This window comes from Thalassophryne amazonica, chromosome 14 (assembly GCF_902500255.1).
Source record: "Thalassophryne amazonica chromosome 14, fThaAma1.1, whole genome shotgun sequence".
Taxonomy (NCBI): domain Eukaryota; kingdom Metazoa; phylum Chordata; class Actinopteri; order Batrachoidiformes; family Batrachoididae; genus Thalassophryne; species Thalassophryne amazonica.
In genome coordinates this window covers 54,397,856-54,462,750 of record NC_047116.1, presented here as the reverse complement: position 1 = coordinate 54,462,750, position 64,895 = coordinate 54,397,856, and the positions used below count along the sequence as shown (strand labels likewise).

Below are 64,895 nucleotides of genomic sequence, written 5' to 3'. Positions count from 1 at the left end.
GGGAGGTGACCAAGAACCCAATGGTCACTCCAGAGCTCCAACGTTCCTCTGCAGAGAGAGGAGAACCTTCCAGAAGGACAACCATCTCTGCAGCAATCCACCAATCAGGCCTGTATTGTAGAGTGGCCAGACGGAAGCTGCTCCTTGGTAAAAGGCACATGGAGCCTGCCTTAAGTACTTTCAGGCCACAAGAAACGGAATTCTCTGATAAGACAAAGACTGAACTCTTTAGCGCAAATGTCAGGTGTCACGTTTGGAGGAAACCAGGCAGCATGGTGGTGACAGCATCATGCTGTGTGAATGTTTTTCAGTGGCAAGAACTGAGAGACACTAAGCACACAGCCAAGATATTAAAGGAGTGACTTCAGGACAACTCTGTGAATGTCCTTGAGTGGCCCAGCCAGAACAGACCTGAATTCGATTCCTCTCTTGAGAGAACTGAAAATAGCTGTGCATCGACACTTCCGATCCAACCTGATGGAGCTTGAGAGGTGCTTCAAAGAGAAATGGGCAAAATTGCCTATAGATAGGCATGCCAAGCTTGTGGCATCATGTTCAAGAAGACTTCAGGCTGTAATTGCTGCCAAAAGTGCATCAACCAAGTGTTGAGCAAAGGGTGTGAATACTTATGTTAATTTTTAATAAATTTGCAAACTTTTTTTTTTTTTTAAAGCTTTCTTCATGTTGTCATTATGGGGTGTTGTGAGTAGAACTTTAAGGGGGAAAAAATTGATTTCACTCCATTTTCGAATAAGGCTGTAACGTAGCAAAATGTGGAAAATTGAAGCACTGCGAGTACTTTCCTAATGCACTGTATATGTCCAGATACAGTAATGTTCTTTCAGGGAAAATAGGCATATGTCCGTTCATCTTCCAGTGGTTATAAACAACTTTGTTCTTTATACTTCTTTTATTTCAGTAAGTTGCACTGTCTAGGTTACTGAACATTTAATGTTTGTATGAGCTGCTGTTTGATTTAAGACTGATACATTTTAAGCGTTTATATTGCAAGATTTGCCAAACAGTTCCTTTTTTATGGAACAGAAGAACAATGTTTGGTCAGATGGCTCCTTTTGTGTGTTTGTAAAATTCTTTATAAATGAAAAGGCTATGAGATATTTTAATACATCTTTTTGTGACTTTGATTAGAAATGTGCTATATAAATAAAGCTAATGTTGTATGAACTACTGTGCTGATAACTGAGGTCGGAGATCTCTTTGTGTTTTCATAAATGGGCCTGAAATAATTCAGTGTCTTTTTTTTTTTTTTTTTGGTGTATATTTTCAGCGCAGCGTACGCTTATATATATAAGTTGATAAATGCCAAGTAGCGCAGCCGTTTTGGCGTACACCCCATATACGCTCAAATATCGCCGTACGCATGTTGATACATGAGGCCCATTGTCTGTTGAGAGTCTACAAAGCCAGCCAAGTGTGACCACTCTCAATGCTCTCATAGATCCCAATTGATTCTCAATGGACCCTCACATAGTGCAAGAGTCTATTGGTTTCTGTATTAACAAGGCTGCAGGGACAAAGTGGAGGCTGCAATGCAGCCACTACAGAGTGATTGAGACCCAGTTGACAGTCCTGCATTGCCATCTGATGTGGTTGGCCCGTCCTGTGGATGTGACTGCTGAGGAGTGTGCAATGTGGTCTTCCCTACCTGCTGAGTCTGCTGGAACCTCTGGTCACTGCTGTGAAGGATGAAGAATAGGTCTGCGAACCTGACTGGCTTACTGTGTAGTCTGGGTGGTTGACACGGATCCTGTTGGCCCTTATATGGTTACCAATTCTGATACTGCTGTGGGAACTGCATCTGCATCCAGTATTGGTCCTGTGATGTCCATACAGACAATGGTGCTGGGCCTTCGGGTCCATCTGTGATGGCCACTGGCTGGAAGGTGGCTGCCAAGGAGCTGCTGGGACTGTGGACTGCTGTGGTTGTTGCTGTGGTAACTGCTGACGGGCTTGCCTTTTAAACCTGTTGATGGTCCTGTATATGTCCTCCTTGCGGTCATCCTGCACCTCCTCAGGCATTGTACACCCAATCACTGAAGGTACGCAGCTCCTTGTTGCCCTGGAGGCTCTGCGGTATGGCTTGGGTAGGCAGAATCAGCCAGAGTTGCCAACAGCTTATCTCCAGGTCCTTGTCTGCGTGTCACTCATGGGTCGAGTGCAGTTGGCTGTCAGTCTGGAGGGGCCAGGTCTGGACTCAGCAGCAGGCACATCAACCACTTGTGGGGTGTCAGTGTCCTGGTGGTTGGGGGTTCCTGGGAGTGGGAGGCAGACTGGAAGTCCTCTTTGTGACCCTGCAGGGGCCACATCTGACCACCTTCTCCCTGATGTGCTGGGTCAAGAATTGCAGCTTGTGCCACCGTCATCCATCAGTGAGGTGCCCCACCCCAGCCCCACTCTTCTCCATGCAGTTCTTCATATTGTATATCGTATTGATATGAAAATTCAGAAAGGTATATCTTCTATTATACATTCCAAATCTAAGGTGGAACTCTACTCGTGTTTACTAAGGTACACCTAAATATCTTAAAAAAATAAAAGAGAGTACAGCCATTTAGGTGCCTGGTCTTGTGAACCAGGGATGGTAGGTTGAAAAGCTTTTTTTTTTTTTTTTTATCCCATGGGAACTCTCCCTACCCACCTAAGCGGCTCAAGAATATGGACAGCATGTATATATAAATGACATTTACATGACAATTTCTATGACAATACTGAGATACGATAATTTGGCCATACTGTACAATCCTACTGTCAACTAGCTGAAAACTTTGAATATTAATTTACATCTACATTTAAAAAAATGCTTAAAGTGGCAGGGGGTCAGCTGAAAAGCAAAAGCGAAAAATGCTTTAAAAGGTGGGGAGTATGGGGCAGAGCCCCTCCAGAAGCTGAAAGGCAAAATAAGGAAAATGCTTTTTTACTGAAAAAAGTCTGAAGGACCTGAAGGACATGGTTCGATGGTGAGGAGGCATGTGAGAGGCAAATAAAGAAAAATGCTTAAAAATGTAGGGGGGTCTCGGGGGTGGAGCTGAAAGGCTTTTGCTATGCTAATGCTCTGCTGAAGCATTTACTCAAAATAAAGTCTGAAGGACCTAAATGACATGGTGAGATGCTGACGAGCTTCCCTTATTCATGTCCACGACATATGCATATTAGTACAAAAATGACTTTGATTTGATTTGTATAAAAATGTAAAAACTACCTTACAACCCCAATTCCAATGAAGTTGGGACGTTGTGTAAAATGTAAATAAAAACAGAATACAATGATTTGCAAATCCTCTTCAACCTATATTCAATTGAATACACCACAAAGACAAGATATTTAATGTTCAAACTGATAAACATTGTTTTTGTGCAAATATTTGCTCATTTTGAAATGGATGCCTGCAATATGTTTACCACTGTGTTTCATCACCTTTCCTTCTAACAACACTCAATAAGCATTTGGGAACTGAGGACACTGATTGTTGAAGCTTTGTAGGTGGAATTCTTTCCCATTCTTGCTTGATGTACGAGGTCTGTGAGAAAAGTATCCGACCTTTTTATTTTAATTTTTACGTCAGCCAAGCTTGAACCTTCATGCGCTGGTGTGAGTTTTTTTACGCAGCTCTCCACAATTTCTCTTATACTCACTCGACTGGTAAGCCACTGAAAGCCGAAATAGGCATGTCCCAACTTGTCCTCTGACACTCCAAAACGGAGGTGTTCTTTGTCTCGCTCCATCAGCGAATCCGTCGTGACGCGCGAAGCCTCCGCGCAGCTTTCCATGACAAAATCTCTTGTTAAAAGTGAAATCTGCCGGAAAATGGCTGCTGTCCAGCTCTTGTGATAACCAGAGAAATTGCACATGATGGTCCCGGATCCACACAGCGATCCGTTTAGAAATGAAATGGTCGTTTCTGCCTGTTGATCACGGCTCGGAGCACAGCGCGCCGTGCGCCATTGTGGGCCGTCCTTAAAGCGGTAGTAACACTCCTTAATCTCTGCGAAGCCCATAAAATTTTCACCGAAAGCCATGTGAATTTTTCGAATGGTTTCCAGCTGCATGTCTCTAACAGTTTCTGAAAAAATTCTGATGGAGCAAAGCCCAAATCATTCAAAACGAGGAGAGGGGTGGACCAGTGCTCACTCAAAGCCTGCCCACAGGCGAATGACGCAACCGACAGGCATGAAAAAACTCACGCATGCGCACGAAGGTTCAAGCTTGGCTGACGTAAAAACATATGAATCAAATCCATATATTTTTTGCATAAAATAAAAAGGTCGGATACTTTTCTCACAGACCTCGTACGACTTCAGTTGTTCAACAGTCCTGGGTCTCCGTTGTCATATTTTGCGCTTCATAATGCGCCACACATTTCAATGGGTGACAGTTCTGGACTGCAGGCAGGCCAGTGTAGTACCCGCACTCTTTTACTACGAAGCCACACTGTTGTAACACGTTAAGAATGTGGTTTGGCATTGTGTTGCTGACATAAGCAGGGACATCCCTGAAAAAGATGTTGCTTGGACGGCAACATGTGTTGCTCCAAAACCTGGATGTACTTTTCAGCACTGATGGTGCCATCACAGATGTGTAAGTTGCCAATGCCATGGGCACTAACACACCCCCATACCATCACAGATGCTGGTTTTTGAACTTTGCGCTGGTAACAATCTGGATGGTCTTTTTCCTCTTTTGTCCAGAGGACACAACATTCATGATTTCCAAAAACAGTTTGAAATGTGGGCTCATCAGACCACAGCACAATTTTCTACTTTGCGTCTGTCCATTTCAGATGAGCTCTGGCCCAGAGAAGGCGGCGGTGTTTCTGGATGTTGTTGATGTATGGCTTTCCCTTTACATGGTAGAGGTTTAACTTGCACTTGTAGATGTCGAACTGTGTTAACTGACAGTTGTTTTCTGAAGTGTTCCTGAGCCCATGTGGTAAGATCCTTTACACAATGATGTTGTTTTTTAATGCAGTGCTGCCTGAGGGATCGAAGGTCATGGGCATTCAATGTCAGTTTTCGGCCTTGCCGCTTACGTGTAGAAAGTTTTCCAGATTCTCTGAATCTTCTGATTATATTATGGACTGTAGATGATGGAATCCCTAAATTCCTTGCAATTGAACATTGAGAAACATTGTTCTTAAACTGTTGGACTATTTTTTCACGCAGTTGTTCACAAAGTGGTGATCCACGCCCCATCTTTGCTTGTGAACCGCTGAGCCTTTTGGGAATGCTCCTCTTATACCCAGTCATGACACTCACCTGTTTCCAATTCGGTGTTCTTTGAGCATTCATCAATTTTCCCAGTCTTTTGTTGCCCTGTCCCAACTTTTTTGAAATGTGTTGCAGGCATCCATTTCAAAATGTTCAAATATTTGCACAAAAACAAAGTCTATCAGTTTGAACATTAAATGTTCTTTGTGGTGTATTCAGTTGAATATAGGTTGAAGAGGATTTTCAGATCATTGTATTCTATTTTTATTTGCATTTTACACAACTTCCCAACTTCATTGGGGTTGTATATTAATATACAGGGTACCACAAAAAAGTGACATATGCACTTGTTTCCATTGTGGCCAAATATGAACCACAGATAAACTACAACAAAAAGTAACAATTAACAGTAAAAACACAGAGCGTCTCCTTTCATCTGTATATGGCAACTTTTGACAGGGTTCAAAACGTATGTAATATATAAACGCATTTTCAGCTGCCTGAAAAACAGACGCTTTCCCTTTAACTGCGCTCAGCAGGTCGGAAGTAGCGCAGAGGAGTGACGCTGTCATCACGTGTTTGTGGCTGTTTGTTTTGATGTCTTTGGTTTACGTTTTTGGCTTTCCTCTTATTGCGAGAACCAGCGTCGATTTCGTGGTTTAGCAGCGTTTTGAGGTAATAAGTTTGATATATTAGCAGCATGGCTGAGGGTGCAGAGGGTGACGTTGAAGACCCGCCCACGATCAGGTTCCCTCCGCTCATCACCGTGTCTGATCTGCCGAGCGGCACTGCTGCAGGTAACAAACAGACACCGTCATTATGTCATCACCACCATCACCACTCGTCAAAGCAGACACAGGATTGGGGATGTTCTTCTGGGTCATGGCCCGTGTTGTCAACATTGCACCAGCCCAGTCACATTAAACAGGCTTATATTTATGTCAAAAGTACAGGATTTATTGGTGTGACAAATCAGTACTGTGGATCACAATTAAAATAAGTGTTTTCATTTTTTAATGTCATCTGTGTATGTGTGATATTTTTTCATTTTATTTTTGATATATAATGTCAACTATTTTTTTTTTTTTTGCTGGTGTGTAAACTTTGACCTTTACTCTTGTGAAGTCCCTTGGGTCGACACTCTTTAGTCACATGTTGTATTTACATGACATTCTACAGAATAAATTCAACCAATTAATCAGTTATTCAATCAATATTCTGATTATTGGTCTTTTAATAGTTTTATCTGGAACCCAGACTTTTTTGGTCATTATGTGATAAATGACGTCTACTTATTTTGATCTTGATAGCTGGACTTTGTCGCTTATTGCTCATATTTGATCCTCATCATTGATGTCTGGCTCAAAGATCATCAGTATGGATTACAATCGAGATTTGCTCTTTTGTCTGGATCTTCACCAAATTGTAATTGGTTGTTCTGTGAGAAGTGTTCCACTCCTCAAAAAGTTTGATTTAATTTTGTTGCATTGGTTTTTGCATATCCTGCTTAAACCCAGTCAGACAGGTAAGTAATCGTGTAACTTCCTTGGTGGAGCTAAAAAAGACTTAGCAGCATCTGTGTATTACAAGGTGAGGGATGTAGTCATAATCATAGACTTTATATACGTAGATGCCTCATGGACTGCCGCTGTCTATTGGAGCCAACTTATCAGCCGGCTGCCATCTTGGCTGGGTCCCTATTGTGCTCCCAGTGCATTTATTCGTACTGAGGAACATGTATCCCCAACTACAATAATCCGTAACTCCCCGGATTTTTACCCGATTTTTCCCACGGTTTGCTAGAAACAGGAGAGATTCAGTTATGATGCAAGATGCTGTCATACATTAAAAATACATACTTTCATGCTGAAATACTTTGTCTTATGCCCTTTAACGAAGACAAATTGTGTGGCATATAGATAAATGTATACACTAATTTTATAATTTAGTAAAGAAACAAGTTTGGATTGTTCATTTGAATTTATTTTCTCTCTGTCTCTCTCTCTCTCACACACACACATACACACACAGGACATCACTTTAATTTACTCTGTTTCGCTTACCTGGTTTTGTTATAAAGATGAATCAAAAAGACACGCACATCCAAGATGTGTAAAACGGCGTGCTGGATCAAGGTGAGACAAATATTAAAGCAAAAATCCACACAGCCTAAGCGCTCACATGCAAAAAAAAAAAAAAAACCGAAAACAAACAAACAAAAAACTTTTATTAGACACCCCTAATAAAATAAAAATAATATGTTTTTTTTTTTTTTTTTTTTGCATGGGAGCACTTAGGCTGTACATTAAGGAAGCATAGAGAATTTCTGCACTGTAGGACATCTTTGTGTTGCAAGTAGGAGCAGTATCGATGATCCTACAGTCTCTAGTGTACAACCCAGTGATGATGTACTCTCCATCTGATACTCCATGATGGCCTCCTCTAATGCTAAGAGGACTGTTGGGAACTCGGTCCCAAACCCAGTGACACTGACATACTGTTGCATAGCATAGAATCTGAGACTTGAATGTGGCCTTAAAGCCATTTCTCTGGTAGATCCTTGTCCATGTCATTAGGGAGGGGCCTCATCATGCAGTACATCCAGGAAGTATTCACAGCACTTCACTTTTTCACATTTTTGTTATGTTACAGCCTTATTCCAAAATGGATGAAATCAAATTTATTAAAGCAAACAAACAAACAAAAAAACCTAAGAAATCACGTGTACATAAGTATTCACAGCCTTTGTCATGAAGCTTAAAATTGAGCTCAGGTGAATCCTTTTTCCACAGATCATCCTTGAGATGTTTCTACAGCTTAATTGGAGTCCATCTGGGGTAAAGTCAGTTGATTGGACATGATTTGGAAAGACACACACCTGTCTGTCACAGCACAACGCAAGCATGAAGTCAAAGGAATTGTCTGTAGACCTCCGAGACAGCTTTGTCTTGAGGCACAAATCTGGGGAAGGGTACAAAAACATTTCTTCTGCTTTGAAGGTCCCAGTGAGCACAGTGGCCTCCATAATCCTTAAATGGAAGAAGTTCAGATCCATCGGGACTCTTCCTAGAGCTGGCTGCCCATCTAAACTGAGTGATTGGGGGAGAAGGGCCTTAGTCAGGGAGGTGATCAAGAATCCAATGGTCGCTCTGTCAGAGCTCCAGCACCTTCCAGAAGGACAACCACCTCTGCAGCAATCCACCAATCAGGCCTGTATGGTAGAGTGGTCAGACAGAAGCCACTCCTTAGTAAAAGGCACATGGCAGCCCATCTGGAGTTTGCCAAAAGGCACCTGAAGGACTCTCAGTCCATGAGAAACAAAATTCTCTGGTCTGGTCTGGTCTGATGAGACAAAGATTGAACCCTTGGCGTCATGTTTGGAGAAAACCAGGCACCATCCCCACAGTGAAGCATAGTGGCAGCAGCTTCATGCTGTGGGGATGTTTTTCAACAGCAGGAACTGGGAGACTAGTCAGGATTGAGAGAAAGATGAATGCAGAAATGTACAGAGATGTCCTGGATGAAAACCTGCTCCAGAGTGCTCTTGACCTCAGATTGGGGCAATGGTTCACCTTTCAGCAGGACAATGACCCTAACCACACAGCCAAGATATCAAAGGAGTGACTTTGGGACAACTCTGTAAATGTCCTTGAGTGGCCCAGCCAGAGCCCAGACCTGAATCTGATTGAACATCTCTGGAGAGATCTGAAAATGGCTGTGCAATGACGCTCCCTATCCAACCTGATGGACCTTGAGAGGTGCTGCAAAGAGGAATGTGCAAAGCTCCCCAAAGATAGGTCTGCCAAGCTTGTGGCATCACATTCAAGAAGACTTGAGGCTGTAATTGCTGCCAAAGGTGCATCAACATTTGAGCAAAGGGTGTGAATACTTACGTACATGTGATTTCTTAGAATTTTATTTTTTTAATAAATTTGAAAAAAAAAAATCAAAAAAGCTTTTTCCATGTTGTCATTATGGGGTGTTGTGAGTAGAATTTTGAAGGAAAAATGAATTTCAACCATTTTGGAATAAGGCTGCAACATAACAAAATGTGAAAAAAGTGAAGCGCTGTGAATACTTTCCAGAGGTACTAAGTAAAAAAATGTATTAGTCAATAAAAACAAGCTGAAGCAAACATTACATTACATTTGACACTTCACACTTTCCTGAGGAATCAAACCTGGGACATTTGATCCCCAGTTTCTTTTCATAACTGTTACACTGCAGACTTGAAAGCAAAGGTTGTAGCTTTAAATATACAAACCCACAGGAACGTCAGTCCTGTCGCCGTCATCTGTCGTCTATGCAGACAGGCCCGACATCATCAGCACTACCTCATAAAAAGAAGGCACGTTTAAATCAACTCTTCCAGCTTTGTAAATAGTCAAGTCTCATCAGGGAAATATGTTTCCATTGGCCAATAAGCTTTGGACTGAGAGGTCAGTTTTTCCTCTTAACTGAACTTGCTAGGCGACTTGTTAGGCTGTATGAAGGGTGCAATGTTAAGAAGAACAGATAAGTACAGAGTACACAAAGTAAAACATTTTTAAGATGAGGTAAACCACTGTTGACTTGTATTGAACTGTTTGCATCCAAAATACAGGAATGTGGGAGATTAATATCAGTCATATCAGGACAAGACTTCAACTTTACTATATGCATTGATAGCTTCTACCTGAAGTATCCAGCAGTGTCTTTCTCTGAGCAGAATATCTCAGAAAGTCTTGAACAGATTTCAGTAAAATTTGGTGCAAAGGTCATCTTTGGGTAAAAGAAGAGCTGATTAAATTTTGGTGCAGATCCATGTAAAGGGTTAGTTCTTGCTTTTGATCTTTGATCCTGATCCTGCCTTTGCTCTTAGATCCAGACTCTTTTGATCTTGATAATGCGGCAGATCCTGCCTTGCTCTTTGAACTTTTGACCATGATTCTTTTGATTCTTGATCTTGCATTTGATGCTTTATTAAACAATCAAAGCACTCAAGATCAAAACACAACAGGACTGGTGAGGTTCAAAGATGAGTGATCAGGATCAAAGATTAATTGGCAGTATCAAAGTTCAGGGCTACAGATCAGTAATCAGAGGTACCTGATCAGGATCAAATGGATGTTCATTTCACTGATTAACAGGCTGGTTCTGGGGGTCATGTAGCTGCCCTGAAAGTCTAGAGCAAGGTTGTCCAGGTCTTCTCCTGGAGAGCCTCTGCCCTCTATGTTTTCTTTCAGTGGTCCACCCACAGCTGATTAATTCAGCCAACAGCTGGGAAACAAAATAATCATCGGTGAATAGAGCAGGTGAAAACATGGAGGGTAGCTGTCTTCCAGGAGCACCGCTGGCCTCGTGGTTCTCCAGTAACAACAGAACAAATTTAACAACACAGCTACACAGTTGATTCCAATAGGCTTTATGGATTCATCTAAGCATGGTTCATAATTCTTCCTCACAAAATCTTGATAGTTTAGCTTCTTGATTATGTCTGTCCTCGCCAGGCCGTAACCTTAAGGAATGGCTGCAGGAACAGTTCTGCGACAAGCCTCTGGAGCAAGATGACATGAGGCTCCACAATGCAGCGTATGTTGGAGATTTGGACACTCTGAGGAACCTGTTGCAGGAAGACAGCTTCAGACGGTGAGGGACAGCACTGTCTGTGGTGTAGCTCGAGGGAAGAGGTGGTCAGAGAGAAGAGACATGAGGATAATAACGTTTATGTGCCAGGTTACTGGCAATTCCCAGTATCTACTTCCAGTGTCTCTGTAAAGGGCTAATCCTTTGCATCAGTCATTTCAAACAGCATTTGGCCCTTGACAGGTCAGAGTGTCTTCTCAGCATGAGCATAAATAAAGACCCGTGATGAGCTGGAGTGTCGATTAAAATTCTGCTCTGTGTTGAGACCACAATCACACTGGCACTAATGTCTTTGTGGTCCAATTTGTTTCTGAGAATATCTGATTCAGTATGATTTTCTACCATTTACATATTTATAATCAGTGGTGGGCACAGTTCCGCTAATTATCAAAGCTAATGTTTTTTATTATCGGATTAGCTTTTCAGATCATTTTGTAAACCATCAGCGGACTAATTATCTGCCGATAAATTTTGGTTTGATAATTTTTAGACCACTAACATATTTTTGCAGGCGTGGTGAACAAAGCTTAACAGTTATAAACAGTCTGACATCAAATATTTGAGTACCTACCTGTTAAATATTTTGTAGTAGATGTGCAGTTCTATCCTCTGCAAACAGAGGAGAGCTAGTTCCAGGAGAAACCGCTCTATCCTCTGCAGGCAAAGGAGAACTGGTCACAGAAAAGAAAAAAGCTAATTTTTTTAACTCGCTGGTAGTATCGCCCAAGTCATCAAGAGGCATACTACGGAGCCCGCCTGGGGACATGGTGGTGAATTTTTTGGGCCCATATTATTGCATTCCCTTGCAATACTTTTGCATTCCCTCGCAATATTATTGCGTTGCCTCGCAATACCTTTTGTGTTCCCTTGCAATAACCTAATATCATATTAAAGCTCATGCCTATCAGAGCACACAGTGAGTGGAATGAGGTGGGGGGAGAATGAACGCATATGCGCGCGCACACACAGCAGACAGCAACAGGATTCACTCGAGGACAGTAAAAAAAAGAAAAGAAAACATAAACATTCATAAGGCACACTAACAGGTGTTGCTACTTACTATCGCTGATGTATACTCCCTCATCTCACGGGATCCTGTTGCTGTCTGCTGTGTGTACTTCAGAATTTGCCATTTAACACATATATATATCAGATATATGTTTTAGTTTTAAAGTAATGCACTAATTTTGAAGGTTTTATTGTGGACATTGTGTCTCCAGACAATGCATTATGGGTAATCTCAGTACATTCATGACAGGAGAAATGCATTTGAGACACTCTGATCAGGCTCCACACGGACAGCAGCATTAAACTCTTTCTATATTGTGCCTAAAACTCTTGTGAATATATTCTCTGGGTTTATAGACATTGTTATTGTGTTTGTTTTATGTAAAAATGCCAGAAGAAGCCCAGGTGGCGTCTCCATTATTTTCAATTGGAATCATTGTGAGCTGCAGTGGCTTCCTGCTTGCTCTTTAACATCTTGCTTATGTCAGACACTGTCTGTCCTCTTTGTTCTTTGTTCCAGAGTAATATATATATATATATATATATATATATATATATATATATATATATATATATATATATATATATATATATAAGATGTCTGAAATTCAGTTTGTGTTTATTAAATTCCACGCATCTTAAACATAGCAAACAGATTATTTATTTGGAATATTTGTTTTAGTAACTTTTCAGGCTCTCTACTGCCATCTCCTGGCCAGTAGTGTTCATGGCAGTATTCTCCCTAAGTATTGAGATATCCCATAATCCTTTGTGTGCCAAAGAGTTGTTGCAGCTGATGAAAAGAAATAAAAATGTAATTTTGGTTGTATAACATTCATTTACAATTGTTGTCGTGGATTTTCTCTGTGCTGTTTAAACCGCAGCAACTCTCTGATGTGCAAAGGATTATGGGTTAGGGTCTGAGCATCTGGGCGCCAGTAGATGGCAGTGTTCTATTTATTTTGACCCCGGTTATATCAGGCGGTTGTCTAATCACAACTTGACTTTTGGCTTTTGCAAATGGCTTTTTTAAAATTTGTTTTACAAATAAAAAAATGGCATATTTTACAAAAGCACATTTATATGTAAACACCAACACACACCTCACATTAACGTGTTGTTTTTTACATAGAATGAATGAGTCAACCAATCAGTGTTAGCGGAGGCTCATTTTACCCATCTATCTGGATTAATTTGTTTTATAAATCAAAATTATAAATCAAAACTGCCTTAATTTCCAAGACCTCTGCCGCACAGCGACACTGCTACATGCTGTTAAGGAATAATGTATTTTTTGTGTGTGCTGCTTCACTGCTGCAAGTTATATAGTAAACAGAAGCTTCCAGCAGTGGGCAAGTGCACAAAGACAGAAGTGCTGACTCATTATTTGGGTTTGTGGTTGCCTTTGATGCTACCAGAAGCGATCATGGTGTTAAAATTTAAAATCAGCTTGTTAGTAGTTGCAAATCCTCCAAATCGTGACTATCCAGGGTTGGGACCAGGAAGCAGAGTTGTAGTCTTACACACCTCTCTGCAGCTTCTCTCCCCCTGCCATCCCCTCATTACCCCATCCCCGTAGAGACGGTGCCTGCTCCCAGACTACCAATAACCAGCAAAAATCTATTTAAGCATAAAAATTCAAAAAGAAAAAATAATATAGCACCTTCAACTGCACCACAGACTAAAACAGTTAAATGTGGTCTATTAAACATTAGGTCTCTCTCTTCTAAGTCCCTGTTGGTAAATGATATAATAATTGATCAACATATTGATTTATTCTGCCTTACAGAAACCTGGTTACAGCAGGATGAATATGTTAGTTTAAATGAGTCAACACCCCCGAGTCACACTAACTGTCAGAATGCTCGTAGCACGGGCCGGGCCGGAGGATTAGCAGCAATCTTCCATTCCAGCTTATTAATTAATCAAAAACCCAGACAGAGCTTTAATTCATTTGAAAGCTTGACTCTTAGTCTTGTCCATCCAAATTGGAAGTCCCAAAAACCAGTTTTATTTGTTATTATCTATCGTCCACCTGGTCGTTACTGTGAGTTTCTCTGTGAATTTTCAGACCTTTTGTCTGACTTAGTGCTTAGCTCAGATAAGATAATTATAGTGGGCGATTTTAACATCCACACAGATGCTGAGAATGACAGCCTCAACACTGCATTTAATCTATTATTAGACTCTATTGGCTTTGCTCAAAAAGTAAATGAGTCCACCCACCACTTTAATCATATCTTAGATCTTGTTCTGACTTATGGTATGGAAATAGAAGACTTAACAGTATTCCCTGAAAACTCCCTTCTGTCTGATCATTTCTTAATAACATTTACATTTACTCTGATGGACTACCCAGCAGTGGGGAATAAGTTTCATTACACTAGAAGTCTTTCAGAAAGCGCTGTAACTAGGTTTAAGGATATGATTCCTTCTTTATGTTCTCTAATGCCATATACCAACACAGTGCAGAGTAGCTACCTAAACTCTGTAAGGGAGATAGAGTATCTCGTCAATAGTTTTACATCCTCATTGAAGACAACTTTGGATGCTGTAGCTCCTCTGAAAAAGAGAGCTTTAAATCAGAAGTGCCTGACTCCGTGGTATAACTCACAAACTCGTAGCTTAAAGCAGATAACCCGTAAGTTGGAGAGGAAATGGCGTCTCAGTAATTTAGAAGATCTTCACTTAGCCTGGAAAAAGAGTCTGTTGCTCTATAAAAAAAGCCCTCCGTAAAGCTAGGACATCTTTCTACTCATCACTAATTGAAGAAAATAAGAACAACCCCAGGTTTCTTTTCAGCACTGTAGCCAGGCTGACAAAGAGTCAGAGCTCTATTGAGCTGAGTATTCCATTAACTTTAACTAGTAATGACTTCATGACTTTCTTTGCTAACAAAATTTTAACTATTAGAGAAAAAATTACTCATAACCATCCCAAAGACGTATCGTTATCTTTGGCTGCTTTCAGTGATGCCGGTATTTGGTTAGACTCTTTCTCTCCGATTGTTCTGTCTGAGTTATTTTCATTAGTTACTTCATCCAAACCATCAACATGTTTATTAGACCCCATTCCTACCAGGCTGCTCAAGGAAGCCCTACCATTATTTAATGCTTCGATCTTAAATATGATCAATCTATCTTTGTTAGTTGGCTATGTACCACAGGCTTTTAAGGTGGCAGTAATTAAACCATTACTTAAAAAGCCATCACTTGACCCAGCTATCTTAGCTAATTATAGGCCAATCTCTGTTTTGAAACAAGGTTCGGTCAGATCGGCACACAGAAATGATCACACAGACTGCACTTTGCTAGAACAAACAGGCGTATATTTATTCCCCACAAAAGCAGTTACATCAAGCACAAGTGGTTGCAGCGCATGAAACATCTCTTTCTCTCTTACCGTGACGCCTTTAAGGTGGAGAGCCAACACCTTCGGCAGAGTGCGCTTGTCAACCGGCTGGGCGTTCGTACGTAAACCGGCAGCAGACTCTATTGGAGCATGGCTCTGCCTCCTCTTTTCTAGTGTGTGCGCAAAGGGAGGGTGAGTGGCCATTTCAAACTCCCTGGCGCACATAATTTCTTTAATCAACAGGCATCAAAAAGGTATTTCCTCTTGCAAAAACATCTCTTCAGCGCAGTCGTCAATAGCAACACAATAGCAACAAAAACAAAGTTGTGAATAATAACAAGTACCTCCAGCTCTTCACTCCCAGTTCAGACTGACCCCAGCATGCTAAAACAAAGTTGAATAACAAGTACATTCTCAGGGTTACTTTAAGACAGGTGCAAAACAGCACAATAACATTTTTATTATACAATCTCCAACCTTCCTTTTCTCTCAAAAATTCTTGAAAGGGTAGTTGTAAAACAGCTAAGTGATCATCTGCAGAGGAATGGTCTATTTGAAGAGTTTCAGTCAGGTTTTAGAATTCATCATAGTACAGAAACAGCATTAGTGAAGGTTACAAATGATCTTCTTATGGCCTCGGACAGTGGACTCATCTCTGTGCTTGTTCTGTTAGACCTCAGTGCTGCTTTTGATACTGTTGACCATAAAATTTTATTACAGAGATTAGAGCATGCCATAGGTATTAAAGGCACTGCGCTGCGGTGGTTTGAATCATATTTGTCTAATAGATTACAATTTGTTCATGTAAATGGGGAATCTTCTTCACAGACTAAAGTTAATTATGGAGTTCCACAAGGTTCTGTGCTAGGACCAATTTTATTCACTTTATACATGCTTCCCTTAGGCAGTATTATTAGACGGTATTGCTTAAATTTTCATTGTTACGCAGATGATACCCAGCTTTATCTATCCATGAAGCCAGAGGACGCACACCAATTAGCTAAACTGCAGGATTGTCTTACAGACATAAAGACATGGATGACCTCTAATTTCCTGCTTTTAAACTCAGATAAAACTGAAGTTATTGTACTTGGCCCCACAAATCTTAGAAACATGGTGTCTAACCAGATCCTTACTCTGGATGGCATTACCCTGACCTCTAGTAATACTGTGAGAAATCTTGGAGTCATTTTTGATCAGGATATGTCATTCAAAGCGCATATTAAACAAATATGTAGGACTGCTTTTTTGCATTTACACAATATCTCTAAAATCAGAATGGTCTTGTCTCAGAGTGATGCTGAAAAACTAATTCATGCATTTATTTCCTCTAGGCTGGACTATTGTAATTCATTATTATCAGGTTGTCCTAAAAGTTCCCTAAAAAGCCTTCAGTTAATTCAAAATGCTGCAGCTAGAGTACTGACGGGGACTAGAAGGAGAGAGCATATCTCACCCATATTGGCCTCTCTTCATTGGCTTCCTGTTAATTCTAGAATAGAATTTAAAATTCTTCTTCTTACTTATAAGGTTTTGAATAATCAGGTCCCATCTTATCTTAGGGACCTCGTAGTACCATATCACCCCAATAGAGCGCTTCGCTCTCAGACTGCAGGCTTACTTGTAGTTCCTAGGGTTTGTAAGAGTAGAATGGGAGGCAGAGCCTTCAGCTTTCAGGCTCCTCTCCTGTGGAACCAGCTCCCAATTCAGATCAGGGAGACAGACACCCTCTCTACTTTTAAGATTAGGCTTAAAACTTTCCTTTTTGCTAAAGCTTATAGTTAGGGCTGGATCAGGTGACTGTGAACCATCCCTTAGTTATGCTGCTATAGACGTAGACTGCTGGGGGGTTCCCATGATGCATTGTTTCTTTCTCTTTTTGCTCTGTATGCACCACTCTGCATTTAATCATTAGTGATCGATCTCTGCTCCCCTCCACAGCATGTCTTTTTCCTGGTTAGCCCCAACCAGTCCCAGCAGAAGACTGCCCCTCCCTGAGCCTGGTTCTGCTGGAGGTTTCTTCCTGTTAAAAGGGAGTTTTTCCTTTCCACTGTAGCCAAGTGCTTGCTCACAGGGGGTCGTTTTGACCGTTGGGGTTTTACATAATTATTGTATGGCCTTGCCTTACAATATAAAGCGCCTTGGGGCAACTGTTTGTTGTGATTTGGCGCTATATAAAAAAATTGATTGAAAATTGATTGATTGAAGTGTACCGAAGACAATACTGAAAGTTATCGGTTAGCTGTAGCTTCCGATAATTTATTTGGGTGGTTTATCAGTTTAGCTTCATAAAAGATAACTTTTCAGTTAGCCGATTAGCTGTTATCGAAGCTAACTTTTTGGTTAGCTGTGCCCACCACTGTTTATAATGCAGATCTTATAGATGCCACCGATGCCACCATGAGGTTATTTGAAATAATCAAGATGTGCTTGTAGTGTAGACTCTTAAGGAATTATGGCCACTTATATACACAGTGCCTCAATATTCAGATGCAGTCAAACAAAATTAAGCATTATTTTTAATACAAATAATCACTTTTACAGGCAATTTCCTTCTGATAAGTCAGGGGATGGATGCATGAACATTTCTAAGTCACTGGATGTGTCTTAGACTTCATTTATTTCAGTTATTAACAAACATAAACAGTATGGCACTACATAGTAAGTCTGTCTGGAGCAGTCAGTTATAAAAAACCGAGTGACTGTTCAAAAAAGAGTAAGTATGGGTACTTACTCTTTTTTTGAACAGTCACTCAGTTTTTTATAACTGAAGGAATTACAGGCTTCTGAAGGTTTGATTGGAGAAACTGTGTATGGTGCAGATTTTGCTTCACCATTTATAGAGCATCGTAATGGAGTAGCATCCATCCCCTGACTTGTTCAAAGAAAACTTTCAAAAAGTGTTTTTTCTTTTTATGAAAAATCTATATATTAAAAGCCAAGTGGCCTCTTTGTACGTATATGTGTGCGTGCGTGCGTGCGTGCGTGCGTGCGTGTATGTGTATGGCTTCACCGCCAAAATGAAACATTGATACAACTAATGTTTTTGGAAAAAGTACAGATAGTGGCTAACAACAGTGAACAATAGACGCTGATAATCACATTCTAGACTCGCACTCTATTCCAGCAGGGGGCGGTAAATCATCTTTATCTTAAATGCGCAGACTCACATGCTATTCCAGAACATTATAGAAACTTTGCTTAATTTATTACTGTCTAACCATCCATCCATTTTCTATACCTGCTTAATCCGATTAAGGGTCAAAGGGGGGCTGGAGCCAATCCAAGCAGTCATAGAGTGTGAGGCGGGGTACACCCTAGGCAGGATGCCAGTTTGTTGCAGGGACACACATAGACAAAGAAACATATTCACACCTGCACAAGTACTGTCAATTTAAAGTTCCTAATCCTCCTAACCTGCATGTCTTTGGATGTGGGAGGAAACTGGAGCACCTGGAGAGAACCCACACCAACATGAGGAGAACACGAAAACACCACACAGAAAGGCCCTAAGTGGGAATCCAAACCACAGCCTTTTTGCTGTGAGGCAACAGTGCTAATCACGCTTGAAAAATGTCAGCTACCTATTATAAACACTACCCACTCTAGAGCCTATGGATCCCCATGGGCAACATGCTAGTAATATTTAGTTTGGACTCTAAAAATTAAGGCACTTTGTATACAAATGACCATATTTCCCAAATGGGTTGTGCAATATTTGAGTTAAAATCCTTGAATTAATGTTAAATGTCTACACTACAAGCACACTTTAATTGTATCATTTGCACTTAGTGGTGGTGGTGTGCACAGGCAAAATCAAAATCACTGTCCAACTACTTATGGACCTGGGTGTTGGTGCGTGTTATACCTGTGTTGTCATATCAAGTCCCATATCATCAGAATAGGGGACACATTAATGTGGAATACTCATTCATTCAGCTACGGTAATAATCCACCAACAAGTATGTCAGCTGTCCTTTCTTTTTCCTCTTGAACATAACCATACCATTAGCAGACTTGGCATTAAAGTGATACAAACCAATAATTACTGTGGATGCGATGCTGGATGTTTACTCAAACTTTCAAGAAAAAACAAAATCCCATAAACAGAAGCATACCAGTAAATTGTTGCCATCTACTGTACAGGAAAGAGTACTTTCTTGGCACAGACAGAAAAGCTCTTAAGAGTTATCAGTGCATACTAAATGATTTAGTGTCCAAAAATCAATATGTGTAATGTGTTACCTAGTGTACTGTCCTGGCACTTTTTCTGATGTACTTGGCATATTTCCGCACAGTGAGGGTAGTGTTGGGTGGAGGACAGGCCACACCCCACTGCATTAATTGTAGCCATAGTAATGGTAAATGTGAACATATTCTGAGCTGCTTCATTGTTATAAAATTGATGGCAGTGAGAATCAAAGACTTTATTAGGGCAGCGTTTTGGGTGATGATGTCCACAAACAGGTACTACAACACTGAGCCGATTTTTGTTGCCAATCTTCAGCATGGCCATTATTTCATATTTAAATCTAACTCATTTTCATTACACATAGTTTACAACATATGGTTGTTTCAGTTTAAGGAATTATTATTATTATTATTATTATAAGTTTGCCCTGCTGTGATCCTAACTTGGAGATGTTGTATGTGTTGGAGGCAATATTTCCCACGTAGTTGTAGTGTGTATCTCGTGGGTGTTGCTGTCGTGATACCTGGCATTCACACCAAAGAGTTCAATCTCTGTCTTATCAGACCAGAGAGGAGTGGTTTCCGTCTGGCCACTCCACCATACAGGCCTGATTGGAGGATTGCTGCAGAGATGGTTGTCCTCCTGTAAGGTTCCCCTTTCTCTGCAAAGGAATGCTGGAGCTCTGACAGAGTGACCATTGGGTTCTTGATCACCTCCCTGACTAAGGCCTTTCTCCCCAATCACTCAGTTTAGATGGGTGGCCAGCTCTAGAAAGAGTTCTGGTGGACCTGAACTACTTCCATTTATGGATGATGGAGGCCACTGTGCTCATTGTGACCTTCAAAGCAGCAGAAATGTTTCTGTACCCTTCCCCAGATTGGTGCCTCGAGGCAATCCTGTCTCAGAAGTCTACAGGCAATTTCTTTGACTTCATCCTTGGTTTGTGCTCTGATGTGCACTGTCAGCTGTGGGACCTTATATGTAGACAAGTGGGTGCCTTTCTAAATAATGTTAAATTGCAATTAAGATGTAGAAATATCTCAAGGATGATCAGTAGAAACAGGACGCGCCTAAGCTCAAATTTGTGCTTCATGGCAAAGGGTGAGAATACATGTGATTTCTTAGTTTTTAAATTTTTAATAAATTTGCAAAAATGAAAAAAACAAAACTTTTACAATGTCATTATGGGGTATTGTGTGTAGAATTTTGAGGGAATTTTGGAATAAGGCTGTAACATAACAAAATGTGGAAAAAGTGAAACACTGAATACTTTCTGGGTGCACCGTATAGGATATTTAGAATGGCTGCTCAAGGAACTGGTTAAAGATGCATCATAACACACAAATATAAAGTCATATATAAGCTTTCTAGTGGTCACATGGCCTTTAGACCTTGAATTATATTGATATTTTGGTTTAAACTAAAGATCATAACTGTTACACTCAATCAGTTTGAAGCCAGTATGGATTAACCATGGCTGAAGGGTTGGATGTTAGCCAACGATAAAGTAGTTCTTTTAACCTAAACTAAACTAAACAAAAAACAGGATTAAGTCTTTCTATTTTGGAGAGAGTTGTCAAATGTGAAGGCCACAGAGCCTCACTTATTATGCTTATCATGGCACCACAAAGAATTAATTTGATTTTGTGTCACACACAAGGTGTACACCTTCTGGTTGTGTTTTGGTTTTGACCTGTTGGTCAGATAAATCGAGCATTTTGAAGAAGGCACTTTGACCTGTTGAGCATTTTTAACTGTGGATATTTTCTAAACTACATCATCATAAAATAATTTAGAATCAAACTTAACTAGAACATCACGCTCGTAGAGCGCAACCTCCACCAACGCTAGTTTCCAGTTCCACAAATTTTCAAGGTCAAAGCCCTGTTAGAAGTGGCTTTTCATAAGCTACAACCCCAATTCCATTGAAGTTGGGATGTTGTGTACAATGTAAATAAAAACAGAATACAATGATTTGCAAATCCTCTTCAACCTATATTCAATTGAAGACACCACAAAGACAAGATATTTCATGTTCAAACTGATAGACTTAGCTCATTTTGAAATGGATGCCTGCAACACATTTCAAAAAAGCTGGGACAGGGGCAACAAAAGACTGGAAAAGTTGATGAATGCTCAAAGAACACCTGTTGGAACATTCCATAGGTAGGTGAACAGGTTAATTGGAAACAGGCGAGTGTCATGATTGGGTAGAAAAGGAGCATCCCCAAAAGGTTCAGCCATTCACAAGCAAAGATGGGGCGAGGAACACCACTTTGTGAACAACTGCGTGAAAAAATAGTCCAACAGTTTCAGAACAATGTTTGTCAACATTCAATTGCAAGGAATTTAGTCCATCATCTACAGTCCATAATATAATCCGAAGATTCAGAGAATCTGGAAAACTTTCTACACGTAAGCGGCAAGGCTGAAAACTGACATTGAATGTCAATGACCTTTGTCACGTATCTTACCATGTGGGCTCAGGAACACTTCAGAAAACCATTGTCAGTTAACACAGTTCGTCGCTACATCTATAAGTGCAAGTTAAAACTCTCCCATGCAAAGTGAAAGCCATACATCAACAACATCCGGAAACACCGCCACCTTCTCTGGGCCCGAGCTCATTTGAAATGAACAGACCCAAAGTGGAAAAGTGTGCTGTGGTCTGATGAGTCCACATTTCAAATTGTTTTTGGAAATCATGGATGTTGTGTCCTCCGGACAAAAGAGGAAAAAGACCATCCAGATTGTTACCACCACAAAGTTCAAAAGCCAGCATCTGTGATGGCATGGGAGTGTGTTAGTGCCCATGGCATGAGCAACTTACACATCTGTGATGGCACCAACAATTCTGAAAGGTACATCCAGGTTTTGGAGCAACGCATGCTGCCATCCAAGCAACGTCTTTTTCAGGGACGTCCCTGCTTATTTCAGCAAGACAATGCTAAGCCACATTCTGCACGTGTTACAACAGTGTGGCTTCGTAGTAAGAGAGTGCGGGTACTAGACTGGCCTGCCTGCAGTTCAGACCTGCCACCCATTGAAAATGTGTGGCACATTATGAAGCGCAAAATACGACAACGGAGACCCCGGACTGTTGAGCAACTGAAGTTGTACATCAAGCAAAAATGGGAAAGAATTCCACCTACAAAGCTTCAACAATCAGTGTCCTCAGTTCCCAAACGCTTATTGAGTGTTGTTAGAAGGAAAGGTGATGTAACACAGTGGTAAACATACCACTGTCCCAGCTTTTTTGAAATGTGTTGCAGGCATCTATTTCAAAATGACAAAATATTTGCACAAAAACAATGAAGTTTATCAGTTTGAACATTTACATCTTGTCTTTGTGGTGTATTCAATTGAATATAGGTTTAAGAGGATTTGCAAATCATTGTATTCTGTTTTTACTTACATTTTACACAACATCCCAACTTCATTGGAATTGGGGCTGTAAATTAGATGTGATCACATGTCAGGAGTATGTATTTAGTTCATGCACTTGAATTGTGCTGTTGTCAGGTTTGTTTGTTTTTTTCAACTTTTTCAATTTCTGAATTCCTTTTCAGATAATGTTCCCAGAACATTGGTTATGTCTGCTATGCACAAATTGTCATTGTTTTTTTTTTCCTTTGGCACTTGTTTTCTTACCGACAAGTGGAAGATAGACAAACAGGCAAAAATTGGAACCTCCATCCAATTTTGGTGGTGTATAACAGAAAAATTTGAGTGACTGAGGCACTTTTGATTGATATAATGCAAAATGTACACCAAATGGGCTTTTCAATATTAAGTTCAAATGTCCACAAAATCCACAATCTGAATCAGATCTGGATTCAGCTTTGTCAGGCGATAGTGAGTGCCAGTCTGCACCTCAGTTTCAAATATAAGATTGATTGGGTCATATTTGTTTAAGATATTATGTAAAATATACATTAAATGGGGTTTTCAATGTTAAATTTAAATGAATGGCCACAAAATCTGTAATTCAGATCAGATCCGGGTAGAACTTTGTCTATCGATAAAGGATACCATCTTACATAATGTTGTCAAATATGAAAGAAATCTGATCTTTTTGGACAGAGATATGAATTTCTGAAAATTCTTTCAGTGTTAAAGGATGGGGATTTTTCCAGTTTTCCAAGATTTTTCCTGACTTTGACCTTTGACCTTGAAAATTTAATCAGTTCTTGCCTCAGGATGTGAATCCTCTGTAAAAAATTTCTTAATGATATATGAACAACTGTGGGTTATAGGCTGTATAACCTCTGCCCAACTTAGTAGACACATAATAATTACAGTAAAAGGCAATGAAGTTACATCCCTGAATTATGGCTAACTGAAGGTTCATTATTGTGGATTAAGGCTGCATAATGACTCCCTTCTTTCCATGGGGTGCTAGGCGTATCAATGAGAAGTCTGTGTGGTGTTGTGGCTGCCTACCCTGCACCCCTCTACGCATTGCTGCCACGGCAGGACATGCCGCCTGTGTGGCATATCTGATCGCTCAGGGAGCCGACGTTGATCTAGTTGATGTCAAAGGCCAAACAGCTCTCTATGTGGCAGTGGTCAACGGCCACCTGGACTGTGTTCGGATCCTCCTTGAAGCTGGGGCAGACCCAAACGGAAGCCGACATCACCGCAGCACCCCGCTGTACCACGCCGCACGGGTGGGAAGGCTCGATATCTTGCAAGAACTAATCAGGTGAGGACTAAGATGGATTTTTGTACTGTGTGACTTTTAAAATATCTTCCCTTGATATTTTTGTAACCATTTCTCTTTATTTTAAAGCTTTTTCTGTCTTTTTGGCAGAATATTAAAAAAGATGGGCAAAATGTTAAAAGGAAACAACATATAAATACCATTTTCTTTTTCCTACACATACAAATAATGACTGTTTATGAGTGCAATAGTACAAATATTTCATTTGGTGAAAGATGGAATGTTCCATTCACCGAATGAAATATTTGGACCATTGAACGAATGAAAAACATTCATTATTTGTTTTATATATAACACCTAAAATTTGATATTTTATTAATTTATAAACAAGAAAAAAGGGACTTTTGGTGGGTGTCATTGGTCCTTTGAAGTAAAGAGATTCCAAACAGTCCAACACGAACTTTAGATAGCAATCCAGCCAATTCCAAAATTGTTCTCAGTCAACTTGCAAAAACAGATCCCGAAGATGGAGTCCGTAGTTAATGCCGTGCATTGACTTCTTCTTCTGCTTTTCTCTGTCCAGCAAAAATTTGCGACATAAATTTGTTGAGCTCTTCATTCAATAGCAGTTCTACTTTAGCTAGATATGTCCCAGCAAATATTGCAAATGCCTCCAGATGGCTTATGGCGTACTGGATTTGTTTTTTCTTTTGTGTTAGAAGAATGAGCAGCATCAGTAAGTTGCTAAGTGCCGTCGCCACTCGTGTGTGCTCACTGTGGTCACAGCGTGCAATGGTACAAATCGTATGGAACCAAATTTGCAAGCTAAATGGAGCACAATGGCAAATGGGATGAATGATCAATATCACATGACATACAAACCACCAATCAAATGACAAGGATCTATTCAAGCGTTATATAGGGAAATACTGCAGTTTTGTTTCATTTTAATAGCTATAAAATGTGAAATGGTTTTACAGAGGAAGTTGCTTATTTTTTCCTGTCTTTGCAAAATCATTTGGTGTTTTTATGCAGCTATTATTTATTATTTCATAACTTTCATTATCATTTATTGTTTGGTGCCCATTATAAAATTTGCTTATTTTTGCCAAGTATGCAGAAGAGCAAATGTTTTAAAGTCATAAGATACCGCAAGTGTGTGCAATATTCAATATTTGAGAAGAAAAGCTATTTGCAGAGGCTGAAGTTATAACTGATTAACATACTAGGTTTTCTTTAGTGGCTTTATTTTTAAATACATATTCATGAAGCTTTTTCTGGCTGAGAGCAGATCATGAGAATGCAGCCGGGTGCAGCTTTACTTTTGTTTTTGAGCAGGTTGTCATTTATGCACTTTAAAAGCCAGCCTGGTAGGAGGCATGTCGGAGTAAGGCGTTTCTTTCCGTTTTTACACTTTTTCTGGATCGTGGAGGATCATAATAGAACAGGGTCCTGTGGAATAGGGGTGTAAGGAAAAGTTCCCTCAGGCATTGTCACTTACAGTAAGAAACCACAAGCAGACCAAACTCAGCTGGGTTACCATCTGCTTTGGCCATATGATAAAACAAAACAACGAAATAAAAGCACAACAGCAAAAACCTCACAGCTAAGCAACTATATATATAGAGAGAGTCCAGTGGTCACAATGCCTGGTGGTTGTAGAGACAAAGACGATGTGAATAACAGAGTCCCAGAAAATGGGACCCTATGATGGTCCCCCTGTCCCACAGGCATGCAACGGATCTCAAGCAGCAAATACAAAGAACCACACAGCATCCACCCCCCCACCCCACCTGCACATCCTAGATGGTGCTCCAAGACAAGAACTTGTGATGCCGCATCTCTTTTGTTCCTTCATAGAGGGCAGTATAGGAATCTCCAGATCGTGATGGCTTCTTGCTGCCTACGATTCATATTTGTTGTGTCATATTAAACGCATGATAAATAAGGTACCCAGGTTAAGGAAGAGCTGGACACAGAATTGTGCTCAGCTCCTTCATGGGCATCTCAGCATGTTTCCAGGCCAGGTGGTCCTTCAGTGTACAGGCAGGTACATAAGGGAAGACACCAGTGACATCTCTGAAGGAGCAGTGAGCTTCTGTTGCTGTGAGTGACAAAACTGTGCACATGGCTGGGGAAGCAACCTGTCTCAAACTGGCATCCTGTCAAGTCTCCCATCCTCTTCACTCTATGGAATCCAGGGATAAGCAGCAGCACCTTTGGGTCTCGGGGCCTATAGAACTCGCTTATTTGTCTGGTGAGCACTGGAGATCATGTTCTGTAAAAAAATCATATCTCTCTGGAAAAAGTGTGAATCATTGTCCAGTGACTGTTTAAGCAGATTTGACATATGAAAGGCCTGAAACACACAGCAAGCATCCTGCTCGCATTATGGCTGTATTGTGTGTTGATTTTCATTTTGGGGTCCATGGTAACAGATTATACCTTGCAGACAGGCATCCTGAGGGATACCTCCCAATCATCAGCTCCAATGTCTCAGATGCATGCTTTGTGTTGTGTCTACAACATCAGTGTAGAAAACAGACTCTGTGCCTGCGCACAGTCAAATAGACAGAAAAAAACATTTGTAGGTATTTTGACATCATACTGCTAACATTAAAGAATGAGCACCTTTTTGCTGGACTTTTTATGACCGGAAAAGAACTCACAGGCATGAAAAATATAAATACAATATAAAAAAAAAACAGTGATCAAAAAAAGACACAACTGCTGTTCTGTTAAAGAAGTCAATTTCTGCTCTTTCTATTTAAACACACATGGAGATCTGTCACTCACAACATCTGGATTCTGAAAAAATAACGCAATGCTAAAATACCCTCAACTGTGTGAGCATTGTCTTCTTTATAATTTGCAGTTGTTTAATTGGTATCCCAGTACAAAGTGTGTGTGTGTGTGTGTGTGTATCTCTCTCGCTCTGTCTCTCTCTCTCTCTCTCTATACATTTATTGTTATTTACATTAATTATTAAGATCCTACTGTCTTACTTACAATTTGTACATGTTCAATAAAACTCCTCGATCACTCAGTCATAAACAATATTTACGTATGAAAAAAGCGGAAGTTAGCTTTGAGTTAAATGTAATTTAAATCACTGTAGAGGTGTTATCAGGTTACAACACAGCGTTTTCAGCTGTAGAAGTGTTTATTTCTCCCTAGCTTTTACATAAAATATGACAAAGAGGTTATGTTTACACACAAACAAAACAGTTTGCAGCTAGCTACCATCCTGTGACGTACCCACGCTAACATCTGCTAAATGTCTTGTAAATGACTTCAGAGGTGTTATTAGGTTACAAAACAGCATTTTCAGTTTTAGAAGTGTCCTCAGTTCAAAACCCAGCCAGACTGAAAAATCACTAAGGGCCCTTGGGCAAGGTCCTTAATAACCTAGTTGCTCCCATTGTGTAGTGAGTGCCTTGCATGGCACTACCCTGAGATCATGCGTGAGTGTGTTTGTATGAATGGGTGAATGTGAGGCATAATTGTAAAGTGCCATTTACCATTTATTTCTCGATAGCTTTTACAGAATATATGAGAAACGTGTTATATAAACACATTTAAAAAAGCATTTTTAGAGAGACCTGCCACTGACGTCACGGTGCCGCTCTACCCTGAGTAGCCATCACTCAAAAACTCAAAAAAGGAACAGGTTAAAACAGAATGTGACTGTTTAACCTCTTAAAATACATCTTGAAATAGGTCAAGGTTAGCCATCTTTGGTCTTGACGCAAGAATGTTCCCTGTAAATTTGAAGACTCTGGCAGTAATAGGACTGGACGTATGCTGAGCACACACAGACAGACGCAAAGTCTTCGCAATACCCTCATATTAGTCTTCGCAATACCCTCATACACGCAACAAAAATATAAACGCAACACTTTTGGTTTTGCTCTCATTTTGTATGAGATGAACTCAAAGATCTAAAACTTTTTCCACAAACACAATATCACCATTTCCCTCAAATATTGTTCACAAACCAGTCTAAATCTGTGATAGTGAGCACTTCTCCTTTGCTGAGATAATCCATCCCACCTCACAGGTGTGCCATACCAAGATGCTGATTAGACACCATGATTAGTGCACAGGTGTTCCTTAGACTGCCCACAATAAAAGGCCACTCTGAAAGGTGCAGTTTTATCACACAGCACAATGCCACAGATGTTGCAAGATTTGAGGGAGAGTGCAATTGGCATGCTGACAGCAGGAATGTCAACCAGAGCTGTTGGTCTTGTATTGAATGTTCATTTCTCTACCATAAGCCGTCTCCAAAGGCGTTTCAGAGAATTTGGCAGTACATCCAACCAGCCTCACAACCGCTGACCACGTGTAACCACACCAGCCCAGGACCTCCACATCCAGCATGTTCACCTCCAAGATCGTCTGAGACCAGCCACTCGGACAGCTGCTGAAACAATCGGTTTGCATAATCAACAAATTTATGCACAAACTGTCAGAAACCGTCTCAGGGAAGCTCATCTGCATGCTCGTCGTCCTCATCGGAGTCTCGACCTGACTCCAGTTCATCGTCGTAACCGACTTGAGTGGGCAGACGCTCACATTTGCTGGCATTTGGCATGTTGGAGAGGTGTTCTCTTCATGGATGATGCGAAGGAGATGTGTTGCACTGCATGAGGCAAATGGTGGTCACACCAGATACTGACTGGTATCCCCCCCCATTAAAACAAAACTGCACCTTTCAGAGTGGCCTTTTATTGTGGGCAGTCTAAGGCACACCTGTGCACTAATCATGGTGTCTAATCAGCATCTTGGTATGACACACCTGTGAGGTGGGATGGATTATCTCAGCAAAGGAGAAGTGCTCACTATCACAGATTTAGACTGGTTTGTGAACAATATTTGAGGGAAATGGTGATATTGTGTATGTGGAAAAAGTTTTAGATCTTTGAGTTCATCTCATACAACATGGGAGCAAAACCAAAAGTGTTGCGTTTATATTTTGTTGAGTATATTTGATTGCCTCGGGTAATAATCTAAAAGGACAGAGTTGATGGAGAGTAATCATGTATTTATATACCTATTTATATTTTAAGTTTATATATTAAAACAGCACAGTGGTTTAGTGGTTAGCACTGTTGCCTCACAGAAAGAAATGGTAAATGGACTGCATTTATATAGCGCTTTTCCATCTGCATCAGACGCTCAAAGCGCTTTACAATTATGCCTCACATTCACCCTGATGTCAGGGTGCTGCCATACAAGGCGCTCACTACACACCGGGAGCAATAGGGGATTAAAGGCCTGGCCCAAGGGCCCTTAGTGATTTTCCAGTCAGGCGGGGATTTGAACCCATGATCTTCTGGACTCAAGCCAAACACCTTAACCACTAGACCATCACCTCCCCTAAAGAAGGTCATGGGATCGATTCCCACCGGTGGCCTTTCTGTGTGAAATTTGCATCTTCTCCCCGTGTTGGTGTGGGTTCCTCCTTCATCCAAAGACATGCAAATTATGTGATTTGGAAACTTTAAATTGTCTGTAGGTGTGTGTGTGTGTGTGTGTGTGTGCGCGCGCGCGCAAGTGTGAATGTGTTTGTCTGTCTGTATGTGTCCTTGCTATAGACTGGCATCCTGTCCAGGGTGTCATCCACCTCACACCCTATGACTGCTGGGATAGGCGCCAGCTCCTCAAGCAGGTATAGAAAAAGTATGGGGATTAAAACTTCTGACATAAGATGCTTTTGGGCAGGTGCTGTTGGTCGCATGTCTGTATCTGCAGAGCCAGTTTAAAATGCGCATACACAAGAAAAATCTAAATAGTCACAGACTGTGTGGAATGAAATTCATTTTCAGTAAAATTCATTCTGAAACACAAATGATAGGGAAAAACTGAGTAGTGACGCACCACAAGCGCAGCTGAAATGCTGCCATGTGCGTACAAATACACACATGCACGACTGTTTGTGTGACACGTGTGCGACGTGACGTGGCCATACTACCAGACTACTTGTAGGGTGTTCCAGCTGCAAGGCTGTCCTCCTCCTCCTCCTCAGTCTGGTTTATTTTCACACAACAGAGTTTGAATGACAGTTTCAACACCAGACAATGCAAAGCCTCCAGTCTGCAACCACAGTCATTTTTCTCACTTAACTGTACTTAAATGTACTAATGTACTCTTCCTAGGTTCAACGCTGACGTAGACATGGACCACCAGCTGGGCCCTCGGCTCCTCTTCAGTGCTCGCACCCTCAACACTCTGGTGGTGTGTCCTCTCTACATTAGCGCTGCCTACCACCACCTGCACTGCTTCAGACTGCTGCTGCAGGCTGGAGCTCAGCCCGACTTCAACTACACAGGCCCGGTTTGCCACGAGGCTCTGACCCGAGGTCTGGCCTCCTGTCTGCTAGATGCTGTGCTACGACATGGATGTGAGGTAGCCTTCGTCCACCTGCTGCTGGACCACGGGGCAAACCCGGCCCTCGTACCCTGGAACGAGACACAGCTGGATGCTGCTAACCGGAGGAAAGTGGACCCAGAGGCACTCAGGGTGTTTCTGGAGGCGAGGAGTGAGTAAAAAGCTGGATGAAACACCAAACACTCTGTCCAGTTCCTTAACCTGTAGATGTCCACGAAATGACTTAGTATGATTTTGAGTGTAACTCACCTTATTGAACATTAACTCCTGGAAACTGCCTGGCTGCATTCATAGTTTACATGTGTAAATGTTAAATGATGTGGAGAAGTGCTCATCAGCAGGTGTTTGAAAGGGAAAACCTTCTCCATCTCACTGTCATGTGCAACAGAGAACTCATAAGTATGTGGCAGGCCCATCAGAATTACAGTCATAATTAGTTAGCATTTGTTGACAGAATAAGTGATCATTTAAATAATTCAGACTTAAAAGTTTATAGATGTATTCTGTTGTTTTGGTTTCTATACAATGCCTTTAAATCGTTGGAAGCTTTCAAGTTTTTAAACTCTTTAAAAGTTGCCTCGCTTTAGTTATTCTCTTGGGGCACCACACAAAATAGAAAAAAACCCTTAATTTTAAATGTTTACAAAGTGTTCAGACAAAATATATAATACAGAAAATAATGTTTTTAGTTCCATTTGTAGTGATTGTTAGTCAAGTCACTGAAGGACCTATATCGGTATCTGCCGGGTGGACCCCCCCGAGCATCCACACAACCCCTTTTTAAATGAAAGTTGCTTAAACACCCAACCTAAATACATTTCATGACCCCAACACATTGTAAAAAATAAACAAAAATTCATCTTGTTTTTCTCATCATTTCACCTTCTTTCCAGAGTCCCGTAAATGTACTGGGTGACTCACAATAACTTTTGTTTAACGTGGGGAATTATTTTTAAATTCATTATTTATCTTACACAGGCATGCAATTTATTTATTTTTTAATCAATAGTAGTCGAATGACAATGATGTCAGTGTTGTGTGGGCCGCTGAAGAGGAGGTACTGCTGGCCCACCACCACCAGATGGCACCCTGCTTGAAGTGCGGGCTTCAAGCACGAGAGGGCGTCATAGCAACCGGGAGTGACAGCTGTCACTCGTCATCAGCACCAGCTGTCACTCATCCACATCACCACCACCTTAAAGGCTGGACTGCAACTCCACCTCCCCGCCGAGAAATCAGCTACCTTGGAGGTAATTTCTCTGCTACACTTAACTCTGACTTAGAGTCTGAACTTCTTTGCAGCCGTTTTCCTGTGGTGTGCCTTATCTGAGGGATTGGCGTTTGGTGTGATCAGCGACGGCTTCGCTTCACACCCCAACCAGATAAGTGGTTAGACAGGAGCTGCACGAGTGTGTGACTGGAGGTGGAGGTGCTCCCTCCCAAAAGAACACAGACTGTGGGATTACTGAGTGTGCGTACTCACACTCACCTGTGCTGTTTCTGTTCCCTGCCAGCAGTGCCAGGTCTGACAGCTGGAGACGGTGACCACCTGGGGACTCAGAACTTGGCGGCTCCGGTGTTCTTCAGATCCGTTGGCGGTGAGGGCCGTGTGGGATCTGGCTCGGTTCTGGACAGGCGTCTCCGATCCTCAAGCCTGCCCACACGTCACCCAATGTGTAATTGACTGTAGTTCCAAACTTGTTGTTGTCTGTATTCCGTTGTGCACAATTTACAACATTAAATTGTTACTGTTTGGCTTATCCATTGCCCGTTCTTTTACGCCCCCTGTTGTGGGTCCGTGTTCCTACACTTTCACAACAGTCAGTTTGAGAGTGCAGTGTGAGAGCTGCGCACAAGGTGGAACAGACCTGGCACTAAACAGGTGTGTTACCCGTGATAAATCAGACATTTTATTGAAATACATGGAGGGCTGGGCATTTCGATAAATGTAATATTTGGCCGTGTACTCGTGCATCTGTCCCCACCCCCTTTTCAGGCAGAATTTTGTGCGGAATACCCTGTACATTCCAACATACGGATGCAGTAGTATTACCATTAGAGGTACACTAATCCAATAGTTTGTATCAGTATCGGTCCAGTGTAGGCCAAAATTACTGCATCGTATATCAGAATTGAAAAAAATCAAAAACAAAATCTGATCTGAGTCTTCTGTTGCACATACGAGTTGTGGGTTAGGCAGTAAAATATTTATTTCACAGTCTGAGTTGATGTTTTGTTGGATGACTCAGTCAGTAAAGTACATCCAGAGAAATGCATTTATGAACAGATAGGGTGTTTTAACACGGAGGAAAGGGTACATAAAATAAAAAAAGTGGTGCCATGCCATCCCTAATCAGTACATTTTAGTTTGCAGAATTTTACACTCAATCACTGTAGACTTCTCAGTGTTTGTCCTTGAACTGCTTAACCTGTCAGTTTCCACAGACATTCTGAGTAAACAGAACATTTGTACCTTAAGTTAGCAATTTCAGAGTAATTATAATCACTAAATTACTTGTTTTGGGGAGAATGACCCCCCCACCTCTCCAATCTTCTCGTAGCGGAAAATCAGCCTTACAACTTCAGGGACACCGATCCAGTCTCCTATAAGAAAATCTCTGGTCTCACAATAAACACAAACTTATTTTGACCCTACCATACCTAAAATGATGGATTGCATAAATACTCCCTTTAATCTATCACGTTTACAGACACTTCACTTGGAATGGATACAAAATCATTTTCTTCACTGAATATCCTTTGGAGGAGGATTTTCGTAAAAAGAAGACCTGAAAGTTCAGCTACAATTTACCAGAAGGTACATCTGACATGTAAGCCTAGGTCTGATGTTTTGGTGAAATTAATCCTCCTCTATCATCTTCATCATGCAGCTGTATAACTGGGAATACAAAATGCAAAACATGCACTTTGTACAATTTCTCCAGTCACAGCCACAGAGGTCTATAACGTCTTCTGGGTTATCTTGGTGTCTTGGTGGATTTTGTCAGTCTTTTCCTTCTTGCACAGTTTGTATTTCTTCATAACTGATGTAAATAAAGTTCAAGACATATTCAGTGACTTGGAAATGTTCATGTACAAGTATCCGTCCCCTGACTTGTCTGAAGAAAGCTGGAAATTAAACTGATTATTTACAGGTATTATACCAAAGGGGTCCATTACTTATGCAACGCATCATCTTGGCTTTTATTTTGTTACTTAATTTATATAAAATTGTAGAGGTTTGCTTTGAGTTTAAGGAAGATAATTTTAGATTTTTTTTATATTGAGAAGCCTGATTTACTTTTTGTATTTGAAATGGCATAAACAAATTAAAATGTGTGAAATACCAAGGGGCCGGATATTTTTGCAAGGCACTATATTTTTGATTTATCATAAAAATAAATACAAACATGTGAGTTACATTTTAGTACTGCTGAAAACTCCACCTTTTTCTTTTCTCAGGATGCCCTCGCAGCCTGACGCACCTGTGTCGGATCAGGATCCGCAGAACTATGGGCAAAAGCCGTCTCAACCACATATCCTCGTTACCACTGCCACAACCCATGAAAAGCTTTCTTCTCCACCAAAACTGACAACCATCCACTTTAGCTCGTCTACAGACCTGAGCAATTCCAAACCTGGAAGAAACCCTTTTAATTTCAACATCAGGTCTCAGTATAGAATGTTTTGTGAACCCCAATTTGCAAATGGATTTTCATTTTGTAATGAATTGTTGATTGTATTTATTTATTTGTTAAAATTAATTGACCAATCAATGACAATTTACCAAAATGCTGAGGAACTGCACTGTACGTCCTGAGTTGTGTTAAACATACAGTAGTGTTCAGAATAATAGTAGTGCTATGTGACTAAAAAGATTAATCCAGGTTTTGAGTATATTTCTTATTGTTACATGGGAAACAAGGTACCAGTAGATTCAGTAGATTCTCACAAATCCAACAAGACCAAGCATTCATGATATGCACACTCTTAAGGCTATGAAATTGGGCTATTAGTAAAAAAAAAGTAGAAAAGGGGGTGTTCACAATAATAGTAGTGTGGCATTCAGTCAGTGAGTTCGTCAATTTTGTGGAACAAACAGGTGTGAATCAGGTGTCCCCTATTTAAGGATGAAGCCAGCACCTGTTGAACATGCTTTTCTCTTTGAAAGCCTGAGGAAAATGGGACGTTCAAGACATTGTTCAGAAGAACAGCGTAGTTTTATTAAAAAGTTGATTGGAGAGGGGAAAACTTATATGCAGGTGCAAAAAATTATAGGCTGTTCATCTACAATGATCTCCAATGCTTTAAAATGGACAAAAAACCAGAGACGCGTGGAAGAAAATGGAAAACAACCATCAAAATGGATAGAAGAATAACCAGAATGACAAAGGCTCACCCACTGATCAGCTCCAGGATGATCAAAGACAGTCTGGAGTTACCTGTAAGTGCTGTGACAGTTAGAAGATGCCTGTGTGAAGCTAATTTATTTGCAAGAATCTCCTGCAAAGTCCCTCTGTTAAATAAAGAACGTGCAGAAGAGGTTACAATTTGCCAAAGAACACATCAACTGGCCTAAAGAGAAATGGAGGAATATTTTGTGGACTGATGAGAGTAAAATTGTTCTTTTTGGGTCCAAGGGCCGCAGACAGTTTGTGAGATGACCCTCAAACTCTGAATTCAAGCCACAGTTCACAGTGAAGACAGTGAAGCATGGTGGTGCAAGCATCATGATATGGGCATGTTTCTCCTACTATGGTGTTGGGCCTATACGAGTATATCGCATACCAGGTATCATGGATCAGTTTGGATATGTCAAAATACTTGAAGAGGTCATGTTGCCTTATGCTGAAGAGGACATGACCTTGAAATGGGTGTTTCAACAAGACAATGACCCCAAGCACACCAGTAAACGAGAAAAATCTTGGTTCCAAACCAACAAAATTAATGCCTCACAGATGTGAATAAATCATGAAAAACTGTGGTTATACAACTAAATACTAGTTTAGTGATTCACAGGATTGCTAAAAAAGCAGTTTGAACATAATAGTTTTGAGTTTGTAGCGTCAACAGCAGATGCTACTATTATTGTGAACACCCCCTTTTCTACTTTTTTTTTTACTAATAGCCCAATTTCATAGCCTTAAGAGTGTGCATATCATGAATACTTGGTCTTGTTGGATTTGTGAGAATCTACTGAATCAACTGGTACCTTGTTTCCCATGTAACAATAAGAAATATACTCAAAACCTGGATTAATCTTTTTAGTCACATAGCACTGCTATTATTCTGAACACTACTGTATGTGTGTTCCAGTCATTGTAAATGTTTGCAATGTGATGTTTATGTCACACATCTCGAGAAGGGTCTAAGTCTTGCAACACTTCTCAGCCTAATGACAACAGTAAAGTCAGACATGAAAGTTTTCCACAAATTGCCTGATTTATGAGTTTGGAGTGTACCACAATTTATAACACACACTACTCCGTCTATGTGAAACATTTTACTATTGACAGCACCCTGTTAACAAAAATGACGGCAACTGCCATTGATGCTGACGTCACCCTAACCATTAAATCAACCATTAACCATGATGCCATAGATCGTAGCTGCCAAGTGCCCCGAAACCACCACTAATGACCGACACTGGAGCCCTTGTTAGAGCGTTCGCCTCCCACACCTGTAGTCATGAGCCCAGTGCACGACAGACACAATGCAGACTGCATGTGGTAAGCATCGTGCGGTTAATGTTTGCTTTACAATGGCTAAGTGCATCATGTCAACGCTTCACGTCTGGGAGCATCCGCTGGTGCTGCATGTTGCCGCATCTGCCACGGCACAGAGTCGCCGTGGATCCTGGATGGCTGGTCGAAACCCAGAAATCTGGTCATTTCTGGAAAACTTTAAAAACTGTAAAATGTAATTATGGCTGAATTATTTTTAAAAATTATAAAATTTTCTTTACAGAGTCACAGAATCAGAGAAATGTGACCAGTGTTGGTTGATCAAGTAAACTCCATTTGTTTGACTTAAACTTTGTTTTAAAGTGTTAAACACGTTTACCAGAGTGAATAACAGCGTACAGTCCAATGGGGCTGATTTACAAGATAAATGGTTAGCAATTCAAAGTGCTTTAAAAGATCATACATGGAGAATCTGGTCCAGACCAGGTTTTATAGGTATTCACCCCTTTTGGTGAAGATTATAATCTGATGGTTGGACTGTGAGCTAGCCATCATGTTTAGTACTGAAGACTTGGGATTCATTTGATTTTTTTTTTTTTTTTCTTGTCTGCCTTAATGTTGAGTTTTGGAAAGATAGGCTCGATTGTCAGATCAGGCCACCAAACATGACTGAAACATGAGGAGCAGAAGTTTACACAGTGGGTCTCGAGTAATTTTCTTATTTCATTAATTTAATGTTAAATGTTCTTCACAATTTCTGGTGTAACACTCAGTGAGGACAAATAATTTGTGTCACACTAGCATAGTGTTTTGAATATGATATAAAGCTGATTTATTGTGAGTAGATATTTATTACTTTGAAATCTGCCTCTTCCAAGTCTACATCTGTCTGTAGCTTTTTATTTTATTGTTTTTTTGTCAAACATATCCCTGTATCTTTTACATAAATACCAGTGCTTTGTATGTTTCTTCCTTACAACCAAGAAATAAATGGACAATTATTCTATAAGGTCTCTTTTGTGTGTGTGTGTGTGTATGGGAGGGAGGGGGGTTGACTGTTTGTCAACAGAATACCTCAAACTATATATATATATAATATGTATTCTTTTTAAGTAATCCTACCCAATCTTGTGTGTGTATATATATATATATATATATATATATATATATATATATATATATATATAAATCTTTGGATAATTTCTGTGCTGTTGTGGATCAAAGGGTGCATTCTGCCTTTCATCTGTGATCCTGATTTCTTACCTCTGCCAAGGAGGTTATGTTTTCGATCGAGTTTGTTTGTTTGTTTGTTTGTCTATTTGTCAGCAGCATAACTCAAAAAGTTTTGAACGGTTTTGATGAAATTTTGTGGAGTGGTTGGAAATGACAAGAGGAACAAGTGATTAAATTTTAGTGGAGATCCGGATCACGATCCGGATCCATGAATTTTTTAAAGGATTCTTTACCATTGCGGGATAGGGGGAATTTTGACATTCTAGTTTCTAACTCCACAAAAACAAGGCAGAAAGGCTTGAAAAAATTAAGGTGTAACATAGTCAAATGTTCTATCAAACAACAAAGTTTGGTGATGATCAGATCCGGATTCCGGATCTGGTGATCCAGAATATGCAAAAATATATGGAAAATAGAAAATGTGTCAGTGTGAGGGGACAAATGAAGCTAGAGATGCACAACTAACACCAAATTGTAGCTGAATCTGTAATGATTCAGTAAGGTGTCATCAGATTTGATGTAGCTTCAAATGTTATGGAGCTAGATCCAGAAGAAAACCGCCATTACCGAAAAATCGTTTTTATACAATAACTTTTCAACTAATAAAGACATAAAAGTGATTCCAAGTTCTAGTGGTATGTTTTCATGGTCAAGGATGTCAAATATACAGGAAAGAAAAGCGCATGTATCATAGTTTTGGTTGTAACACTGAATTGTTGAATAGATCACTGTGCCAAGGAGGGAATCTCTTTAGGGTCAGTGACCCTATGGCCTTGGCAGAGGTTTGCACTCTCTGAGTGCTTCTAGTTTGCTAATGTAATCAGGATGAACTTATCAGCATCACTGAGAAATAGATTTTTTTTTTTTTTTTTATGAAATGTTGTCCTCTGGTGGAGTTCAAAGATCAGTGATCTGGGTCAAAGTTGAGCCAACAGGATCCAAGCTCAGGATCAAAGCTCATCAATTTGGATGAAACCTTGATCAGCATCAAAGGTTATCAGTTGTGATCTAAGGATGTTGGACATCAAAGTACTAAAAACCTCACTGTGGAAAAAGAAATTAGCATTTTTACAGAGCTGTAAAGAGAGGAACCTTTGACCATGGCAGAGGAATGCACTTTATACGCACCCTTTAGAGTTATTAACTTAAACTACATGGGAGGGCTTTCACACCACCAGAGAACAGCGAGATTCTTCAAATGTGAGATCACTTTCTGTGCTTCCTGTTCTGTTAGCCGTCTCATTTGGGGAACTTGGGAGAATTGTTTAGTCTTTTTTCCTCACAACCTCTTCCAGATCCGCTTTAGTCCAAAATATCCTAGCTGATGTAATGGATAAATTCTCTGGCGTTTAGGTTTGGGCAAATTCATTGAAAGAAGAATCTGTCTGTCGTGATCAGGCAACACTTCCCACAGATGGTGCAGCAAAGCTACAGCACACTTTGAAGTAATCCGTTCTTGATGGAGTTCTGTATTTTGGATCCCCCACACAGGTCAGTGACAGACAAACAATTAAACCTCCCTGACATCAGGGTGACATAATCAGCAGCCATTGGGTTTCTGTGTTTCTTCTCCGAAACATGGCTTTACTTATCAAGTAAGCAATATTGGCCTGTATGGCCACCAGAACCCCATGAATAGTAACAACGCTTCACAGCAACTTCAGGTCTGTCTTCATTTTAATGTTACTAGCGTGTTGCCTGTGGGGATCCATGGGCTGTAGATTGGGTAGTGTTTATAAAATAGGTAGCTGGCATTTTTCAATGCTGGTAATAAATTATTCAAAGTTTCTATAATGATTTTAACTGAAAGTGCAGGAAATTAAAATGAGAAAGTTTGTGAAAAATTGTATTTATTATTTGGCACATTTAACTGATGTCATGTTTTACACCTGGCAAGGATGAGATATTTACTTTGTTCAGACCTTGTGTGGTTACCAGGGACTGATTAATGGTGATACCAACGTCCACTGTTCACTGTGTTGTTACGTAATATCCCTGATTTCTCCAAAACCATTATTCCTATCAACTTTCCATTTTGGTATGCGTTCATCCTTGAACGGAAAATGTTAGCTCTCCACAGTTTCTCCGTGATCAAAGCCATACTCACACACACACACACACACACACACACACACACACACACACACACACACACACACACACACACACACACACACATACAGAGTCCGCATGGCTTTTAATATCTAGCTGGTCACTGTACATTTATCGTCATTTGGTTTGGTCATTTAATCGTACCTTTCTCAAAGTCCAGCTGTACGAGGAGAACAGTGTTATTTAGATCCTCAGACGCGTGGAACCATTTGTCTGGGGGCATATGGCAAATAAATTGTAGATATTATTTAAAAGAGATTTTAAAACAAAATTGTATGAATGAACTAAAAAAAAAAAAATCAGACTTTGGACTGAGTTTAATGCAAAGAATTATGAATTGAATCTGTTAATTGTATGCAGTATTAATTGTTGAAATGTAGTTGTATTGTGATTTTAAGTTTTTGGACCCAAGACCAGCAACCACTTTGTGGAAGCTAATGGGGTTCCAAATAAATAAATAAATAAAGATGCTAAAATGTGATACTGACCCTCACCTGAATCTATCAGAACAAATAATTTCACACAACAGTATATTTTATTTCTACAAACACTGACTCCTTGGCTGATTAACTCCATTCATCTGATCTGACATCAGTACAGTCACTGTCTCACTGTTTATAGTCCATTTTATTGGAACTATGATTGACTTCCTGGTTATCTTCTCAGCCATCGACCACTGTGAACACCAGTTGCTTTTCTGTCTCTGGATGTTTTACAATTTTGTATTGTGATTTTGTTGCCCTGCACCCTCAAGGTCATTAGATTTTGGCTTAGAAGTCATATGATGAAGTCAAAAACTCTCAAAACACTGACATAATCTAAATCCACACAAATTCAAAGCTATTTTGCATCACCTCACTAGTCAGAATTAAGATGAATGCAAGATTTGTTTAAAATTATCATTTTTAATTTGCTGCATATCCAGACAGTCATATGTATATGCACTTGTATGTTTATATCATAGTGTGCATCAGTGACAGACAAACAATTAAACCTCCCTGACATCAGGGTGACATATAAGCAGCCATTGGGTTTCCAAAGCATGGCTTTGCTTATCAAGTAGGCAACGGTGACCTTTGTGGCTACCAGAATCCCGTGAATAGTAACAATGCTTCACAATAGTCATTTTATGGCACCATCTAAAGGTGTAACATGCTCTAGTGCTCTGCCTTTCATTTTATTTTCTTAGCATGGCCAAAGCAGATGGTCACCCCACTGATTCCGGTCTGCTTGAGGTCTCAGCCTATAATAAAAAAAATGCCTGAGGACATTTTTGATTATTGCTGTTGACGATGTGTTTGCTTGTGGAGTGGGTAAGGTTTAAACCTTGGTCATGTGTAGCACTTTGGGGTGACTTACAGTAAGCTGTGTTTTGATGCTGCGTAAATAAATTAAATTGAATGAATCCTGTGTTTTCTCTGTTAATTGCAGGGACAATCAAACAGTGAAACAATAAAAGTCAGCAGGCTGCCTAACTTTAAAATCAAGATGGCTTAGTTGTTTGCACTCTTGCCTCACACCAACAAACAGGGCAGTTCTTTTCTACGTGGAGTTTCATGTTCTCCCCAAATCTTTCTGGGTTTCTTCCAGGCACTCAGGTTATCTCTTGCCATCAAACACACACACATTAGTTTCATCCTCCAGCTGCTTGTGGGCCAACGTAGTGTCTGTAGATCTGGTCACTGGATGCTGGAGTGTGGCTGTGCACTGTTGTTACTAGTGGGTGGATTATGTCTGTCAATTCACAAACGCTTATCCAAGATCAGTTCACAGGAGGCTGGAGCCTATCCCAGCAGTCGTAGGGCGTGAGGCAGGGTACACCCTGGACGGGATGCCAATCTGTCGCAAGGCCACATAAGACAAACAAACACATTCACACTCGCACGCACACCTATGGACAATATAAAGTTTCCAATTAAGTGGGAGCCAGAGCACCTGGAGGAAGCCCACGCAAACAGAGGGAGAACATCCAAACTCCAATCGATCCCATGACCATCTCGCTGTGAGGCAACCACTAAGCCACTGTGCTGCTCTGTGTCAATTCAGTTTGTTAATAATAACAATATTAATAAATTATTAGTGATTACTAGATCTATCTGTAACTGGGATTGGTTAAATGCAGAGGATTTCATTGGCAATAACAGTATTTATTTATTTGTTTAAATATTTTGAAATTATTTCAATAAAGTAAAAATTAATTTTCAACTATGATGACTTTTTCCATGAAAAATGAAAAGGTTTCAGATTTCAAAAAAAAAAAAAAAAAAAAAAAAACAATAATTAAAAATCAGTTAATACCTTTAAGGCTGGCTTGTTTATGTACAGTTTTTATTTTTTCATAATAGCTAATCGGCATCTAGGAGCATATGCTGGTGTTGCACATTGCCACATCCACCACACCATGAATCCACCTTGGCTTCTAGATGGCAACCACCCAGACAGACAACTGATCCACCTCCACTTCTTGAAAGTGCCTGTCCTACTTTTCAAAAACTTGTTGGACTAGTCCTGCAGCTTATATTTTGAAGCATCTTGTATGTCAAAATCAGTGGTCATTATATGGCACCATCTAAAGGTGTGACATGCTGCTCTAGTTTACTGATCTGCATGAGGTACTGTCTGATTCACAATGCAGAACAGAAAGTGGTGATAATGAACCATAAAACTGGATGCCAACCACTGTAAAAAAAAAAAAAAAAAGAAGAAGAAGAAGATCTGAATGAGGAGGACATGCTGGGTCTTAGAGAATGAGTGAAATCAATAAACCATGCTCTCAAACTGAAAGACTACACTCAAGTAAAGATTGATAATAACTTGAATTAAGAGAAAGAATAACCTTCATACTTCTCAGCATTTGACGGCTAAGCTAACCATAATGTTTTAAAAATATAAACAATTATAAAGTGTATTTACATTTAGTAAGGTAAATGTACACATTTAGCTCTGCTTTGATACTTTTTTCTGTTCAGTGGCAACAAGAAGTATTTTACTCTTGAGCTCTTTGTGGCTTTGTACAATAATATTAATTTCGCTCTACTTGCTAATGCAGTGTTTGTGTTATAAATAAATTATATGCCAGTTTAATTAATTTAGCTTATTGTTACATGAAGTGGTCACATTGTGTTTCAAAAATAAATGCAACTTATAGACTGATGTGACTATAGGTTTTTCCTTTTCATGAGCTATTTTGGACAGATGCTTCTATTACTCTGGTGCACCACATAATCTGGAAAATACAGTGACATCTATCCACTACAACCTTAGTGTTGGAAGATTCCAGAGGCTGGAGAAGAAATTGCTCATTTCAGACAAAGTCTTTCCAGTGGTGTCTAAGCATCCCACGAAGAGACCCAGTACCAATGATATCCTTACGTCTAAACTTAGACAAACTGAAATGTTCATTTTAATGTGTATTAGAATACAAAGAGCCCCCAGGCTGGCTGACATATATTTATGTGATCACCTTATCATGAACTTCCAGTACTCTGTGGAATAGTAGTACTGGATCATCTTGTGTTCATTAAACAGTCCACAAACTTGGTTGTAGCTATAATATTTCCAGAAAATGTTGGCACCAAAACTGTTAATTGTTTGGACATACATTCCCATTTTATTATGACCCCAAAATATAGCACACCATTCTCGTAAACGTCACCTTCCTTTGTGTCTCTGTTTCCATACCTATTGGTGTTGCTTCCTGTCTTCTTATAAATTTTGAAAGCCTTCAGGGGATGCAATAAAATTTAATATAAGGGCACTGAATGTCCTTCATGGGGACTTTTGATGTTATTGTGAAACTGATAAATGGGTCAGGATGTCAAACTGGTTGGGGAGAAAGAAAAAAAACATTTTAGTGAAATCCCAGTTGGTCCCATAGAAAATACAGAGCCTGGGAACTTCAACAGAACCAGCGGGGGGCAAAGAGGGAGAGGAGCACCAATGTGTGTAGTGTGTAGTGTGCCTGCGAGCAAAAAGCCATGCTTGTGCACAGAACTGCCATCACCATAGGGTCTCTAGGTGGCACTGTCTCCCTTTCAAGCATGGCTGACATCTTAATGTCTCTCATGATGTTTCTCAGAGCTCTTCTTCCATTGCTTTTGTTTCTTTTTTCATGTCTGTTTTCCCTCTATCACTCCACATTTCTCTCTGTTCTGCACTGTGGACCTCAGCATCTGTCCTCAAGGGCCTCACTCCATCACAACTCATTAAGCAAGTCTTTCATTAACAGAACACACGCTCTTGCACAGAATGAACCCTGTTTGCACAGAGTCAAGTTCAGATTGGAAAGTCACTAAATCGCTATCTTCTTGTGGGGAGTTTCCAATGCTACGGGCTTTGCCTTTAAGTTAGCTTTATTTTGTCTGACGGTTTACTCTGGAAGGCACCGTCCATAATTTCACTGCATTGTTCCTTGTGTGCACTATTGTAATTAACCAGGATTCACATTTATTACAAAATAAAGTGAAACTGTAGCTCAGTGATTGTTTGGGGGGGGGGGGGGGTCCAGAATGGTGTCCAGGATCACTAGTGCCTCCCCTGTAGCTTGACTGACAACTGTCAAACAAACCATTTGCTGAAACGCAGCTTATTCCAATAAGTGCTTATGTTTTAACTTATGAGTCAGCTGAGGATTGCTTCAGAGTCATCCCCACCAGATCCCAAGGTTTCTAAAATATTATTACTCAAGACGTTACGCGTCAGCTAAAAGCAATTCCCATGTTGGACTCACACATTATTTCATGTCAGACTAACATGAGCTGAAACAAAAATATGAATTGAGTTTTAGAGGACAGCACTTTGGCTCAGTGGTTAACACTGCTGTCTCACGGCAAGGTCTGGGGTTCGAGTCCATTCTGAGTGACATTTGCATGTTGTCTGTGTGGGTTTCCTCCAGACACTCAGGTTTCCTCCCACTATCAAAAACATGCATATTCAGGCCTACTCCTTTATGAGCACTTGAATAAACCATCGTCTCTAGATCTGGAATTGATCCCCAGTGGCTGGACCGTAGTTGCCCACTGCACCTAGTGGTTGGATTGTGTTTCACTGTAATGAGGATGGGCTAAATGCAGAGGACAAATGTTGTTGTTTGTATCCGCATACGCAGTGACAATAACAACCCTTCTTCTTATTCCCCTCTGAAGCCCAAGTCACTGGTTAATAAACAGAAGGTAAGTGTGTCCTACAGTGCATCCAGAAAGTATTCACAACGCTACACTTTTTCACACATTTTTTTTTATGTCACAGCCATATTCCAAAATGGATAGAATTCATTTTTTTTCCTCAAAATTTCACACACAACACCCCATGATGACAATGTGAAAAAACTTTTTTCAAGATTTTTGCAAATTTATTAAACATAAACTAAGAAATGATGTGTACATATGTATTCACAGCCTTTGCCATCAAGCTCAAAATTGAGCTGAGGTGCAGCCTGTTTCCACTCATCATCCTTGAGATGTTTCTGCAACTCATTTGGAGTCCACCTGGGGTAAATTCAGCTGACTGGACATGATTTGCAAAGGCACACTCCTGTCTACATATAAGGTCCCACAGTTGACAGTGCATGTCAGAGCACAAATCAAGCATGAAGTCAAAGGAATTGTCTGTAGACCTCCAAGACAGGATTGTCTCCAGGTGCAAATCTGAGGAAGGGTACAGAAACATTTCTGTTGCTTTGAAAGTCACAATGAGCACAGTGGCCTCCATCATCTGTAAATGGAAGAAGTTTAGATCCACCAAGACACTTCCTAGAGCTTCTAGAGCTGGCTGCACATCTGAACGGAGCAATCAGGGGAGAAGGGCCTTAGTCAAAGTGCTCACTCTGTCAGAGCTCCAGCATTCCTCTGGGGAGAGAGGAGAACCTTCCAGAAGGACAACCATCTCTGCAGCAATACACCATTCAGGCCTGCATGCTAGAGAGGTCAGATGGAAGCCACATGGCAGCCAACCTGGAGTTTGCCAAAAGGCACCTGAAGGACACTCAGACCACGAGAAACAAAATTCTCTGGTCTGATGCGACAAAGATTGAACTCTTTGGCATGAATGCCAGGTGTCATGTTTAGAGGAAACGAGGTACCATCCCTACAATGAAGCATGGTGGTGGCAGCATCATGCTGTGTGGATGTTTTTCAGCGGTAGGAATCCTGGATGAAAACCTGCTCCAAAGTGCACTTGACGTCAGATTGGGGCGACAGTTCATCTTTCAGTAGGACAATGACCCGAAGCACACAGCCAGGATATCAAAGGAGTGGCTTCAGGACAACTCTGTGAATGTCCTTGAGTGGTCCAGCCAGAGCCCAGACCTGAATCCAACTGAACATCTCTGGAGAGATCTGAAAATGTCTGTGCACTGACGGTCCCCATCCAACCTGATGGAGATTGAGAGGTGCTGCAAAGAGAAATGGGCAAAACTGCCCAAAGATAGGTGCACCAAACTTGTGGCATCGTATTCAAGAAGACTTGAAACTGTAATTGCTGCCAAATCTGCATCAACAAAGTACTGAGCAAAGGGTGTGAATACTTAAATACGTGTAATTTCTTAGTTGTTTTTTTTTTTTCATAAATTTGCAAGTACTTCAAAAAATGTTTTTCATTGGGTGTTGGGAGTAGAATTTTGAGGGGAAAAATAAGTTTATTCCGTTTTGGAATAAAGCTGTAACATAACAAAATGTGGAAAAAGTGAAGCATTGTGAATACTTTCCAGATGCACCATATATGTCTATGTGGCTCTGAGGCCAATTACTGCCAGTGCCTATCCCCAGATTATGTAGGGTGAAGCAGATGAGAATCAACATCTGCATTGGACAAAGCAGATAAAGTGTCTTATTCATGGATACAGACAGGTAGTATGACCGGGAATCAATCTCAGGTCTACGTGTTGGTATCCTACCTCCAGTCCCACTGAACTACCTGCTCAAGCAGGCAGGGATGTAATGTTTGTTCAGTTGGACATAATAAGCACTAGCAAAAATCAGTGTCTTTAGTGACCACTGGAACCCTGAAATAAGCAACAAGGCTTCATAAATCACATGCAAACAACAGGCCTACTCTACACGTGCCTGCTTGAGCAAATCCAGAAATGTCTCAGTGTGCCAACATTCTTATTCAAACTAATATATAACTTAAAATTGTGTTGTTTGTTTTGTTAAAAAATATTTAGGTAATAAAATTCCAGAGTATTTCTGTAATATAATGATGTTCTGTAAATGTCAAATTTGTGTGTTTTTTTAAATCATGAACCATTATTTATTACCCAGAGAAACATTTTGGAAAGAATAGCACATTAAAAAAAGAAAATTGCTGACATCTATGGAGTTTATACATGTACTCCGAATTGTGAATGTCTGTTTTCAGCTTATTTAAAATATCTTGCTTAAAACATCTTTTTTTCTCTCATACAAGTTAATTTAATAAACTACAGACAAATATACAATTAAATGAAGTGGAACATGTTGACAAAATGAATTTAATTAAAGTCTATGTTTTCTGAGTGTGCAGTACTGACAGAACTGTGGTACTTGGCTAATGAACATGAGCATGAAACCCCAACCATATTTAACTGTAAGAAAATAAAGATCAATTATACACAATATGCCTGGCTATGGCTAGCATTCCCATTTATTCTATATTTTGTGAAAATCAATTAATAAAGCCTCTTTTCCACGTGGAACTGGATTTATTTTTGGAAAACAATCTGCCAAGGAGATAGACTTGACGTTTCCACATACGTTTGTTTTAGTCTGTCATGTTTTGGATATGTTTTGTGAAATCGTGTCAGTAGTATAAAGCAAGGCCACAAATAAAAGATCTGTTGAAATCCAAACCTGACACACATAAATCTGAAAAGAACTAAATTATAATTAGATCCCAAATGCAGTTGACCAAAACTAATATAGTTTTGTCCTATTGTATGATTATTTTCATGTTGGCATCTCTTGGCTCACCTCTATTTTGTGTATTTCTGTATAAAACAAAATAGTTAGGATGGGGCAAATTCATAAAGAAATGTGTGGGACAATTTTTCAGATTATTATCGATTTTCAAGTCATGTCCCCTCTTGACCCCGTGCTGTGTGTTCAGCTTTTTGGTGACAAACACACAAGCAAAAACTGTTGGGATGGTACAAATTTCTAAAGAAGATGACAGATAAGTCATCTTTATGCTTTTCTTTTTTTTTTGCTTTTGATACTCTGTGTGCTTCTTACCCTGTGTGCTGCTATACAATGCTGTTGGAACCTCAATTTCCATGAGAGAGTCTTCCCAAGGGATTGATAAAGTTCTGTCTAATCTTATCTGATCTAATCTAGATAAGAAGCCAGAGTGATTGATCACCTGTGCTGCATTATGCCATAATCAGTGCACAGGACAGAATAATATAATTTATTCCAATGTTGGATACTTTTTACGAGGCATACTTCAAAAAGTACTCGGCCTCACCTGGAAACAGCAATATCTGACGGCTCAAAATGTGACCTTCTAATGTGAAGGGACAGTGAAGCTTGAACATCGGTGGACTAAAAGTATTGAAGTTACTATGTTGATAAAAAAACAATGCCAGAACAGACATTCTCCTTTCATGTTTTCTGGGTGAGGCTGGGAGCTTTCTGAAGTAGCTTTTTTGACATAACCAGGAGATGAGAGAAATATATCGTACACCTCATAAAGACAGCAGTTAATATATTTCATTTTTCCTCAAGCTTTCCCCAAAAGAGATCCTTGCATATTGGATTGTTGTACTAAAGAAAACCGCTCTCAGGGGTTATGCAGGAGTCTGCAGAATCATGTTCTATGGAGTTCAGTCTTTACAGTCTCCCCCCCCCCCCACTTAAGTTACAGAGGCATGTAACTAAAGTATCTACGATTCTGGAGAAACACGGAACAACTCAAATGCTTCAGATCCAGAGCTGCTGAATGCTTTATTTCCTCACATAATTACTGTTATCGTGGAAAAGCTGAATGGTGTTGTTCATTCCTAACTTTATTTTCACCACAAACTGCAATCAAAATCTCAACAGCCTCTGCTAATATCACCACAGTGTTCCACTTCAAATGAGCCCCAGTGTGCAGAGGGACGTTAAAAGCAGCTCAGCTCCAGTTTTAGGGGCTTGATCTCTTCATGTGGTGACCACAGCTCTTAGGCACAGATTAAAGATTAAAGATTGTTTCCATAGCTCTGATGATGCTAAATAAAATGTTTTATGTGTGTGACATGGCAGATATGAACCCTGTAGATTATGTGTATCGCAATAAACAAACAAAGGCTGTTCACAATAAAACTAACCTTTGAGTTTTTAAGCAGTTCCGTCACAATCACTTCACCCTCCACCTCTTCCTCACGATGCTTGTTCTCATGTGAGTAGCATGTCCATTAGTTGCCTGTTTACATATTTTAACATTCTGGGACTTGGTTGATTACATCACAATACAAATTATGTATAAAGTTAAAAATACACTTTTAGCTCAACATGGCCAGGATCTGTTTAAAATGAGGGACTCCAGTTAGAATTTGAGAGGAATGTTGTTTTTTTGAGAAATTAATGATCCGAACTGCTGTAAAAGGTTATTGTGTTTCCGTTAAAGGTATTAACATTTGGGATACTTGTCGTCATAACATTAAATTACTTGGTACCTCAGTTGGCTTTAAAAGGCTTTACAAAAAATAATAAATTACTTGTTATAGTTTGAAGAATTAGGTTTACCAATTTTTTTTTTGTTTTTTTGGGTATATATATATACGAGGTCTATTAGAAAAGTATCCGACCTTATTATTTTTTTCCAAAACCATATGGATTTGAATCACGTGTGATTACATCAGACATGCTTGAACCCTCGTGGGCATGCGAGAGTTTTTTCACGCCTGTCGGTTACGTCATTCGCCTGTGGGCAGTCTTTGAGTGAGGAGTCGTCCACCCGCTCGTCGATTTTTTTCATTGTTTAGGAATGGCTCAGAGACTGTTGCTTTGTTTGATAAAATTTTTTTCAAAACTGTAAGGCACAACTGAGTGGACACCATTCAATAAATTCAGCTGGTTTTCGGTAAAATTTTAACGGCTGATGAGAGATTTTGGTCTGGTAGTGTCGCTTTAAGGACGGTCCATGGCGCCTGACGGCGATCTGCGCTTCGAGGCGGCAGCGTCTCGCCGTTTCAAGTTGAAAACTTCCACATTTCAGGCTCTGTTGACGCAGTAAGTCGTCAGAGAACAGAGAACTTTCAGAAGAAGTCGGCATGAGGAGTTTATTCGGACATTCCATTGTTAACGGTCATTTTGTAACGAAAGAACGTGCGGGCAGAGTCGCATGTCGGGCTGGACCCGACCGCGGGGGGTCGCGGCAGGAAAAACACCTCCGTTGGAAATCTTAACGGGCAAGTTGGAACATGCCCAAGCTGTTAAACAATTTCTCAGTTACTCACTTGTTGAAAGCCATTAAAAGCCGCCTGAATTCTACAAATGGTTTTCAACACGGAGGTGTTTTTCCTGTCGCGGCGCACACAGATTTGCCGAGTCGTCACGGAAACGACTCGGCGAATTTGCGCGTACGTCTTTCATTAAAAAATGTCCTTAAACAGTGGAATGTCCGCATAAATTCCTCATGCCGGCCTCTTCTGAATCTTCTCTGTTCTCTCACGATGTCCTGGGTGAATTAAGCCTTAAATTAGGATGTTTTCAGCTCGAAACAGGCCGACGACAGCGCCTGGAAGCGCTGCAGGACGTCCCGCTCCGTGGGAAGTCCTTACACCGACAGAAACACCCCATAATCTCTCATCAGCCGTTAAACTTTTCACAGAAAACCATCTTAATTTCTCGAATAGTGTCCACTCGGATATTCCTCACAGGTCCAGAAAAAATTTTGATAAAGCAACGCGCGCCGTCTCGAGCAGCGTGTGAAACAAAGGAATTCAGCCGAGAGGGCGGGACCACATCTCACTCAAGGCCTGCCCACAGGGAAATGACGTCACCGACACGCGTGAAAAAACTCATGCATGCGCACGAGGGTTCAAGCATGATTGGTGTAATCGCATGTCATTCAAATCCATATAGTTAAAAAAATAAATAAAAGGGTCGGTTTATTATCTAAGAGACCTCGTGTATATATATATATATATATATATATATATGCATTCTTTATCTTTTATAGTAAAAGAGGTGGGTATTAATAAGCTTTGCTTCTGCCTAAACCCTTTTCGGCCACAGGGGAATTCTGTTAAGTTGTTCTTTTTATGAGTTTTTGTCATTGTTGATTTGTGTGCTGAATAAATAAATAAATTCATTCATTCATTCATTCATTCATTCATTCACCAGCGACTAGCGTGTTACTATTAGATAACTGGCCATGTGCTTTGATTCAAATGACCTCGTTCCTCCGGCACTTCCTCTCCCGATGACATCACTGTTTACTGCCTGCCACACGCATACAGGTACTGTGGTTGCGTCCCAGCTACATCAGCTCTAAAACGCTGTATTTTTAATCACATCACTGCCGCTGACATTTGTCAAATGACTGAGGAGACTGCCTTTAACGACTCATGTTCCAGGAAACGGATGACGTGAAACCTGAAACAGACATGAACCTTTGCTGATTAGCGGTCCAAGGAAAGCGGCTTTTTCCTTTTGTAGTCATGTCAGATCAACCAAACAGGAAAGCCAGGGTGTGGAACCTGAAAATATTATTCTTTTTTTTTTTTTTTTTTTTTTGTTTCACAGTGCAAGCACATGTGGCCCGGCTGCACAATGAGAAGCAGGTTCCCATTAAGGCCGTCTGCTCTATAAACTGCTAGAAATCACAGCTCTCTTGCAAAACACACACGTTTATTGATATAATTAAGGCATATATGGTTGGAAATATTGAAAGAATTTTACTTATAAAGTGGTTTTAATTAAAAAGCTCAGAGGGGCTTAATGAGACTTAATTTGACTGTTTTCCAAAGTTTCTGGTTGAAATGTGGTGAGAGCAGGAAGGATGTGATGCGATCGCTTCTGTAATTACTGTCACAGTCTGTAATGTGGCCCTTATACTTAATTAGTGCTCATTTGTGTGGCATTTAGTTTATGTACATGACTGTGCAAGTGTTTTAGCCTCATTTCATGTATCAGAAATGTTTAAAAATAAGTGCGCGCTGCTTAAAATAAATACTTGAAAATAATCGAAAGCTGCTTAAAGTAAATTAATAAATAAACAAACAAAGAAATGTGCTTTGTGTTTCATTAATTTTTAGTAAAATATTTTATTGTACAATATTTGACTTCTAATTTGGCTTCCAACATCTGGGCAAAGACAAAGAAACCAAATAAGCCTTTAGAGCTACATCTGGCTTTTTAAAATGCTTTAAACTAAATAATAAGCATTGTCCATGAAATATAAATTAATACATGAAGTGTGTGATTTTCACCTTTAAAGATCCTGTATTTATTATGTCATGTCTTGTACTCTATAATAAAATTGGCTTGTTTCCTGGAATTATTTTATGATGAATGATCATCATCTGTCTTTCTTCTGTATGCCTACTCAGAAATCAAGTTATTTTAATTATTTCAGTTTTTTATATGTGTGTGTGTGTGTTCTATATGCGATATATGCGAATATTAATGTTATTGTTTCATTATCAAATATCACCAAAATGTATTTACTTTGTGTCCAGAAAGTATTCACAGCGCTTCACTTTTTCCACATTTTATTATGTTATAGCCTCATTCCAAAATGGAGTAAATTCATCCCCCCCCCCCCCCCACACACACACACACACAATTCTACTCACAACACCCCATAATGAAAACATGAAAAAAGTTGTTTTGAAATGTTTGCAAATTTATATATATGAGGTCTGTCAATAAAGTAAAGGTCCTTTTTATTTTTTTCAAAAACTATATGGATTTCATTCATATGTTTTTACGTCAGACATGCTTGAACCCTCGTGCGCATGCGTGAGTTTTTCCACGCCTGTCGGTGACGTCATTCGCCTGTGAGCACTCCTTGTGGGAGGAGTCGTCCAGCCCCTCGTCGGAATTCCTTTGTCTGAGAAGTTGCTGAGAGACTGGCGCTTTGTTTGATCAAAATTTTTTCTAAACCTGTGAGACACATCGAAGTGGACACGGTTCAAAAAATTAAGCTGGTTTTCGGTGAAAATTTTAACGGCTGATGAGAGATTTTGAGGTGATACTGTCGCTTTAAGGACTTCCCACGGTGCAAGACGTCGCGCAGCGCTCTCAGGCGCCGTCGTCAGCCTGTTTCAAGCTGAAAACCTCCACATTTCAGGCTCTATTGATCCAGGACGATATTCCACTGTTAAAGGAGATTTTTTTAATGAAAGACGTGCGGACGGATTGCAGCGTCAGCTCGCAGCCGCCACGAAGCTCCACCACAGGAAAAACACCTCTGGTGGAAGCCTTAAGGACAAGTTGGAACATGTCCAGCTGTTAAACAATTTCTCATATACTCACTCCACTGAAAGCCATCAAAAGCCGCCTGGATTTTACAAATGGTTATCAACACGGAGGTGTTTTTCCTGTGCCGCCGCACCGCGCCGGCTGCGTCCCGACGCGTGGACCCGTCCGCACGTCTTTCATTAAAAAAATCTCCTTTAACAGTGGAATATCCGGATAAAATGCTGAAACCGACTTCTTCTGAAACTTCTCTGTTCTCTCACGACGTCCTGGATCAATAGAGCCTGAAATGTGGAGGTTTTCAGCTTGAAACAGGCTGACGACAGCGCCTGGGACCGCTGCACAACGTCTCGCACCGTGGGAAGTCCTTAAAGCGACAGTATCACCTCAAAATCTCTCATCAGCCGTTAAAATTTTCACCGAAAACCAGCTTAATTTTTCTACCCGTGTCCACTTTGATGTGCCTCACAGGTTTAGAAAAAATTTTGATCAAACAAAGCGCCAGTCTCTCAGCAACTTCTCAGACAAAGGAATTCCGACGAGGGTCTGGACGACTCCTCCCACAAGGAGTGCTCACAGGCGGATGACGTCACCGACAGGCGTGGAAAAACTCACGCATGCGCACGAGGGTTCAAGCATGTCTGACGTAAAAACATATGAATGAAATCCATATAGTTTTGAAAAAAATAAAAAGGACCTATACTTTATTGACAGCCCTCGTATATATATATATATATATATATATATATATATATATATATATATATATATATATATAAATAAAAGAAAACACATGTACAACTATCCACATTCTTTGTTCAGTATTTTGTTGATGCACCTTTGGCAGCAATTATAGCCTCAAGTCTTCTTGAATATGATACCACAAGCTTGGTGCACCTATCTGTGAGAAGTGTTGCCCATTCATTTTTGCAGCACCTCTCAAGCTTCATCAGGTTGGATGTGGTGCGTCGGTGCAGAGACATTTTCAGATCTCTCCAGAGATTTTCAATCAGATTCAGGTCTGGGCTCTGGCTGGGTCACTCAAGGACATTCACAGAGTTGTCCTGAAGCCTCTCCTTTGATATCTTGGCTGTCGGCTTAGGGTTTTTGTCCTGCTGAAAGATGAACCGTCGCCCCAGTCTGAGGTCAAGAGCGCTCTGGAGCAGGTTTTCATCCAGGATGTCTCTGTACATTGCTGCATTCATCTTTCCCTCAATCCTAACTAGTCTCCCAGTTCTTGGTGCTGAAAATATCCCCACAGCATGATGCTGCCACGACCATGCTTCACTGTAGGGATGGTGCCTGGTTTCTTCCAAACATGACACCTGGCATTCATGCCAAAGAGTTCATTCTTTGTCTCTTCAGACCAGAGAATTTTGTTTCTCATAGTCTGAGAGTCCTTCAGGTGTCTTTTGGCAAACTCCAGAAAGGTCTGCCATGTGCCTTTTACTAAGGGGTGACTTCCATCTGGCCACTCTGCCATACAGGCCTAACTGGTTGAGATGGTTGTGCTTCTGGAACGTTCTCCTCTCTCCACAGCGGAATGCTGGAACTCTGACAGAGTGACCATCGGGTTCTTGGTCACCTCTGTTGGGAAAGTGTAGGTACACGGACCCACAACAGGGGGCGCAAATGAACAGACAATGGAGTAGGTCAAATAACAACACTTTACTGTTGTGAATGGGCACAACAAATACAACAGATTACAACAATAGACAAAGTCAATTCACAAAAGGTGTCATGTGGGCAGGCTCGAAGATAGGAGACGCCTGTCCAAAGCAGAACCGGAACCACACGATTTCCTCCGGCACCAGACCCCGGGAATACTGGAGCCGCCAAGTCCCGAACTCCCAGGTGGCCACTGCCTCCGCGTGTCGGACCTGGTACTGCTGGCGAGGAACAAAGAAACAATTAAATGTGGGCGCGTTTGCACCCAGCAATCCGCACGGTAGGAAAACTACCTCCACCTCTCGTGGAAAAGGAGTCTGCTAAACAACGCACAAAGTCACAAAGGTTAGTGTCTCACAGTTAGCTGAGTACGTTACCTTCCAGGTAGAACGATATCTCGGCGAAGAGGTGGAGACGTCGTCCTGCTGATGTACCCCTGCTGATCGGATGATTGGTAACAGCTGTTGCAGGTGATGCGTGACAGCTGTCACCCTGGCTGCTCCTGTGAGGCGGCTGCGCCCTCTGGTGCCTGGAGCCCGCACTCCAGACAGGGCGCCCTCTGGTGGTGGGCCAGCAGTACCTCCTCTTCTGGCGGCCCACACAACACACCTCCCTGACTAAGGCCCTTCTCTCCCGATCACTCAGTTTAGATGGGCAGCCAGCTGATGGAGGCCACTGTGCTCATTGGGACCTTCAAAGCAGCAGAAATATTTCTGTGCCCTTCCCCAGATTTGTTCCTCGAGACAATCATGTCTCAGAGGTTTATAGACAATTACTTTGACTTCATGCTTAGTTTGTGCTCTGACATATATAGCTCTGCTATAGACGTAGACTGCTGGGGGGTTCCCATGATGCACTGTTTCTTTCTCTTTTTGCTCTGTATGCACCACTCTGCATTTAATCATTAGTGATCGTTTGTTGTGATTTGGCGCTATATAAAAAAATTGATTGATTGATTGATTGACATGCACTGTCAACCGTGGGACCGTTTATGTAGACAGATGTGTGTCTTTCTAAATCATGTCCAATCAACTGAATTTACCCCAGGTGGACTCCAATTAAGCTGTAGAAACATCTCCAGGATGATCAGTGGAAACAGGAGGCACCTGAGATCAATTTTGAGCTTCATGGCAAAGGCTGTGAATACATATGTGTATGTGATTTCTTAGTTTTTATTCATTTTAATAAATTTGCAAAAATCTAAACAAAAACGTTTTTTGCATTGTCATTATGGCATATTGTGTGCAGAATTTTGAGTGAAAAAATGAATTTCATTCATTTTGGAATAAAGCTGTAATATAAAAAAAATATGGAAGAAATGCAGCGCTGTGAATACTTTCTGGATGCACTGTATTGAATACATTTGAAACAACAGGCATTGAGCAACATGCCGTACTAAAACAAATAAAAATTCATAAAATACTAGAATGATAAAAATGCATAGTCAAAAGCTAATATAAAACACAAAAAGCATGACAATAACAATTAAATAAAACAGACACTGAATGACAGGATCACTAAATGATTTTCAACTCAGTCTGATTAAAAAAATAATTTAAAGAAATAAGACTTAAGCAAAAATTTTAAAAGTGACCATTATCAAGGCAAATCTAAAATCCCTCTCACACCTGCAGCAAAACGTCTGTTTTTATTTACTGTAAATTATGTGTCACAAGTCACCGTCTACATTGCAGTGACGTTGCCACAGGTGAAAGGTCGTCACAGAAGTTTGGAAATGTTTGGAAAATGTTGATAACCCGCAAACTATTTGCATATTGACCACAAGCCCGTCACCAGCTACCGCCCACTCTTGATGTTTGTCCGTGCCTGCTGGAAAGGTGTCTTACCTCAGATTCCTATACAGGAACATATGTGATTGCGGTGTGTGTGTCTGTCTTTGTTTTTTCATTTATCTTTGATTTCTTTTTAATAGAATGCTGTGAGCCCCAGACCTGGGGTCTAAAGTTGCATCCTAGGCTCTATAGTTACTCTAATCATAGTTGGCATTGTATCCGAGGGCTCTGTTCAAGATGGTGATCTTTCTGTGTGTGTCTGTGTGTGTGTTTAACTTCTGTGAAGTGAACTATGTTGTATTTCTTCTGGACTCATATGACAAAGTGTTTTATGCGCATTATTACATACAGCTGCAGGGCGCACATGAGCAGTCACAGAGGGTCAGAGGTCACTTTGGCCCTCTCAGCTGAGGTGACCTGGCAGGAGTGTGGAGCTGCAAAAAGTTCAGTGAGACAGGATGGTGACAATAATTCAAGAAAGAAAAAAACACATAATAACACTTTAAAATCAGTTCTAAAATGCACCGGTAGCCACTGCAGTGAGGCTGAAAGAGGAAAAATCTGGTCTTGTTTATGTGTGCATGCTGAAAACCGAGCTGTGATGTTGTGGACCAGCTGCAGGTGTACAATAAATGACTGGCTAACTCCTGCATGCAAAGACAAAGGTTTCACTTTCACTCAGACAAAAGAAACCAGTCCTCACAACTGAGCTAATCTTTGCAACAAATTTAATTCTGTCAAAACTCACATGGAGATTTCTCACAGAAATGTTGATATAAGAGTCTAAACAGCTGAAGTGAAGTGCTTGGGGCGCTGATATAATCTGAGGAACCAAATAACAATATTTAATATTTCCTCAAAATTCTCTCTGAGAAAAGCCCTGGACATCCAACTTTTGGTGCCATTTAAGCAACCCAAACAGTTCATGAAGGAGTTGCTTTTCTTAGACTTTTGTGGCAAATAGATGAAAACAGATGGCACACTTATTAAGAATAGATCCCAGTGGAAGCATATGAAGAGAGAATAAAATAGGACCAAGGCTAGACCCTTGAGGAACCCCACAGGTAAGAGGGGAGATGAGGTGGGTAAAACAAAACAAAACAAAAAAAACAGATATAACTTGATCCACTCCAGAGTAGTTTGTTTGAAGAATACTATCATCCACCGTATCAAGAGCTGCTATGTCGAAAAGTACAAAAATATCAGGATGTACCGCAAGAAAAAAAATGTTGATTCATTACTGTGGAAAACTCTCACACTAGACTGAAATGTATCTAAAATGCCCCACTGACTCACTGTCACTGTGTGCTGCCTAATGAGTTGCCCTGACTTTTGCCAGAACACGTTTCAGTGCAACTGCGGACTCTAGTTCTTAAATAGGGTTCTGCAGTCTACCCCCACTGAGTCTGGCCAGAAACTGACATGGCCAGAAATGTCTGTCAGGTATTGCGGGTAACAGAAAGAGACTCAAATGCTGTGAGCTGAGGTGAAAATATTACAAAAGGTATATTTCATGGAGGATAGATGTTAACTGAATTGCTGGTCATCGAGGCACCGGAGCAGGAGACACAGGTTGGAGTGGGATTGTGATTCATTGACCGTGCAATAGTTCTGTTTTGGAGTAATATGAAATGTGCTATTGCACGCCCTGACCACTGGGACACTACCGGGGGTGCCGTTTAGTTAAACAGGGTGGAGATTGTTTTGCTGGCAGACAATGATCTGAAGGAGCTAATTGACGCTGCTAATTCTAACACACACACACACAAAAAGCAAATCCACCATACTGTAAGCCGTCTGGAGGCAACTTGCTTCTGACGGATTGTTTGTTGCTGTGACGCTACTCTGAACTTCACACAGTTGTATGCGCTTCTTTTATTTCTGTTTAGCAGTCTTGTGGTTATTAATTGTATCTACTCTGAACGTTATTTAACAACAGTCCTGCTGTGAATCGCTAGCAGTTAGCATTCACTAGCGGTTAGCTTTCGCTAGCTCGATCAACTCCTCCCCTCCCCCCGTTGTTACTTTTATAGCTGTTTCTTTTTTACTCGTTTAATACTTCTGTTCATTTTTCACTCTCACTTCATTTTCACTTTCAACTGCTGTGAATTTTAAGTGATTATTTTACTCCTGTGTAAAATCTTAGGAGCGGCTAGCATTTTTGCTAGCGGTTAGCTTGCGTTAGCTGTTTCGGACCCCCGTCATCATTTTTTCATTTGATTTTTTTATACTTCCGTTAGTTAATCAACTGTTTAGTGTAACGTGTGAGTTTTAGCTTAGTACTTTACTCTTGTGTTAATTTTAGTTTTTTTTCTCGCTAGCTAGGTTGACTCCTCCCCTCCCCCATCGTTATTTTTATAGCTGCTGCTTTTTTTTTTTTACCTGTTTAATACTTCTGTTAGTTTTTCAGTGTAGCTGCTGTGAATTTTAATTCATTTATTTGCATCTGTCTGAGCCTTAGGAGTGGTTAGCTTATCCATTATTGGTTAGCTCGTGTTTGCTTGGCTACGTTCTTGAATTTCTTAGTGCACAAAGTACACTACAAATCCTACTTTACACCCTCCATAAATCCTGCCTGATGTTGGAAGATAGGGTGGAGAAGAATTCTGGACTCCTATTTAAAGTTTGTGTTGGACTGTTAAGCACCAATGGGGAGCACCAAAATCTAAGTTCCTTTTCTGTTGTTTTTAAATTAATGAAATATCAAATGACAAGGATCTATTTTTGCCGTTATATAAAACAAATAATGAATGTTTTTCCATTCTTTCAATGGAACAAATATTTAATTCGGTGAAAGCTGGAACATTCCTTTCAACGAGGCAAAGCCAAGTTGAAAGGAATGTTCCATCTTTCACCTCATGAAATATTCCTACAATTGAATTCATAAACATTCATTATTTGTATACTAGAGAACTACAACAGACAAACACTGGGGCCAGGTTACCACAGAGTGGAACTGAAATTTCTGGCGATGGTGGAGTGGAATGACTGGGGCATAAATGCTGACTGAGTGATTGGTAACAGGTGTTCTGACAGTCGGGTGTGGAATCAGCTCAGTTGCTCAGGTCCTGGGGAAGACGGAGAGAGAGAACAACGCCAAAGCAGCACAACAGTGAGAGTGTGAATAAGTTTGTCTTTCTATGGGTGGCCCTGTGATGGAGTGGCATCCTGTCCAGGGCATATGCACCCCCCCCCCCCCCCAACACACACACACACCTTTGACCCTTAATTGGTGTAAATTGGTATAGGAAATGAATGAAGCATTATTATTATTATTATTATTAGTAGTAGTAGTAGTAGTAGTAGTAGTATAGTGGTAGTAGTGGTGGCTGCTCTAATTGACTGTTGTTGAAATAGGAATGTTTGAATATTTCAAAGTTGAAGTTCTGTTGATTCACTGATTTAAAAACATGAAATGTGACATTTTTATCAAATGCAAACTGCACACTGTTGTGTGTATATATACACAGTCTATGGTTGATGTGTACTGCAGTTTGTGTTGTATTGTCTATCTTGCAAGAACAGAAAACCGCAACATACAAAAACCCAAAATAAAACAAGAACTCAAAAACACAGCCAAATGGGCCAATGGGCGGAGCCACCACAGACCTTCTGCAATTTAAGAGTGGGAGCAGTTGGGGGAGATTAATTTTTTTTTACTGCTTTTGGTAACTGTCCTTGAAGTTACGCATACTACAAGAGTAGTCAGGGACTGAGCCAACAACCTTTCTATTTGTGGATAGCCTGTTGTACCACTTAGCCACAGCCACCAATTGGTACACTGTCTGAACAATTATGTCTCTCTCTTTCTCTCTCTCTCTTTCTCTAAATAAAGGAATTAGAGTCAAGATTTCAATTTTAGTTATTCTCTTTGGTTTTCACTTCAAGACACTTATTTTGTAGGGCAGGGTCAGGTCAGGTCTGTGAACATATACTGATGCCATGCATTGAAGCCTCCCCCACACAATGCAACGGTCTTGGGTCCTGAATGGCCCAGCTGGATTTTTAAAAGTAGCCAGCTGGGTGTCCCCTTGCTGTCCTCAACACAGAGCTACAGTACCTGTGTACTAACTAGATCATGCCCAGAGAAACAAAACAAAAATGTTGTAGTTGACATTCTATATACAAGTGATACATACTCCTCATATTAGTCTCCCTACATAACAACTCATTGGACCAAAAGTAATTCCAGCGCTACTCAATGATCATCCAAAGACTCAGAGTATCCAAGACAGTCATTGTCTTAAGTCACTAGTTAGCTTCCAAGTCTGACAAACATACAGTCAGACAGAAAGCACAGGACCTTAAAGGCTTGGACCTTCATCCTCCTGCATTCTCTTGGCATCACCAAACACCTCTGTCTGATGATCTCATGACTCCATAAGCTCTTCCCAGGCCTTTATCTCAAAGAGATATTAATGTCACTGCCCAGATAGGTGAATACTTCTACAGATTTGACACTTACCCCGTATGCAGATACGCTTCTGATGGCCAGATGGTCCAGGAAGTCATTGAAAGCCTGGATCTTAATCTTGACCCAGCACAATTGCAAACCTGATTCCTCTCAAGGGCTGAAATCAGCATAACTACTGATTGCGCAAAGGCCACAGCATCATCTGCAAAGTCAACATAAAGGTAAACCAATAAACATAAACCAGTAAAAGTAAATCAGTAAACCTTCACTTGCCAAAAAAATGTGACAAAGCCTCTGGTTTTCACAACCCTACACAACACCCAATCCACGCCAACATCGAACGGTGTAGAACACATACTTGATGGATTTCATTATTCACTAGGAAACAGAAGTACCCCCCCCCCCCCCCACACACACACACACACATTAATCACATAACATGTGTAATGACATGGGCAATGTCTTGGGAATTTTAGAGGGTCATTACATGTTTTTTAAATTATTTTTTGGTTTACTGTGGCAGGACATGTCTTGAAATTAAGAAAAAAAAGTTATTTCGATTTAAGAAAAAAAATTAGAGTTGACTGCTCTTCTTTGAAATACTACACAGTTGTCAGGAACCTGCTGCATGGAAGGAAATGTGTGACAAAGAGAAAATTGTTTGTTTAGGAGTATTTTAATGCAATATAATGCTGTGTATCTGGCTTGAGGAGCCTGGGGATCACTTAATGGCAGCATGACAATGTCCATTACACCAAACTACCCATGTTTAATTACTTCCGTAGAGCCAAACCACTCATGGGAAGGATTTTCCACCACTGAGAAGATCCTGTGGTTTGGAGCAGGAGGGGATGTGTTGGATGGGGAACAAAGCTCCAGAGCTGTCATGGACAGCAGGGCTGCAGGGGGGTCGGGTGAGTTGTGGGCTCCCCTCCTCTTCCTCTGCTTTATAAAATGGACTCGGAACCAGCGGGCAGCTTCCCAGACCGCTGCCTGACAACAACATGGGCAAAAAGCGAGCCCGGGTATACAGACGAAGGGAGAAGAGGAAGAGAGCCATTCAGTGGCTACCACTGTGGGAATGTTGTAAACTGTGCTTTCCAAAGGCCTTGGGAATCCCACACCAGAGCTGGAACCTACAGTCATGGAAAACAAGGCCTGCTAGCCCCAAGAGAGGATATGTGACAGGCAGCACATCACTTGATCACTTGGTGGTGATCATTTTGTGTTCAATGTTGTGCGACGTGTACAACCTTAAGGCACAACATTCACAGTTTTCTCTGCAGGATTTCTATATATATATATATATATATATATATATATATATATATATATATATATATATATATATATATATATATATATATATATATATATATATATATATATATATATATATATGTATGTGCGACATTGTGTACTGCTGCCTCACACCCTATGACTGCTGAGTTAGACTCTCATCCCCCGTGACCCTTAATTGGAGTAAGCAGGTATAGAAAATTAATGTATGGATTGGAAACTGCTAAACATGCAATTGCACTTTGTGTTTATGCACCTTTATGCATTTAATGTGACTGTTGTGAGCTTGTGTACATTCAGGGCTTTCTTATATTTTGTTCTGTTTACATCTTCTGAAGCAGATGTACCTCCTGAAGCCCAGAAAAATTAATTTCCTTGGCTACAATAAAGCATATGGCACGGTATTTCTCTGCTGTCTACCTCAACGGAATGACTGACACTGTAATCTAAATAAATAAATAAAATATAATAAAATGTTGTCAAACACTATTTGATAAAAAGACCTGCAGGTTCACAGCAGAACACCAACATCAAATCCTCTATTTCCTGATGAGCAGCTTCACAGATGTTACAAGAAGCAAAAAGGCTTTTAAAAATACATACAAAATACATTTTAGGCAACAGAAACACTATAAAAAACATTTCTCACTGAAATTTGACCTAAGATTTTACCTGAATACCTTCTTTCCAGCAAGCAGATTTTTATTTCAGGATATGTGTATGAATAACAATTCACAGTTTTTCCAATGCTTTATAGTGTTTTTAAAATAAAAACACTTCATTCTCTAGTACTCACACAACATTAACTGAATTATCTGAAATTTCCCCTACTTGCACACAAACCTTTTTGATTGCACTGCACAAGTAGTGAGGGAGACAACGACGAATGTACCGAGAGTCACATCTGCACACAGGAAGGAAGACAAGGATACTTTGTAGTGGAATGACTAAGTACAGGAAAGTATATGACGAAAGAGGCTGTTGAAAGAGAATTGGGATAGAAAGATGAAGAAAGTAGACAGGAGTTCAAGGTGATGTGGCATAGGGTGAAGAGCGAGGTGGCAGTAGAACTACATGATGGTGAATACTAAGGAAGGCAAGGAGGAGTTGTAAAGACTGAGGGATCTTGCTGGAAAGGATGTGCAGCTAGTTAGAGTGACAAACGACTGGTGGGCGCACTTTGAAGCGCTAATGAATAGAGAAAATGAGTGGGAAAGATTGCTGATGTGGAAAAAGTAAATCAAGAAATGCAACAGATTAGTAAGGATGAACTGAGGACAGCTATGAAGACTTATGACAAGTGGAAAAGCAGCTGGTCCAGATGATATACCAATGCAGGCATGGAAATGTTTAGGAGAAGTGGCAATGTAACCAGATTTTTTTAGTATAATCTTGTGAAGTGTTTGAAGAGTGCAGAAAGTATGCTGGTTCAGAGTTTTAAGAACAAGGGTAATGGACAGAGCTGTAATAACTACAGAAGCACAACATGAAGTCCAGGTGGCTAGTCTCAGACGATCTTAGAGGTGAACACGCTGGATGTTGAGGTCCTGTGCTGCTGTGGTTACACGTGGTCTGCGGTTGTGAGTACTGGATGTATTGCCAAATTCTCTGCAACACCTTTGGAGATGGCTTATGGTAGAGAAATAAACATTCAACTCAAGGGCAACAGCTCTGGTGGACATTCCTGCAGTCAGCATGTCAATTATATGCCTCCTCAAAACATCTGTGGCATTGTGTTGTGTGATAAAACTGAACATTTTAGAGTGGCCTTTTATTGTGGCCAGCCTAAGGCACACCTGTGCAATAATCATGCTGTCTAATCAGCATCTTGATAGGCCTCACCTGTGAGGTGGGATGGATTATCTTGTCAAAGGAGAAATGCTCACTAAGGCCGGGTTCACATGGCAGGATAATTTGGCCGATATTGGACCCGATCTTCCCCTTCCAACAATCTTAAGGACGCCCTGACAATCATGATGACGCTAAAGATAATCTTATCAGATATTCCTGCTGTGTGTGCTGTGTTCAGTACACTCTGATCTGCTCGGAAGCACGTCAGGAGCACTCTGATGGCAAATCAAGGATATTCAACATGTTGGATTTTTTTGGCCCAATATCGCAGCGTGTGTTGTGTCCTCCGACCAAAACGAGCACGCAGCCTGCTGAATGTGATGTGCAGCCAATCAGAAAGTGAGGTGATGGACGTACGGAGCGGAAAATAAAATCAAAACAGCTGTTCTGACTTACCAGAAAGTCCAGTGGTCATGCTGTCTCCACTCCTTTAAAGAACACCTTTTCTTTTTCTTTTTGTATTGTTTTTTCCCCTCTGTTTTAAATAGTCCACAAAGTTTGTTTACTCTGAAGTCACGTTTAATCTCGAGAGATTTTGTGAGATTTCCTGTCTGACCTCAGGTTTTGGAAACCTAAAGATAATTTTAAAATCCTGTCATGTGAACCAGGCTTAACACAGATTTAGACAGATTTGTGAACAATATTTGAGAGAAATAGGTCTTTTGTGTATATAGAAAATGTTTTAGGTCTTTGAGTTCAGCTCATGAAAAATGGGAGCAAAAAACAAAAGTGTTGCGTTTACAGTAGTGTTCAGAATAATAGTAGTGCTATGTGACTAAAAAGATTAATCCAGGTTTTGAGTATATTTCTTATTGTTACATGGGAAACAAGGTACCAGTAGATTCAGTAGATTCTCACAAATCCAACAAGACCAAGCATTCATGATATGCACACTCTTAAGGCTATGAAATTGGGCTATTAGTAAAAAAAAAAAGTAGAAAAGGGGGTGTTCACAATAATAGTAGTGTGACATTCAGTCAGTGAGTTTGTTAATTTTGTGGA

General features: G+C 40.4%; 1 protein-coding gene and 2 long non-coding RNA genes across 3 annotated transcripts; 1 reads left to right on the top strand and 2 right to left on the bottom strand.

Moving 5' to 3' along the window:
- The first annotated feature begins 5,781 nt into the window (after positions 1–5,781).
- On the top strand, positions 5,782–34,289 carry asb1 (ankyrin repeat and SOCS box containing 1). Its single transcript, XM_034186649.1, has 5 exons — positions 5,782–6,022; positions 10,715–10,853; positions 23,804–24,106; positions 30,226–30,608; positions 33,920–34,289. The coding sequence occupies exons 1-5, from the start codon at positions 5,926–5,928 to the stop codon at positions 34,048–34,050; spliced, it is 1,053 nt and encodes a 350-aa protein (XP_034042540.1). The 5' UTR covers positions 5,782–5,925; the 3' UTR covers positions 34,051–34,289.
- Positions 6,626–20,166, bottom strand: LOC117524833. The gene is made up of 3 exons (XR_004564872.1): positions 20,000–20,166; positions 15,267–15,268; positions 6,626–6,638 (listed from the first exon to the last, which is right to left on the bottom strand). It is a non-coding gene; the product is annotated as an uncharacterized LOC117524833 (long non-coding RNA).
- LOC117524834 lies at positions 28,061–45,482 on the bottom strand. Its single transcript, XR_004564873.1, has 3 exons — positions 45,310–45,482; positions 44,506–44,510; positions 28,061–28,072 (listed from the first exon to the last, which is right to left on the bottom strand). It is a non-coding gene; the product is annotated as an uncharacterized LOC117524834 (long non-coding RNA).
- Between the last annotated feature and the right edge of the window lie 19,413 nt (positions 45,483–64,895).

Bases quoted from the DNA above. Each gene is read 5' to 3' on its own strand.
- asb1 (XM_034186649.1), top strand. From the start codon at position 5,926: ATGGCTGAGGGTGCAGAGGGTGACGTTGAAGACCCGCCCACGATCAGG. The intron at 10,854-23,803 runs GTGAGGGACAGC...ATGGGGTGCTAG, and splicing joins CAGGAAGACAGCTTCAGACG to GCGTATCAATGAGAAGTCTG. The intron at 24,107-30,225 runs GTGAGGACTAAG...TACTCTTCCTAG, and splicing joins ATCTTGCAAGAACTAATCAG to GTTCAACGCTGACGTAGACA.